This window comes from Ammospiza nelsoni, chromosome 3, assembly GCF_027579445.1.
Source record: "Ammospiza nelsoni isolate bAmmNel1 chromosome 3, bAmmNel1.pri, whole genome shotgun sequence".
Classification (NCBI taxonomy): domain Eukaryota; kingdom Metazoa; phylum Chordata; class Aves; order Passeriformes; family Passerellidae; genus Ammospiza; species Ammospiza nelsoni.
Window position 1 is genome coordinate 36,517,908 of NC_080635.1, and position 72,089 is coordinate 36,589,996.

General features: G+C 39.5%; 1 protein-coding gene across 3 annotated transcripts; it reads left to right on the forward strand.

The window, feature by feature from the left end:
• The first annotated feature begins 28,792 nt into the window (after positions 1 to 28,792).
• Positions 28,793 to 55,415, forward strand: CDC42EP3 (CDC42 effector protein 3). Of its 3 annotated transcripts, none has more exons than XM_059468159.1 (3): positions 28,793 to 29,024; positions 53,287 to 53,417; positions 53,557 to 55,415. In XM_059468159.1, exon 3 carries the CDS (start codon positions 53,571 to 53,573, stop codon positions 54,330 to 54,332), a length of 762 nt encoding a protein of 253 aa, XP_059324142.1. In that variant the 5' UTR covers positions 28,793 to 29,024; positions 53,287 to 53,417; positions 53,557 to 53,570; the 3' UTR covers positions 54,333 to 55,415. The 3 variants fall into 3 exon arrangements, with proteins under 3 accessions (XP_059324142.1, XP_059324140.1, XP_059324141.1); XM_059468158.1 differs by lacking the exon at positions 28,793 to 29,024 and adding an exon at positions 29,361 to 29,561; XM_059468157.1 differs by having other exon boundaries at positions 53,287 to 55,415.
• The last annotated feature ends 16,674 nt before the right edge of the window (positions 55,416 to 72,089 follow it).

A 72,089-nucleotide genomic window follows, 5' to 3' on the forward strand; every position in this document is an offset into this window, starting at 1 on the left:
CACTGGAACCATTCAGGTCTCTAAGGTGTAATAATAGCTCAGTCAAAAGCAAAAATTTGTTCAGATGACTGCCCTTTGAGTTCCTAGATCAGAAAGAAAAATAGTTAAAATCAGCACTTTTTAAATGTACACAAATATATATTTAGTTTAAAGAGAAATAAGTTCACGCTGCATGAAGTGTTTCAACACACAAGTTTGAAATGAACTTTTCCTCCTCTCTAGCACATCTGCAGCTCACCACATGCAGCCACACAACGTAGGTTTTTGTTGAACAGAAAAATGCTGTGAAGGAATATGACAGAAATCATAGCCGCAAATAGCTTCTGTGGAGTCAGCGGTGCTCTCTGAAAACAGCCCTTCACCATATTTTCTTCTGGGCAAGTTCTGTTGTCTCCCACAAAGACGGCCCCAAACACCCCATACTCAACAAGCCGCCCTCATCAGAAAGCCAAGCTCCTGTTTGATGTACCAGCCCTTCTCTGGGTAATCATAATCTGGTTTGACATGTTTGTTGATGAACATTTCACAGATAATTTTTTTTGTTTTGCTGTTCCCTGGTTTATACCTCTTCCAAGACCTTGTGTGACTCCAAGCCACCATCGGATGGAACCCAACTTTTACCTCATCTGGATATTTGTGCATCAGCCCAGGGTCAGCCAAGCACCGTGCTCTTTGCACCGCTGCTGTGCAAGGGAGAGGCAGGGGCTCACAAAATTTGCCAATCTAGCTACAGACCTGATCTATCAGCTAATCTAGCTACAGCAGGAGGAGCAGCATGCATTGTTGAGCAGGTGGTATTACACTCCAATCTTCTGCCTTACATATTTGTAACTATCAGTGGCTACATTGCACAGAACAACCATCTATGGTACCCTGGCTTTTCTTCTCACAGTTCTTTACTGCTCCTTCAAAGAGTCTAACCACTCCCAGCCTCTGAATAGGGGAGAGACTCTGCTGAAAGACCTCATCTCCAACAGCATCTCATTCTCCCAGCCTTTCCCTGTCCTTTAATAGAACCCCATTTTCTCTAGTTACTGCTGTGTGCACCACTGCATAATCCCTGCCTTTACACAGATGTTCCTAATTGCTGTCACCAGGTGCACCGTGCTGCTCAGGAAGCAAAAGAAAGCCCTATGAAGGACTGAATTGTGATTTTGCCTGTAAGAGTTTTTGTCCAAAAGCACTTTCCAAAAGCAAAGCTTTGAAAGAATAGAGTCAGGGCATCTGCTCAAGATGCAGTGGATGACTGCTGTAGCGATGCTGTACCCGATGAGGATGCCTTTAGGTAAAGAGCTGCTATCACAGATGGAAACTTGCTTGTGCCCTTCTGGTTTGGAGTATATGTCCAACCCTCACAGTTTATATAACTCTGCCTCACCAGTGACATTCCTAGCAAAACTGCAACTGCTTAGGTTTCTCTGTTTGCCCTGCCAGCCTTTTTATTGCCTTTCAGCTCTCCAGTCTGCATTTGAAATGCATGGACAATATCAGAAGTTATTTTTTCAGATGAAGTTACGATATACATAGAAGCTGTCAAAGGTTGACTGTCTTGTCTTCACAATTTAAAAGTAATGTCATTCTGACTGAATTTTTCAAGAATTACCATTTTTGCTGCAAGGAGACTCTTGTTATTGTTTTGCAGACTGACCATATACATGTTATCTTGGCTAATAGACTGTCAAGAGCATATTTTATCCACATATTCCATAAGTTTTAATTAAATTACCTCAGTATGCCCACTCTTTGAAGTTGAATCTATCCAACATCATTAAAACTTGCTCACATGCTCTTACTTTGTTATTAAATTCTACTGAATACCTATGAAAGTCTTTCATTCTTCACCCTTAGCAAGAATTGTAATTACCTTGCTATAACAAGCAGAATAATTAACAACTTAGTCTGCCAAAATTTGTTTACTTACCCATCCCAGCAGGGTAGCTTCCAGTATTATGCATATTTTCCCAGTTGTCTAGACGTTAAAAAAAAAAGAAAGAAACATGGTATTATTGAAAATTATCAATAGAACCATGTAATTAATAACAATTTAATTTTTTTTCCTTCTTACCATTTAGATAGCACTTTTTTGAATAAGTGATTTTGGACTTTCCAGTAAAGTTGTCAAACGCTGCATACTAGTTTTATTGGGTTTTTTTCCTAGGATAGTAATTTTAATTGATTTTAATGCTGCATTGCTGTCCCTTTGAGATTTAAAGTTCTGATTCATAGCTAGTGAAGCATAGTCAAAAGCAAGGCAAAAAGCCAGTTTTTACAGGGAGCTAGAAAATAAAAGCAAATCAAAGCCTTCTCTACATTTGGGATTCTTTGAATTTCTTTCAGAAATTACTTTGACCTCTTGTTATGATACACTAGTACCAGTGAGCCCTAGCTGTACAGTGGATGGTGTGCTCAAATGCTTAAGCAAAACTTCAGATGAGTTGGTGGTTTTAAGCACCATGAGTGGGGTTCAGATGCTTCATCTAGGCCCACAGGCTGACTTTACATAAGTCTCCAATAACTCCCACATATCATCAGACAGAAAGAGGCTCAAATATCCATTCTAGGAGTTAAAAGTAGCATTTAAGTATAATAATCTGTACTCTTCATTTCCACAAATGGATGATGCCTTTTGAATGACTCCTCTGTTCCCACAAATATTGTCCTAAAAAGGTGAAATTATTTCAGGTAAGACAAAACTTCCCTTAAGTAAATAATTTTATATTTCTGTAGTACTTGCCATACGCAGGGGAGATATGATTGTGTATTCTGACTAAATTATCTATTACAGCACAGTTGCAGTGACTGTAAGAAACTCAATTTTCTTTGTGACTGTGAACAGTCCTCTGGAGTAAAATGATCAGTTCACTAAATAGTTATTTGTTAATTTGCAATAATGTTAATAGGCAATGCTATTGAATAGTCTTCAACTTCCTAAAATCCCCCTTGATATCAGTGTTGACTGAAGTGGGCATTATGTACACTTTTTGTTGTATCCCTGCTCCCTGCAGAATCACAGGCAGTATTCCTGTGTGCTCCTTTGCCTTGGAGTGGGAGTGCATGGGAGCCTGTTGAAAGCTGACACAGATCTTCAGCCTAACAGAAGGATATGTTGCCATGTTGAACAACAAAATTTCCAGTTAAAAGTCAGTGAATGCTAGTTTATTAATTTCCATAAATAAAGATTATAGAATACTTCACAAGTGGTTCAGCCCTGACCCTTTACCCATCACTCAAAAGATAAATTTCAAACTTTGCTTTCCTCCCAAAGGCAGTGTTTTTCATGCTCTCCCAATAGAATCTTCTCAATCACTCTCTGATTAATGCTGTTTACTAGAAAACTGTTTCAGGTACTCTTATATCCTGCCTATCTACAACAACATGGAGCTGTCACTAGGACCTTGCTGTAATTACCCTGCCTCATTAAACAGTGTTCAGGTTCCCAGCAGCAAGACAGTGTAGCTGAATTACCCAAAAAATTTGGACTTGGCTGGAAGTCTGCAAACAAGAGACTGGATGCTTGGTTCTTTGTGTTTTCTCTGTAGTCATCCACTATTTAAACCAGAGGAGAAGCAATACAGAATACAGCTACTAGAATAGTTACTGGCCTGCTACAATAATGTGGTTTGCTCACTGAGCTGTAGGACCCTACCTCTCAGTAGAATCTTCCTTCATGGCTCTCTATTTGTCTATCCAGTGACCACTTTAGCACTGGAAGTGACTTTCACTAGAGCTGGCAGTACATTAATTCCTCTGAAGGAGTACATGAAGCAGAGTGTGGACCAGGGTCTGGGACTGCAACCTGCTTGTGATCCAATTCCTTGTAGGTGTGGGCTGGGGCAGGAGGGCCAACACCTCCTTGCAGGTGTTACTGCAGGGCATCTGAGGAGACTCTGGGCTGGCTGAGCCTGTGGCATGGAGTGAGGACTCACTAGGAGTCCTTCCGCTTCTGCCTGTACATCCTCCAGGCGCACAGATGTCCCCATGCTAACCAAAGGTAGGAGTGTCAGCTCTGGATTATTTATAAATACTCCTTGCCACGGCTTTTTGGCTTTATTAACAGGAAGCCACATTCCTTTCATTGTAATTCTTGGATGAGTTTGTTGATAGGCATGGAAAATCCCATCCTTCACATGTGCATGTGGGAGGCATGTTTTATTCTTCCTTAATCTTACTCTGGGCTCTGCTACTTGCATATAGGACATATTATGCTAGTACCAGCAGAAGATAAGTTGGATATGTAAAACACTGAATGGGGAGGAAATAGGAGCTAAAATCTGTTACTATCACAGGCCATCTGCTCAGGTATTGACTCTCAGAATCTTTAGATCTCTTTGATTATGCTCATACCCAGGAATAGCACCTTCATTTAATGTCACGTTTTGACTTGTCCCTGGAGAATGGAAGACGTGGTAGTTTGAAATAGCACTTTGAAATGCACTTGAAGACCAGATTGTAACACTGACTGACACACTGAATTGCAGCCCTTAAAAGAAGACAATTATCATTACATCTGCAAGTCCTGGCCAAATTCCAGCTTTAGCACTCCAGCTGTGGGGTTTCTTTGTTTTATGTTTTCACACAAAGTTCTAGGATTTGTTCTACCTCAGCTATAGATGCTACTAGGAAATTCTTTGGTGCACATTTCACTCTCTGTCATCCAAGACAAACACTTATCAATGCTTTCATTTCTTATAAATGAGAACTAGTAGTTTGTCTTTTGCCAGAAATGTGATGCTATCAATGTATCACAAAATCTACAAGCAATTCACTCACCCATATGTTCACCAAACACTTTTCAGCTCTATCTGGGCATGCTTGATCTGTCTTAAAGCCATCTGGAATCATATATTGCCAACTTCTGATCTTCAGTTAAGTACAGTAGCACCTTTCTCAGCTTGTAGTTGCTAAAATGGCTAAATTTGGAAGCGTGGTAAAACTGCACTGCAACAGAAGAGCCTGATGAATGAATTGAGTGTTTTAGAACCCCAAAATCATACTCCAGTGTTTTCTGTTAATCTTTTTAAAGAAGTACATAAATAGTAAACAGCTTGATCTGTATCAATTCCAGAATAACTTCTCAGCAAAATTTTTCCACAGTTTTACCTTTTTCTAAATCTGCCTTTGCCCATTCTTTATGAATTGCCTTTTCAAAGAATGTTACTAGCTCTTTTAATTTCAATCCTTCATCTCCCTAACCTCACTTCTCATGCAGTTTCTCTTTACCCATGGTCTGTTCATCCACTGACGTCTGTATTAAACTGTTGGCCACACATATGGCCATTTCTATCAATCAGAGCTACAGTCATTAACTTTGGAAGATGTCTCGGGTACTTGTATTCCCTTTGAAAATAACATATTTCAAAAAAATTTAGGAAGTTCACAAGCCTGTGCATGTCATGAGGAAGTACAGCTTGCTGGATTCCCCAGTTACAGCAAATAACTGAGTAATCCTGTCTTTAGCAACTGGAGGCATTTGTGTTTGCCACAACAGAGTCAGCAAGCACTGATGCTAAATTATATTTTGCTTGAATTTTGTTCTCATAAGACCAAGCTGAAAACTTTGAAACACCTTTCAAAAGGTCTTGCCATCAAAAAGAGACACTGCAAGCTTATGCTGCAAAATATTCATTTTGTCACCATTTTGCTGATGCTGAATCAAGTATAATGTTATTTAGAAAGTTTTTAAGAAGAAATCTCTGTGAGTAGGAAGTTGTGTATAGAAGCATTTTACCAATGGATTTTTATTAGAATAGATTTCTTTGATATCAAGTTCTATGATGAAGAGACTATACCTTTCTCTCTGTACAGATTTTGTGAATAGATAGCGCTGTAGATATGCAAACAAACAAACAAAATTAACAACTATTTATCCAAATATGTCAGTAGCACATTATGTTATATAATTTTTCTCTACTCTTTTTTCGTATTCTGAAAAACTAGGAAAATCTCATTCCTGACTGGAATACCTTTGGCACACTACCTCTTGTCAATTAAACGAATGCTGAAAATTTGCAACAAAAATTATTCGGCTTTTTCAATATATTTCAGGGTTCATTCAGTGGTTATGCTTGAATTTGGGTTTACTCCACTGGCAGAAAAGGCATCAAACAGAGTGGAATGTTCCTCCACTGTAGCAAATCAGGAAGTGCTTTTAATGTCAGTGAGTTGCAGTAATTCACAGTGTCTGCAAGTTGTGCTCCAAATTTTCTTTTCCTTTTTGTTTTTATGTCAGAGTTTCTGAGGACAATAGAGATTCAATAAACCCAGGCCCAGATCTGTCTCACTGAAGGAGTATGTAAAGCTGCTCTAGTCAGAGGGATCCAAACTTATTTATCTAAAGTCTTTTTCAAAAACAGTCACACCTTCTCTTAATTAAAATCTTAATATTTTAAAAAGTGTATTGCAAAATTAGATAACAAAACTCCAAGCTTGTCCAGGAATGTAATTTTTAAGGCACAGATCTCAGGAAATACATCCTGTCTCAGCTTCCAAAAGCTCTTTTCTAGTTAATATCTTCTTACATTTCCTGTAGCTTTTTTCCCTGCCTAGATAATCTCATCTTGTGTTTCCATTACCTCATGAGTTCTGTTTTACTCTGACCTGTTTTACTCTGTCCCTGGCCTCCATTATGTTTTTGTTAGGGGACACATATGACCATAAGCTCAATTACACAGCTTCTAAATGGATGATTTGTACTGTTTCTTATTAGAATCAAAATCTATTTAAGCACCAATTCACCTAGTCCTTAGGTTTGCCATGTACGGGCAGCCTCTTGGAGGATTTTAGCTCTTTTCTCTCTTCCTGACTCTCCCAAGGGCTGTCGGCAATGCAGTGCCCAAGTGGTGGATGGGGCACGTACCAGTAGATGGTGCTGAAGAACTCGCAGCGTGTGCCCGAGCCTTGGGTGTCGCTTGCAGCAAGCGGCCGCTGGTGGTATACACAGCTGAAGAAAAAAAGCAATCTGAATTTTCATCTTGTTAGAGCAGATTAAAAATCACGCTATTTTCTTGCAATGTTGACTGAAGAACTTTCAGGAAACAAACAAACAAACAAACAAACAAACAAAACCACCAAAAACTTTGTCATCAAAGACAGGCTGTTTCTTCCGCCGCAGACCTTACATTAGAACCTTCACTACACTCTTCTTTCTTTAAAAAAAATACAGTTTTTCATATCCTGGTATTTTTTTTTTTTTACTCAACCACTGCTGCTTCCTTTTTTAATTTCTTTACATCTCATTCCAGGATATGAGACTTCTAAGCATGGGGCAGCCACTGTGCACAAAATCATTTTGAGAGATTCACATATGCCAAGCAGTCAGGAAATGCAAGTCCACCTTGGTCAGATCCTCATCCCTCTCTCTTGAAGTAAATTAACACTGAAACCCTTATCTTTGTTTGACTTTCACTGTGTGGCCTGGTCAAGGCTAGGGACATACTCATAAGTTTTCACCCTATACTGAGTTGGAGATCTTCACTTTGATAGACAGCAGATAACATTGCTTTTCTTTATTCAAAATCTAGGAGTCTTGAGGCAGGAGGGTAGGTTTTGGATGAGGTTGAATGGAAAAATGGGGAAGAAGCATACTTGAAATAATTTAGATTATTTAGATTGCTGATGGTCAAATACATAAATTTGGTGAATGTGATTGAGGCAGTTTAAATGAATGACTCTTGCTTTGTCTTTTATTGTATCCATGAATAAGAGATTCAGGGGGCCACTTCACCTGCATCTGTTTTTATCCTGATTCAAATAATTCTAGAATGAAGGAAGCCAGAAATGCCACCAATAAAATATTCAGCTCCATGAAAGCTTTCTATTGTCTCCTAGAGGACATGGTGTCATTCAGCAAATTTACATCAGGTAATTTCAGAAAACTCCTCCATTCCTGTCTGACAGAGCTGCCCCCCTCATGCACCGAGCTCTGCACCCTGCTAGGTGCACAAGGGAAAATGTGTCATTAAGTCCCCAACAGCTCACATGCTGGCTCAACAGCACAACTCCCTTTTCCCAGCTTTAACACATTTCCCAGGTTTTATGACATATTGCAGCTGAGACCTAGGGACATGTTTATTTCTGCTTCAAGGGTGACAATGTCTGGAAGATTTCCTAAAAGTGTCTCTAGTATAAAGATCTCAAGGACTAACAGTTTCTAGACAGTTTTCTGCATTGCCTTCATTTCAGAAGACATGTTCAGCTGTAGGAGTGAGGATTAAGGGGACAGATGCACAGCCAAGGAAACCTCTTGTTTAACTCCTTCATATGAGGAGAACCATCTCCACCAGCTCCTGCCCACTGGGCACAGGGCCAGGCACAGCTGCTCTCCTGCTCCACCACTTGTGCTGAGCATGCCATGAAGTACAGAGAGGTCTTAGTTGAGCTTCAGACACTCATCTGCACTGCTCTGCTGCAGCATTCCTGGGTGCCAGGGCAGCAAGGGTACCTAATATTGAAATGCTGTATCACAGTATTTAGCTCTTGGGATAACTCAGGAGTGCTTGAGGAATGTAGCAGTGTTGCACATGGCTTCCAGTGCTGTTGGGAATGGCACATTTCCCATCCCAGAGCCTGCAGCACTCCTGGAAAAGTTTCTCTAACACTTGACAGTGATTTGTCAGCACCACCCACATCTGGCAAGCCTTCTGCATGTGCAGTGTTCACACCATTATCCTTCATCTTAGAGCCAAAAGGAGGGGAGGACACATTCAGGCCTAAGACCAGACCTGAAGATTAACAGCCTTCCACATTCCTCACAGTTTTGCAACTGCTAAAATGCCTTTTTTTTTTTTTTTTTAATACTTAATTTATGCTCTGAAGGGAAGAAATAGGTATTTCACCTTTTGTCTAATGAATGTGAATTTACTTACTCTGTCAAAAATAGTCCTCTGGATATATGAAAGCTTCTGCTCCCGTCTGGTATACAGCACATTGTTTGTAAGGAAATTCTGCAGTGGCAAAAAGCATGGTCTTGTCCAAAAGCTCAGCCCATTAATAACACACAAAGATGCACTGTATTCTGCCACGCAAAAACACCAGACAAGCTGGAAGCCAGTATGGAAATATTTAATGATTTTTTTTTCAGTAGAAGAGCCAGCTACTGTATTTCATTAAAAGGGAGTAGGATTTTAAGTGAAATAACACATAGATTTTGTAAAATGTAGGTATTATAGCTTACACTGAAAATAATTTGGCTTTGGGCCACTGAAGCTAAGCTATTATTGAAAAAATGAATGCATTTTCATATATGATGGCTCAGAGAAATATGTCTGGATTAAGCTCAATATAGCATTTCGCTTAAATTTGTATACATGTGATCTGTTTTGTATACATGTGATGCTGTTCTCATTCTATAATCTATATAAAAACTCAGGTAAAAACATGGGGAAGTTTGGAAGAAAGTGTCATTTTTGTCCAGTTTTTGTTCCTTGAATGGATCTTAGAAGATGCAGTGTTTTAGTTAGGAAGATCCACTGACAGCTTTTCCAACCTTTGGCAGTAAGAACATGCAGAGAAACTGAGCTAATCCTACAACTGAGAGCTACAACAGTGATCTGAGTCAAGTTGTAAACTCTGCTGGGGGTGTTGTACTGCCATCAAAGAGTTACTGCTCAGAATAGCAGAACTAAATCTGTGGGAATTCCCTGGGCTGATTGGAATCCTGGCTAATCAGTAAGAAGTGATGACAAAATAGAACCAAGCCAAAAGAGTCTTACCTCATCTCTGCCTTCCATCACTGGAAGTGACCAGACAATGGAGCACAGCTGATACCAGATTTACAGAGCTGGATAGGTTTGGCTTTTAGAACATTTCAGACATATTTAGAGCTTGTTTTACAAATTCCATCTGTACTTGTGCATGTAAATACACAGATACACCTTGAAACGTGTTTGTCCTAGCAGTCATGTACTGTCATATCAAAGATTTCTCAGCTATACATGGACTGATCTTGGCTACATGATTTGGCTTAAGTTATATAGTCAAATGATGTAACATTACACTAAAAATAACCAAATAATCTATATACCTTTCTTACTAGAGGCAAGTATCTCTAAAATGGAGGATAACTTTCTTTGAATTAATGTAATAATATCGTTCCTCCTACAGTGCAAGCTGAGTGTATCTTTTAGTTTAAATGTGTATTCTTCTCTTATGTCTCAGGTATGATTTGGGGTTTAAAATACGAGGGTGATCCCCCTGAAGATGATTTAAGGCCCTCTGTATTCCTCTCAATATTTTGCTCCTTGGGAAAATCACTCTTGAAAACTGTCTAAAAGACAATTTATAGCTTCAGGTTAACATATGCCAAACTGATTTGTCTACAAAAATGAAATAAGCATACAGTGTAATGGAAGAGGCTTTCCAGGCAACCAAGTGTCATGATAACTGAGTGCCTTATAGCCTTACACAATATTAGAGGCACTAAAGCACTGCAAGATAAAGTCCCACCCTTCACAACTCTCAGGAAATGCATATTATATGTGCTTCACAATCTCTGTCTGATTTACTGCTGATATTATAAAGTGCTCTGTAATCTACATCCAGGCTCCAACTGTACTTTAGGAGTACCATCAAGGAAATTAGCATTAATTAGATAGAGGAAAGATGAAAGACTCTAGGAAGCATTTAGGACACAGTAATCATGTTTCCTAAAGAGAGAGACAGAGTGTGGTCAAATAAAGCTGCTGAATGATTAGGTCAGAGGCTTCTGCTTTGCAAGGGCCAAATGCAATGAAAAACACTGCAGCCAGAGCTGAGAGAAGTGCAGCTCTACTTACAATTTCATTCCAAACCTGCTCCCTCTTCCCCCCTGCCTGTCCTTACCATAGCCATAGCCACAGGCTGCGAATTGGGGGCACCCTCTGGCTAAATTTGGTGTTCCTCAAAAGAAATGCTTTGGGGACACATAATCTCTGAGGTGTCAAAAATCAGGGAAGTAAACAGCAGAAATAATTACTTTCCCTGGGGTTGTCTTGTAAGGATTTAAAGTGCAGTATTTCCCTGTACTCAGTCCTGTATGGAATGGTGAACAAACTGAGCAGAAGTTTGCCAGAGCTGTTCCTGCAGCAAGAGGGGAATTAAACATGTACATAAAACAAGACTTTTGTTGACACTTTATTCTGTAGATTGTGCCTGCAGTGTGATACAAGCTCTCCTATCACCACAGAAAGTATGAGCAAGCTGGAAGTATCCTGCAGAAATGACTCCAACATTGATGGTTAAATAGATGCAAGCCATATTGAAAGCAGAAGAAAGGAGAAATGTAATATTTACGGATGTTGGGATGGCTCATGTGAAGTGTCTCCTACTCAATGTAACTGACCTGAGCTGGGGATTTGTCTGAGCAAAGAGAAGAGTTAAATGTTCAGCTTTCACTGCTCTGCCTTGGCTTTGGTTCCCAAAGTGTCCCCCCACCATCTCCAGAGCTGTTGCATTTCTGGTGTGTGGTGTCATCATTGCTGAAGTAGGCAAGCTGGTGCTGGAGAGATGATGTGTGTCTATTGTATTCTTTGCTTTCCAGAGTTTACATTTAAAGCAGCGCAATGTATTCTGTCCACCTTACAATGTGAGGTGCATGATGGCACTACAGCCTGAGATTAGAATATGAAGGTTCAAGTTCAGAGACCCACATTACTTGTGGAATCACTTCCACTTGTCTGGAAGTGCACAATGAATGTAAATGCTGCACTTCAGGCTTGAAAGCAATTTATCTTCACTTTTCTTAACAGAAACAACTATGTAAATTCTTGAAAACCCAGGCGGCAGACTTCCAGGTGAGACAGATCAAATTCAATCAATACTTGATTAATAAGTAATTATCCTTTATAATACTGGTTAACTACTAAAATTCTTTGTACACATTTACTCAGTTACATAAATGTATCAAATTATTAACTGCCAGTGGAAGACAATGTGCTCAGAAATTTGAAGTCTGATCTTCACTTATCATTGAATCAGAATGAAGTGTCAGGTAAATCAGATCCATCCAAATTACTCCATGCATAAAATGGAAGTCACTTTCATGTCAGAGAGGATAAATTAGTAAATAATTGATAACTAGTTTGATAATTAGTTGATAATCAAGTGTGCTTTGAATCAAAAAATGCAAAGTATTATTATCAGCATTAAACTCTCCAGTAGGATATGACTCAGCCTAATGTCTAACAGTTCATGTCACTATATTTGATTTCAATATTTTAATATAATTTTCATTCTGATTTTATTAGACAAATTTTAAAAGCCCTTTAGCAGCCATAGTTTGGTCCAACAATAAAAATGTGTAAGTGACTTTGGCACCAAACTTTAGAAATTTTAAAAAAATCCTATTACAGTTTTAACTAAAAGCACCATAAATGCTTGAACACAGTATTAGAAATCCTAGTTAACTTTGCCTATTTCCATGCTAAGCATGCCATTCTAGGAATTAAGATATATTCTGGAAGTTTAACATATGTTGGTTTGCTTTTTAATCTTTTTTTTTTCAGTCCACTATTCCTTAATTTATTTTTCCCCAGTATGTTTTTAAGTGCATACCAAAATACAGAATCTCCACTTAAAATTACAAACTTTTTTTTTTTTTTGCAAACTAGACACTGATTTTGTGACAGTTTCTCAAGCACTGTTTAGCCAGACTGCTCTATCTTTTCCCCCTGCATCACTTTGGATGTCTTTATATATGGGTGACAGGATAGGAAAGCATGAACATTTTAAATGGTGTTACAAATGATGCTACAGTATAGCTGCCAACATGGCCTTTCACTCTATATCTATGAAATTTACTGCATTTCATACAAGATGATTCCTGTAATTCTGTACCACAAAAAGAATGAACACATGGTACTATTAAATAAGTTATAAAGATAAGTTATTAGAAAAAGACACACATAAAAAAGTACATTTATTTATTTTTTAATATCATAATTTGTAGCCTCACCTCAAGGTTTGATTCAGATTTTGCAAAATGTTGAGGTTGGTAGGGCTAAATTAAGAAACATGATACTAACTTCTGCTTGAACAGCATTTAGCATAAAAGCCTCACAGAAGCTAGTGCTGATACATGTTTGTGCAGACACCACACTGATGAGAAAACTCTCACTGATTAACTGAATGCACATATGGAAGGATTCTTACAGTTATTTTTGATGTGAATAAAACTGCACAGGAACTGATGACACGTCAGAGAGACCTGCTGAATGTCCAGGGACATAGGGAACCTTTAAGAAGAATGAAATACAATATCATGTGCTGTTTTTAGAGCAAGGTATGACACAGACTAGGTACAAGGTCACGCAGAGTGTATCTAACATCAAGGAATAAAAACAGCCTCAACATTTTTATTACTTAGATTCTTATGATTTGGGGAGAAACTATGTTATTGTTTTTGGATGCCTGAGTTCTGCAATTACATGAAATAAATTGCACAGTAAACCAGCTCCTGATAAAATTTTAATTGGTATCATCTGTTTTTCTGACTGCTTTTACAGATCTCAGAGTAGCTCAGTTGGGAAGGGAGCTGGTGTGCTATAAAAGCAGTTATTACTTTAAATAAAACATTTTAGTCAAACAAACTGACTAAATTCCTTAGAATGCATGATCTTGGCAAAAGATAATTCTCCTTTTTTGATGTTTATCTTTGTTACTCTATAATAATGTTTCTGGAAAAGAATGGTTAGGGAGCCCCTTTCTGACTGAAATTCAGAATGAAAGAGTTAATGAAGCAAAACCATGTAATGAGCACAAATGCAACCATGATTAAAAAGGTAATTATATCTATTTACCTTGCTTACATATATGGAAATGATACCAACAGCCCTATCTATGTACAAATCTATCCCATACGCAAAGGACATTGCACAATCCAAAATGCAGAAGGTTTTTTGGGGTTTTTTTTCAGCCCTAGCTCATGAAGCACTAGACAAACACATCCTCAGTCATGAGAAAGCCATGGGGCAGCATGTGCATTTTGCACAGAAGGCTGCATTCCATTCATGCACTGAAATTAAAGCTAAATAGAAACCGGAGTTCCTCCAGGCAAGAACCATAACTTCTAATTACCAAAGGTAAAAGATAAACTGAAAAAAACAAACATTCTTTCAGATACTGCTAAAATTATGATGTGAGTCTTAGAAATATTTATCTTTCCATCCATGAGTGAACATTCTTCTGGTAACTTGGAGTTTTTCTTGGATTCTTGTTACTGTTTCACAAACATCTAAGGCTTTATTTGTAGTCTTAGTGGTGCTTATATAATTACATAAATCTAAAAAAAAATTAGAATGGCTGATTATTCTAAATTCCAGTTAAAATAAGTCAATTGAAAAAGGAACTATACCTCAGTGTTTCAGCTACATTTCAGAGGGTCATATATTCATGTGCTCAGCAGGCCACAGAATGAACGATCTCGTCACAGGAGATCACCAGGATTTCTGGGAGATCTCAAATATAATTGAACGTGTAATGTGGATTCACAATAAGCCACAAAAAGCAACAGTGTCTAAATCTCTGGTAGTCCTGAAAAAATCTTAGAGCTGCATCAAGTGAGAAATGAGACTATCTCCAGTGAGAGCTTGTCTTTGAGAAAGCACTCAAGAAACCAAGTCTAATTAACTGGAAGTACAGTATCAAAGTTGATTAACTGTGCAATTGAGGATAGGACCAGGTGAACTCTGCCACAGATGCTTTATCGCTATGTGGCTCCAACATACATAGCTTTGGGGTTTCCCAGACCTACTGCCTCCCCACAAAGCCCAGTAATTAAAGTTAATTCTTCCTGTAAGTGTCAAACTGATTGCACAGGTCCAAGGTGGCTGTCTAATGCATGTGGGGTATACCCTGTGCTTGCCAAACCAGCAAGCATTGGGTGAGTGAGGTATAGATCCACACTCTACGTCCACACACAGGACAGAAGTCTTTGATCTCTGTACAGAAGCCAGGTAAACGTGTCAGCTCACATGTCAGTTCAGGGAATATGCCAAAAACCATCTGACCTTTCACCATGAATCTCCAGGAAGGCTGAAAATCAAATATAGAAAGTAATATACAGACAAATATGGAAAGTGATAAAATTTTCCTGGTAGAAAGAAAGAGGGCACATGTTTGGAAACAAAAGGCAAACAACAAAAAAGGGAATGTGCTAAGAGTGGCAGTTTTGCTGGATCATTCACAACTGTTAATGCATGCTACTGCTGTTGGAAATTAATAAAATTTTCAAAAGTCCTCCTGCAGAAGCATGTCCTGCTAATGGCTACTTGTCACAAATGAGTGTTTTAAGGTCATGTAAGGAATCATGTTAACAAATCATGTAATCAAAAGTCTGTGTTGTATACAATGGACAGAGCAAGATCAAACTCAATTCAGATTCATTGCATATTTTCACATGATGACAGTCACCTTCTTCTGTTGATCAGGTCAGAAAGGTCTTAAAGGCATTAAACTGTATTAAAGGCATACAACTGTAATTTCTTTTGTTTGGGATTAAAGAAAACCTTAGGAGGAATGGCATAAAATATGCTGAGAAATTCTCTAAGTAGTTGTTCATAATGAAAGCCAAACTCTTACAATATATGTAATAAAAAGTACAAATCATAGTAAAAATGTATGGTGTTTAAAAGCAGAAATCATATTCAATCTTTCTGGAGTAGTGGTGGTACCAGTAGGGCAAACTGAATTTTGTAGGCAGAATCCTTTACAGAGCACAACAGATCTGACTCCACTTTTTCAGATTACAAACTGAGTAACAATAGCTCACATCTTTTGCACATGCTTTCTGCTGTGCTTCACAACAAACTCTTGTAGGTGAGAAGTCCCTGATCTTTTGGCTGGTTTCCAGTCCCAGGATGTTCACTTTCCTTTTCAGTATAGGCTTGAGGAAAAATGGCAAAAAAAAAAAAGTATAGGAAAACATTCAAGGAATCTCTTGGTACTGGATCCTGCTCACTAATGTGTTATTGTGTTTGGACTGCTAAAACAAGAAACCAAGGCACAAAGCCAAAGCCAGTCAGAAATCACTGTATTTCCATGCCATAATATGCACTATATGCTGCCATGGCTAGTTTAGCTACCATGGCCTTCTCCTTTGGAGAAAACATTCTCCATCTAGTAAGAATTTGCTGCATGTTGAGTGCCTCTCTACCACTTTTGAATACCTGAGCCAAGAAATGTGCACCTGCAGATCCCAATACACAGCTGGAGCAACATTCCAGCAGGCCCCTGCAATGACTCATCAGCTCTGATCCTGTTCACTGCTCCAATTAATGAAAAAAATAATAAGTTTTAAGCCTTTTATCCAGAACCACTTGACCACTGCTAAACAATTAGTTATTTCCTTTGATATACATGGAGATTCAGATGTTTTAAAGAGAACACTTTAAAAGTAGATTAATCTTCACTTAAAAGTTGATTTTCATGTCAATGCCTTAGCTTAGTGTGCTACATTAAGGACTTGCTTTTAAAGTACAACGTTATCTACGTAGTGCAGACTCTTTCGTTTCCTTTTTTATTCATTACTTTGTGCAATTGTCCAAATATAAGGTAGATTAATATAAGAAAGAATATATATATATATATATATATATATATGTAAAAGAAAACAGGAATTAAGTGATCACTATTAGTCTGAGATTTTGGTCTGCACCTTCTTCTTCAAACTAAGCTGAGATAGGGCAGACACAAACACTGTCTCTTATAAATATCTACAATCCTGATATTATCACTGATGTTTTTATATTTCAGCTCCCCTGAAGCCTGTGGGGTTTGCTTCTAATTTGCACTATGCTTAATGAAAGCAGAATCAGCCCTTTAAAAGATCATAATTAAATCAGAATTTGGCCTGTCCCTATACTTACTCCTTTTCTCCTTAACCTAATAGTAACAAAGAAGAGCTCTGGGTAGAGGCTTAAAGCATGAGATTTTTAATTTAAAGGATGAGAAATGGTAAATTATCTCAGCTTTTCCCTTCTATCAATTAAACAATACAAAATGGTGCATTATTTGATCATGCCATTTTCTTTATGAGACCTGTGTTGTGGAAAATAATATTGATAGTCACATTTGATTGCTGACAAAAACCATATTAGTGAAAGATACAGTTACTGTTGAAGTCTTGTCCCAGGAAATCATAGGAAATTCTCTTTTCACTCTTCAAAACTTGGAAAAACAAACAGAGAAAACATAAGACACAGATGACCTGATAAAAGTTACACAATTATTGTGTAACTGCAAAGATATTTAAGAGGAAACACATAAATCTCTGCAGTCAGCCACAGATTTAATCCAGTCCCCGCTTCCCCTCTGAGGTGCCCACAGCAGAGCCCTGGTGGGGCCAATGCCAAACCTACCCCTGATCACTGCAGCAGATCCCTCACTTCACTCCTGGCAGACCCTTAGCACATGGCCAGAGGGATGCCAGCATGTGAGGGGGACTCCTGTTCTGCTCCAAACGCCCCAGGGTCACACACCATCACTGCAAGGAGTCCTTGTGCAGCAGTCAGGCAGTGCCCTGCTCCTACCCACCCATTGTCCCCAGTCTACCCACAGTCACAGAGACCAGCTGCAGAGAGAGAAAGGCTGGTACTAGAGGGTCATTTCTGCTGGAAGCTCAAGATTTCTCCTGGAAGATCAAGAAGCACCATAAGGATACTGGAAAGAGCTTGGATGTCTTGAGAGAGATACAAACAAGGGTGAGGTGTGGCTTGTGTTTTGAACCTACACAGGGGTGACTCTCACTGTCAAACCAAACAGGTGTCATAGAAGCAGCCTCAGGCCTGTCTGAACTGGTGGATCCAGAAACAATTCCAGTCCCCTGGGTCAGGGCAGCCCAGGCAACTCCCAGCTGTGTACTGGAGATAAACTCGGACACATGCTGTCTCCTCCCCACCCTGGTTTCCTCTGGAAGCAACATGGAAACTGAGCAGAGAGCTGCCATGTGCTCAGGGCAAGATGACAGCACTGTGGGGAGAATCAGGGTCCTCACTGGATACCAAAGCAGGCATCTGCTCTCAGCCTGGACACAGCCTAGATGTGTCAGACCATTTACCATGGATACTGTGTTCCACAGGGAATGGGAAAGATCCTTGAAAATCAGTGGGGTGAGGTTGGTTTGTAGCAGCTTAGAGGCCAGGGTGACCTAATGGTGCTGCAATTTCACGTACTCACATTCCTCGATTCAAACACACCATGAGCTAATCGATGATCCATTTGTCTCCCCATTGGAGAGCAAATAATAGGGGTTTAGATGCCAAATAGGAATGTGGCCCAACAGGGGAAATTTAAAGCTTCTATTTATTTGGGACTTCCCATATTGATATCAGCAGTGATAGGAGGACCAACTGAGCAGGAAGGATATTATGGGCTGTTGCCTGCTTTTTGCAACCAATTCCTTTCAAATCCATGCAGGATGTAGCCTTGTCATCCTGTTTGAAAACATTCTTCGCATGTTGGACTTTTCAATGCTAAGAGAAAAGGTGGCCAAAGGGTTTCTTATGGCCACAGGGATCAGGATCACATATATTTGTGAGGATGAGCGTCACAGAGTAACACTTTATGTCATCCTGCTGGCTCACTGCACCTGTGCAGGCATTGTGTTTTTTAGGAAGTGTTTCAGTTTACAACATCCTGTCCTATGCTGCTGAAGCCACAGCTATTTACAGCACATGGAAATACTACAAGGGCTGGAATGCAGAAGTTCAGTTTCTTGATTCTTCCCTAGTGTAGATTGTCCTGTCCGCACCCACAGAAATTACTCTTTAGCAGGAAGGTGATTCAGTTCCAATCAGTATTTATCTCTCTGGTCAATAATTTCCTTTCAGGTAAATCCTGTTGAGGAGCATAAAACTCTTATACCTTGCAGAAAAGGAATTCCCACAACAGCAAGGCATGTATAATAATGTCATTGCTACTATTTTTTGGTAAGAGAATTTGATGCCCAGTCAGGACTTTCTGTTTAGAGCCCATTTTGCCAAATCTCAGCAGCAAAGTATCAGCACATTACACAGGAGTTAATAATGAACTATAAAGCCGCTGCTTGCATGCTGCATCATTTTAGCAGCTTGGTTTTAATGGCATTTTCCTTTCTACATTTTTATTTCTAGTTCACTTTGAAGAGACTGCATATTTCAAAATTTATTTCCCTAATTGTTAATACTGTTAATTTGTTGATATCATGAGGGTTTATTTATTGTCAATAACAGTGTAATTTAAAATTAGTTATAAAAAGCTTGCCAGTCAATGTACTCCAAACTTGTAAATCTTATTAGATATATTTCCAGGCAGAGGGCTACATGAAATCATCAATTTTCCTTTGAGCACAAGTGGGGCGTTAGATTGCCTCTCCCAGGCAAAATCTCTGGGACCGTTCCACAGAAGGGAGTGCTAGACATGGTGACTGATTTTACACACAAAAACTTTAATTTCAAAGTTTAAATATCCAACAGCTTTTCAGGTAAAAATGACCCCTTATTTCTTGTTGGTCAGTGTGTGTGGAGGGATGGGCTCTGTGAGGCCTGACAGCACTCCCAAACACTCTGGAAGCCTTGTAGGGGGGCAGACCCACACTCTGACAGGCTGCATACCACAACACAGGTCTTTGACAGAATTACATTAGAAGGATTTGTCAGCACTTGTTCTGTTTCACGGCTTGGAAGTGCAGTTCCACAGAGAGGGCATTACTACTCAGCACGCAATTTCTGCAGGATGTCATGAATCACAGGTTGCAGGACATCCTCCTGAAAGGCTCCATAAATTCTGACTCATTTTTAAAATAAACACAAGACAATAGCAAGCAAGACCAAACAAAGGTAAATATGAAAGCACTGAAATGCAGAAATAGGATCCCACCATGTCTCCTCCCAGCTGATACCTTCCTCCCTTCTTCCAGCCACTGCGTGGCTGAGAGCTCCACACCCCTTCAGGAAGGATTGTCTCTGCACCTCCATGCGCACATCCAACCAGATTGGAGCCTGAGTAAATCTCTGCTCAGGACTTCAGGAACTGGTTGGGTCTGAGCAAACGCTGAGTAAGACCACTTCCTTTCTTGATGGAATTCACTAAGGAATTTATTGTAATCAGCTCTGGCATTTTTCTTCAATGATGCATTTTTTAATCTGGACGTGTCATGAGAGAGTCATCACATGACATTTTTCCATGGTTCCAAGATCTTGTTTTCCAAAACTGCATAAAATATACAACTGAGATTTGCACATCAGTTAGTAGTCCAGATCAAAATGGAATAGACTGAGTAGAAAAGTCATCTCTTCAAGGCCAGAAATACAAGACAACCACGCATGGCTGGAAATCCAATGCTGAGCACTAATACCCTAGCTTTAAGTTGCTGTATCTCAACCATTAAACTGAAGATTAATGACTCTACTTGAAATATATGTAAGGAACTCAAAAATCATGGGAAATAAAGACACTCACACTTCTTAAAAATCAGATCAAACTTGAAGAGAATTAGATACCGGAAGCAATTTTTTTTTTTCTGATTTGTAGCCTTAAACAGACACACAGAAGTCAAATACAATGATTCATGCAATAAATTTTATAAGTATTCAGAGAGACTGAATAAACAAATGGCTGCAGAGCAGTGTGGTTTGCTGTTCTTTATGAAGTGCTAGCTCAGATCTAGGAAGGTTCATTATATTTCATATTGGCTGCATTTACAGGAGGGCTTGTAACAAACTTCTGCCCTTTTAAAAAATTCATCAGAAGTTATCAATTCAAACCTGTAACCTATTTTGGGTTAATGCATACCTCTGTGTAGCAATCTGAGAGCTGTTTTTGGAGGTTTCAGAGCACGGGCCACTGCAAGTAATGAAAATTTTGTAACAAAACCACTCTGTGTTTCTAGTAAATTGGCAGATGTTACTAACTGACTATTTGTTCCATTCCCTAAGTTCTGACAGACAGAATTAAGTTTAATACACCTACAGTAAATTACATATAGAAAAAAAAGTCAACATTTAACATACCAGGTCCCAAATAAAAACCTCTAAGTGTTGTGGTTACTTAAGAAAAACAAACTACACCATTCAGCAGAAAGACTTGATTAAGGTTTGGTACACACCTTCTGCAATAAAATATGTATTCCAGTCATATCAGTTTTCTTAAGAGGTTACTCTTAAGAACCCAATAATTTAGCTAAAACAGAATGGGATTTAAAATATTAGCTAAGTGACAAAATTCCATTGAAACATAAACACCTGATTCTGGACTAAGCTAGTGCAGACAAAATTCCTACCTGAATTAAGTGGGTGTTTTCTTATTACACTAACAATGTACCATTGGCATGTAGTTAATGGCCAGTTTGTAGGCTGTTTACACATTTAAAAAGATTAGTCCCTTTGCTTCACAAATGCTATTCCAGGATAGCAATATATTTATGTACATGTGGGATGGCAAGGAAAGGAGAAAAAGAGTTAAAGATAGTTAAATTCTTCAGATGAAAGGATTTTTGTCTGAGGATCAAAACTTAACACTATTTATCACCAGCAAATGAATTTTTCCAGCACTGTTATAATTCTATCTGATTCCATTTGATCAGTGTTTTAATCACATATGGTAGGTACACTGTTTGTTTAGCCAGATGTCAGGCCATCTAATTATATAACAGAAGCATTGCAAAAAACATTACCATAATTGATGTGAAGACTATGAAAATTAAAACACACATACCAGTTATATTTGTTATTAGGTTTCCAGACATTTTTCTGCAAATGCACTAGGTATCTTATGAAGTGGAGATACCTTTAGAAAAGATATTTCAGATTTTGCCATGCTAACAATTTTAAAGCTTTTTTTGTATTTTGATTCTACTAACACTTTTCAATCTAAAATAAATTATAAATCTTTACAGTGTGTAAGAAAAAGATGTGTCCTGGGTTAGCTACTTCCATCTTTCTCAAATTGCAAACTCCTAAAAATTTTCCTGTGCAGATCCATACCTACTGACAATAAGCATTCTTTTCTTAATTATCATCATAAGACCCTCAGAATTAGACACCAGGGGCCTACAGATAACAGGTTCAAAACAAGTGCTTCAAAAGCAAGGTAGCAACTCACTTCTCTTCACCACTTTGGGGACACTGGAGAACAGGAAAAAAGTCAGATCTTTACAACCTTGGGGGTCTTGGTGGTTTCAGGCTTGGTTTGTGGATTGTGTAAATTGTGAATTAGAGAACATTTGTGGGACTGTGGAATAGGTAATTTTATTTTGCATTTTAAATGCAGATTTTGATGTAGCTAATCCCATTTGTGAGGAGAAATAAGTAGAGGCAGACTTGGTTCCAATCTACAAGGCAGGGGACAGGAGCTGCACACCTATGGTAACATCAGGACATGCAGAAGTGCACATTGTAGTAAATACATAGAAAAGTCAACCTTATGAAGTGCATTTCTTTAAGTGATAACTGTGTATAATTTTACACTAGCATCATGTCACTGATATTAATAGTTATTTTTTAATTTACTGTAAAATCAACTAAGAATCAATTTCATAATCCTTAATGTGCAAAAGGCAATACAAGAAAACATGAATCATTCCCTTGTTTCTGGTAGGAACAGGATGTCAAAAATATATTAATGGCAAAGAAAATGGGTAATTGTTGATTTTCAGTCAGTTCTAAGCACATGAAGAGCAGACCTCTGCCCAAGTGTATCTATTCTGGTACTGTATTCAGTTATGGGCAGATTGCAATGTCTGAGGTTGTATTTACTGGTTTTAACTGCGTGCTCAATTGCACCATTCTGTGGTGTGCTGCGGGAAAACTGCTCTAGCCTTTGTGAGTACCTGTACAGATGAGACTTTGTCCCATAAACACAGTAAACTACTTTCAGCTTGGCATGCTGCAGTTTTCTCTCTGCAACCTCTGTTCCAATCAGTGGTAAGGCAGGAATCCAACTTGGAGCACTGATCTGTTCCAGCTGTTGGCATTAATGCAACCTTCATTTTGGAACCAAGAGGTAAATGCAAGACATGAGACATGTTTGAAGGCATTTTCTCAGTGACTTGTTCTTAGCCAGCAGCACGCCTGGCTAACAACATGCAGACGTGGAGGCAGCTGATGCAGATTTTCATAGCCGTGAAATCCCATCCTGCTGATCAGTGATGCTGTGCTAAGGCAGCGAGCAGAAAGCAATGAAACAACTCTGGGCTGCAGGCTAGAAAGGGTGTCGGAAGAATCAGTTTTACAAGAAGAGAAAGGTTCCATGAAGCTGTTGGAAGAGTTTTCTTCCTTACTTATCTAAATAAGAGGAAACTCCCTACCTCTCTATGCAACCTCTTCCTTCCAGCACTATAAACCAGAGTAGAGCTCTTCTTCTAATCCACATGAAAATAAGGAATATAACCCAATTTGGGCTGTCCTGCTGGATTTGCAAAGTGTTTATAAAAGAATTTCATGGAAGTAAAACTTGGGGAGCAATTGTTTAGCTTAGTAGGAAGGGTATGAGGAATATGGGACATGCACATGATATCTGAATTTGAGACTGAAATCTACACTGTTACCTATGCTTTATCCTCTGTGAACTCTCATTTTCAGTAAGCGAAGGTCATGTAAAATGACTCTTTCCCAGCCCACTTCCACACCCAGCCGACTTCAGCATTTCCTAATTAGGTTATATTCATTCTTTATAATGTGCTTGTAATAGATGTGGTACTGTAGTGTAATCTCAACTGATATTATTCACTTCCCAGGAATGTACAGCTGAAGCTGCTCTGCAGGCTCTGACTGAAAACAATGGGTGTGCAGCTGACAAATAGAAGTAGCTATTTTACATGCCCTGGTCTATTTGGATGCCATTGTTTAAGTGATGTCTGCTGAACAGGTATTCACATTAGAAAAACAAGCACCATTACAATTTTCTGATGTGGCAACTATTTTTGAAACTCATTAAAGCCTGCTAGAGCTTTTCCCATGCAATGAAAAACTGGAATTGCCTGTTGTAATATTGGCTGGCAGTTATGAATGGCTTCAGCTCACATTTTATAATGAAGAAGTGAGCTCATGCTATATAATTGTGGGCTATCCCCAAGAATATTTTTATTCAGCGTTATTGTCAGACTAAATTAAAACCGCCAAAGAGCCCAATTTCTCAAGATGCCAGGTGCTCTCAACTCCCACAGCAGTTAATGGAAGACTACTCAGCAGTTTCAGAATTAGTCCCTAAATGCTGATAGTGATGCTCAGATTTTCATATTAAGCAAGATGATTTGCGGAGCTGTTGTTCTTCTACTCTTCTTTTTCTTTGTGAGTATTCATTGCTGAAAGTATTATTTATTCTATTTATGCTATCCACTTATTACATTTATCTGAGCTACTGCCATATCCTTTCAAATGACTTGTGGTTTTCTTTTCCCCTTGTAAGTTTAAAAGAAGCATTAATGTCTTTCATTGAAAATTACTTGCTGAGGTATTTGAAGCTGCTGCTGATCACAGGCAGAGGCACACGTCTGGCACTAGACACTTGTTTGCATGCCCTCCTGCCAAACACAGTGGAATTTTTGTCCTCATCTCCCTGAGGTGTTCTGCAAGGAAAAGTGCTCTGAGCTTAGAGGACCAAGAGAGCAGATGAAAAGAGAAAGGAAAAGCTCTTTGAGGCAATCAGTGAACTACCACCTTCTTTCACTGACTGAATCACTCCATGCACTCCTCCAGGCATTACTGGGCAGCCTGGGAAGACTGGGGAGGGGGAGAAGATTGGTACCTGCACACACCCATCCTTCCACTTGGCATTTTACAATGTAGTAGGAAAATGCAGACTAGGAAAGCCAAATCTTGTGCAGGGTTTGAATATCAAAAAGAGCTGAAGGTCAAACATCCATCGCTAATGTGTACAAGGTTAGGCAAAGCCCTTGCTCAAACTGTGGGTCAATTAGTCTTTCTTTTCTCCCCTGGGTCCAAAGTGTTATCACCACAGAGGACAATGAGTTAAAGCCAAGTATGGTCCTCTGGAAATCAGAGGTCATGGAATAAGAGTTGAAAAAAAAGGTTCCAAATATTATAACTCTTTCAACACTGTTTTCTAGGTATTCTGCTAAATATCCCACTGGGAGGCTTCTTTTCGTCAAACTAAACCACATTTCTTTGGACTTTCTTCTCTGAGTAATTTCAAATACATAAAGAATTTAGATGAAAAACAGATCTGTATTTTTTCATTGTTTAAAACATGGTAGTAAATGCTCACTTCTCAGAAGAGTGATAGTGATTTTATTTATAGAAATTCCCAAAGTGACAGTTGCAGAAATAATCTGTGGCAAACAAGTTGCAGAAGACTTTTTCCCTCAGTCAGATCATATCCTTGCTTTCCAATGCTGTGTAATAATCTCCATTATGTAGCACTGATCATTGTTTTCACTTGGTAAGAGCAAACAGCAAGCAGAAAGTTGGGGAAAATAAAAACCTCCTAATAGGATTGTCATAAAGATCATCTCACTGTTCTCTGGGGTCATTGAGAGAAGAAATTAGACTGATTTGCAGCCAAGAAAGATGTAAGTTGTGTATCTGTTGGGAAAACAGAAAAAATACAGATAGTGCAAAAATGAGCCTATGGGTTTACCTCAGGAGGTTGTGGATTTTCTGCCAGTGGATGAATTCAGGAACAGAGGATAAATGAAGATGTGTAGGAATATCCTGGGTATGTGGTTGACCAATTTGCCCACAGTGCCACAGGGATCTGGGAGAGACTGTGAAAAGTGGGATTTGTATACACTATGCAGCAGCCCATTTTAGGGAACTCTAAAGGGGCTGCACCAGACCTGGAAAAGAGCATGGCAATAAGTGCTGGATCCTCCATCAGGGCACAATGTGGAGTACATGACACCAAAGTCCCTTCAGTTCTGACCCTACAGTTCTATAGTAGTCTATAGTATAGTCACTCTCTGAAGTAACTTATCAGAAATGTAGCATGCTTGGATGTATGTGCATTGGTAATCCACATGAGTTACTAAAACAGAGCCAAATATTTAGACTATTCCTAGATAGTATTGCTAAATGCTATTTAGCAAGAGTGTTTCAGAATGCATTCTTCGGGAACCCTGGAAAATGGCGTTTTTGGAAAAGGTTTTAGTCACATTTTCTCATTTGTGTTGGTAGTATGAAGTTTTTTACATTAAATAATTTAACTTCTTAGCTTCCAGAGTTTATGTTAATCATGTGCACTTTAGAGATCATAAAACCTTTTAAACAGACAATTTCAAAGCAGAACAGACTGCTTAACAGTCCTCACTGAACTCATGGTCTAACTCTAGCTGAAAGAAGAGCAAAAGCACCACAGACTTGGCATATATAAATAAGCCCAATATTATGACGAATAGAAGTTCTCCTGATTCAGCAAAGCACTTAAACAGATACTTACTTTAAACTCCAGTTTTAATTCCTAATAAAAGAGGTTTGAAATTAAAAGGAGAGAAGGAATAAATCTGTGGTCAAAAGAGACTTAACAACAAAGAATCCCATCACTCCTTTCCGGTGCTCAATTAAAAATCTGCATGTTTTAAATAATTCTGATACTTTAACTGTTAAGAAGCTGAAGAAATTAATAATTGAAGTTCTCCTAGGAACCTTGGTTCTGCCTCTGGCCTCTACATGTGTGTGCTTCAGTGCTTCCCATAACATGCTTAGCTGGGAAAGGGATTGGTGTTTTTTCTGCAGAGAAACTACAACTTCACGCTAAACCATTAGTGCCTTAAAACACAAATGCTACTGATGTGCACACATAACACTTTCCTATTAATATGTCCTTTGCTCCTACCCAAGAGAACAAGCCAGTATCATTATGGCCTACGATGGCACACTTGGGTGCAGTGCAGAGGGCTGCAGCCTGGCTTTGATGTCCTTGGGATGGCTAACATGGAACTTAAAAAGGTAAGAGCAATGATACAAGACACCAGAAATGGCATGGCTGTGTCTTCAAATTGGCTTTTAGGGCTGGAGTAAAGCAGTGAAAATGTGCATGAATCTCAGATGGGATAAAGACGAGCAGAAAAGAAGGAAGGAAGAATGAAAAGCTGGAACAGGTGCCACAAATGAAAGGTGCAAGAGGTCACAACACGAAAGGGCACAAGACAGAAACTTGAGTAAAATCAACTGTGGCACAGTACAGTGGCCCACAGGTTTGAAACCCAGCTCTGGAAAGAAGAACCAAGGAAATATTCAGAAGAGGCAGGGATGTGTAACATGACTGGAACAAGCTTTTCACTGAGCTACTGTCAAGTGTTGCCAGCCTGTTATTATAGCAAATGAATCCATGTGTCTGTTTCTTTTGTCCTCAGAAACAGTTGTGTGGATTTTCTTCAGCTTCAGCACATGGTCCCACACACATGCATGCCCACACAGATGTCCTTTCTGAACTAAAAGGAAGTAAGAGCAATGTCCCCCCTTCAGTGTCCCTTTTAAAAAGTTTTAAACCACTGAAGTTCCTAAACGAGAACTTAGTCTCAAGCATAGAGTTGGTAGATGAAAGGTAGCATGGAGTGCATTCACATAAGATAAATAATTGAATAATTGCTAAGTTGGAAATGTATCCAAAGAGGCCAGGAATCATTACAGAATTCTTTTTTCTTTTGCTTACACAAACTTCATAATAGCTGTTTTCTCTGACTGTCCTTTTGTATAAACTGGGAGCAGCCTCTGGGCTGCTTTCAAATTTACTTTGGCTTCTGCAATAGCACTTAAGAATTACTGGAACTGTGCAGTCTCTGGCCATGGCTCCAGAACTGTCGGAGGCCAGGGCACAGAGCCATCCCAATCCCCTGGGCAGCAGCCTCCAACCACCTGCTGTGTCACTGCCTGCTCCCACCTGGGAGGCCGTGCACCAGGCAGGACTGTTTGCACAAAGCCCTTTCTCCCATGGAGCAAGCAACTTCATCCTTGGCTGTTCAATGACATGTGGAGGGCTTGAGAGGATTTTATCATTGTGATATGTAAATCAAATGGTTAAAAAGATTTTCACAGAATTGAAAATATATCAGCAATGAGAAACTGTGAAAAATGTGAAAGCACACTACTTTCTCCATAAGTTTCATTTCAGATAGCAGGATGGGGCCATGCATGGCATGATGCTTCCTGCCCAGAGACATCACCCTGTATGCATAAGGGCACGGCGGTCTGTGGGCATGCTGAATATTACAGTCTCAACACCTTGAAAGGAACGTGTTCTCTGAATTTGGGTACTGTATTTACAAAAAAAGAAAATACAATTAACCCGTGGTAAAGTGCTTTAGAGTGCTCCAATGCAAAGAGAGCAAAGGGGAAAATCCTCTCACCCAGATGTGGGTATGTAAACATAATTTAAGCTAAGTATAGACGTTTACATACAATGCATCCACTGTTTACACTGATTTTAAAACACCATACGTAATGAAAATTATGCAAATATTTAGAAAAATATCTTAGCCTGGGTAAGGTATATACCACACTTAATATTTCAATAAGGGCACATGCAGTGCTTGTATGGCAGTGCCAAAAGTAACATTTTGAAAAATGACCCTTCGGTAAAACTGTCAGGCACAGAGTGTTGAGTCCAGGTACCCGCCAACAGAAACCCTGGGGAGGATGTCACTGAGATAGGCGGACCAATGCCGGGGTCTCTATCTGGATTAACCAGAGAACTTGTAAAATATTTAACATCAGCGCAGTATTTATTTGGCTTCCCAGTCAGTAATCTGCTGGACTGCCAACAGCTATTTCGAGCCCTTTCCCGTCTGGGCAAGGCAGTTTCACTTGTATAAAACAGACGGGCAGGTGCCCTTAAATCTGTCATTAAAGGGCTCTTGGCCGACGCTGAGAGGTCCGCGCCCCGCGCACACCTCCGCCCGCTGCCCCGCTCCGGCCCCGCCGCTGGGCGGGAGGAGCCGCCCCTGCGCCTCGCCGCTCTCGCAGTATGCGCGGGTTACCTGTAAATCACAGACCGCCGGGTCCTGAAAGCCCGAGCGCTCCTTAACAACGCGTAAATAATGGAGGACGGGCAGGATGAATGAGTGCGGCGGGCGGAGAGCGGGCTGAGCTTCACCCCTGACGGATCGCGGCGCCAAGGAGGTGAGGGGCAAGAGGGTTTGGGTGAGAAATCACTAGCTTTAAAGCGCACCTCGGAGCTGACCGTGCTCGGGGGACAGGGGGAAGAGAAGTTGCCCACCCGAGGGCTTCACCGGGACACTACCAGGGTGTAGGGGGGGGGCTTCCGGACTGCCCGCAATGCCCCCACCCCCGCAAAACAGCTCCAAAAAAAAAAAAGATGGGTGGTGGGGGGAACCTTTTATTGTTACTGCGGTTGTTCTCGGCGTCCCCGCCCGCCTCCCCGCCGGCGCTCCGCGGTGCCAGGATTTCCCTGCAGCCCGCCCTCCCCGCCCGCAGCGCCGCCGGCAGCGCCGCCTCCCGCGGCAGCCGCTCGCCGCCCGCGGCCCCGCGCCGCGCCCCCGGCACACGGGGCGCCGCCGCCCGCGCATTGACGGACGCTCGCAGGTGCCGCGCTCGGCCCGAGTCGCGGAGGGGCGGCCCCGCTGCCCTCCCGGTTCCGCAGCGGCGGGACGGAGATAGCTCGGGAGGGAGGAGCGGCGCGGGAGCAGCGGCAGCGCCGTAAGTCGGGGAGCGGGGCGGGAGGGCCGCTGCCGCCGCCGGGCTGCGCGACCGGGACGCGGCGCTGCCCCTCCTGACCTGCGGGGCGGCCGCGGGGGGCTGGGAGGGAGGCTACGCATTTCGGGGTAGCCAGAGAAAGTACCCATTAATGATCGTGTTTGGCTGCTCGGGAGGTTCATGCCCGAGCTATCGCTTAGAAGGACTCGGGGTGTTTCTACATCACTGAAATTCCGAGCTGAAATTCGCCCCTGTATCGGTTTAAATTTCCATCCCTGTGTATTTTGGCATACTTGATTTTGTGCCCTTGCCTTGGAGGCAGAAGGCATACCCAGCCTACACCCCCTGAAACTACAGGCTGCGCCCCTTTTTGTGCGGTGTGTCCCCTTGCGCCGCCGCGCCTTGCTGCGCGGGGCTGAGATAACCGTGCGCTGGAGTGCGCTGCTCCCTGCCCGGCCGGGGCTGGGGCTGCACCGAGGGCCAGCTCTGCGCTGGGGCAAGTCAGTACCCCGTGTGATGCTGGTTGTCGAGCTAAGAGTTCAAGTCGGGAAGTCAAATTTGAGAATTTGGGTTGGGCTGCAGATTAATAGAAAGGACTTGATTTATTTTCAGTTGAAATTTAAAAGAGACCAAAATAGAGGAAGCAATTAATTTAGGACTTGCGTCACTGTAGATTGTTGCTATGTTTTAAAAATAGGAAGAAGGCTTATTATGAAATGTTTAATGTAACAAATATGATCTTGATCTCTTACTTTCCTTTGAAAAATATCTGGGAGGGAGGCAAGGACTCATGCATAGACCATTAATTGCAGTTATATATAGGTTGTAAGGATGTAACATTGTTCAGGAAAACGCAGATGAAAAAAATCAGAAGGCTTAAGGCATTAAAATCTAAAGCTGAACAATTCTTTAGATACACACTACCAGAAATCTTATAATCCATGTTCTATGCCTCAGATGTTTAGAGGAATGACAGAGATACCAAAAAAGGCATCATGATACTCAGCGCAATTCTAGAAGCAGAATTTTCTCGTTCCCTACAGAAAAGGAAAGCACATTTCTGGAAGCAAGAAATGACAGATGTGGCATCTTGGCAGCTGGCTAAACATAAAAGCATGTATCAGCAGGTGATTACTGTTGCAAGGATTTATTTTTAAAGTGTCTTGTACTGAAAGGTTTCAGCCTGTTTTAGCATTAGCAGTAAGATTTAGTTGCACTCTGTGGTGTGTTACAAGTAGCCTTTCAGCAGAAACATTCAGAAAAGCAAGAGAAAGCTCCTATGTTCCAGGCACTCCTAGCTTTGAACATTTGTTTTGCATTACAGCATGCGAAGGAGAGGAACTGAGCAGGTTCTTTGGTCAGTATGATAGTACGGAAGGGAATGATTTTTCCTGGCCTCAGCATAAGCCAGCGGTATCTGGGAAGGAAACAATAGGGCCTATCTTCTCCTTAGATTAAAAGTAATCACAGTTACTGTTGTCTGAGCAGCACCTTGTACATCCACAGAGGTAAAAACCAGGCTGCAGAAACTGCCTCTGCCCCTCTTCTCTGATTGGTAAAGCCAGTCTGAATCACCAGGAGGTGGCCTGGGTGAATTGCAGAAAAGAAAGAGATGGATATCACCTAAGAGGCAGCCCTGAGCCACTCTTTCCCTGAGGCAGTGGCAGCGTGGGTCTGCACCATCCCCGTTTGCCCGCTGTGGCTAGATGTCACATTGACTTGAAAGAGGCATCTAAAACTGTTCCAAACCACTTGTATCAGCTTTGCTCTAACCAACAAAAGCCACGGTTCATGGCAGAACATGCTTTGCTCTCAGCTTTTCGTAATTAGGGAGCCTGCTTTGGTTTATAGTCTTCTGACCTAGATGGTTTCTTCTAGAAGAGATTCTGGTCCTCTGCCTAAGTTTTGACAAACAGTTAAGGGAAGAAAAGGGAACTTGCATTTTAAAAAATTTCTTTCTGCCATGCAGAATTTGTTGTCGGTTTCTCCTTTACTTCTTGCCAGTGAGACCACTCAGGGGCTTAGCAATGCTCTCTGACCAGTTCTTCTCTTCTTCCTCACCCTAGTTAACAGAATTGCTTTGGATCAGGTCATCTGATGCCTATTTGGCCTTTCATAATGATGTAAACCACCACAGGCTTTTACCCTCCTCCATGCAAATTTTACTTTTTGGAAACAAACAAAACCATCTTTTTTTGAGTTTTTTTTTCTTTTCCCCCTCTTATGATCACATCAGAGTAAATATATTTTCTCAAGATCTGAACCATCTCATGGAGAACTCTCCTTCCCCCAGTGATAAAAGTGAACTAATTGGGTGGTCTGTACCTAAAAGCCACGGTACCTCCATGGGTGCAGTGCTTATAGGCAAGGCAGTTGGCTGAAGGTGTTGTTTGTTTGTGTGATAGCAAGGTGAATTTCCCTAATAACCTGAAGTCTGAACTTAAGCAAGAATGTGGGAAGAATTGTGTTCAGCTGTTGGGTAAAGGACTGTTTTTCAATGGTTTCCTCTCGCTCAGCAGATGGGTTAATAGGCAGTGAAAGCGGCTCAAGGGTGCTAAGAGATGTGTCTGGGTGGAGCAGTGAGAACAGAGTTCTGGCTCTTCTGCCGAGTTCAGTACATCCTGTGTGAAGCAGGATGACAGAAAAAGGTGCAACAACTCATGAGCTCAAGTAAAGCTTATGCTGAAGAAGAGGCACACTTCTAGTGTTATTAAAATTTCTGGTTGACATTCATGCAGATAAGCATTGCTTACAATATTTTACAATGTTCTGTATTTACACTCATAATTGACATTCCTAATGTTATTGAGCAAGGATGTTGATCCAGCATGGTGACTGCTGGGAAGGTGAGTCTGATGGGAGCAGCTGGAACTGGCTGACAAGACCAACTTCCTCATAGTTCAGGGGTTAAATCATGACCCAGTAAAGCCTCAGGAAGCACACTGCCAAGATAAAATGGGATGATTAAAAGAGGACAGAGTTGGCCAGGGTGACAAGATGTATTTATACCTTTACTTAATTTCGTTGATATTTGTGGAATAAATAGTCAAATATAGAAACAAATATTTGTCTTATGGTTTTACCACTAGTCAAGTCTGCAAGAGCACAGCTAGTCAATAATCTTTGTAAGCAACTGAGATTTTTTCTTTTGAGAGGCTAGTGAACTGCTGAATGTATTTTACTCCTTTTTGTGTTGTGCTTTTGTTTTTTAAAGAGGAGAGGTAAGCCATTTGCAGGCCATTTACAGGCTGAGGCTACAGCCAGGTAGCACTTTTAGTGCCTAAAACTCTGAAAATGTGAGAGTCGTTTTTGAATGCTCATACTAAATTGTATCGTCATGATCTTAGTAGGTTTCAATGCAAGACCATTTTACTGAAATGTATATATAGCACAAGTAATTTGAATTACAGTTATTCTTATCTTTGAAATTGTCGAGTCTTGCAATAGTCTTAAAACTGATGACCTAGTATCTCATGAATGCCAGGGAGCCACATTAAGGTTTCAACCCCCACTATGTGTGGTAAAGCAACAACATACAACTTATCTATGTAAATGTTGTGTTCATGCTGTTTTTACTTGCACAGAATAATAGAGAAAAGCCCACCAAATCTGATACACTGCTTTGATTTCTATCATAAAGGTCAATGGGGAGCATGTTAGATAAGAAATTAAATGGGCTGATACTGTCCGTTTTTGTGCTGGGTCTCATTCTGAACGAGCTAAGTGAACTTTTCTATGATGACATGTAAACAGCAGCTGACCTGTAGAGATACAAGAGCTGATGACAAGCTGAGACTAGGTATGACTTGCTTAATCAGGTCTGCAAGCTTGTTTAGGTACATTTACATGGCAATTAATTTTTTCTAAGTCATCTGTAAGAACTTTCTAAAAATAAATACTACTTCATATCTTTGCTTGGAAGATCTAAAATGTAGGGCTTGGTGTATTTTTTTTTTCATCCCTTTGAAATACCAGGTGTTTCAAGTTCCTTTCTTACTATTTTGCTGTAGAAACTTTGTATGTATCTGAGGATTTGTGTTGTGCCTAAAACAAAGGAAACAGGTGTTGAGTCTTCATTCCAAATGTGGGGTTTTTTGCTTTATGAATATTAGCCACTAGCATAAAAATAGTAAATAAAAGCAAACTGTTAGTCTGAAATTTCCTTTTTTCCCCCCCTGCTATGAAATCTATGCATTATATCATTCAAGTCAAGCAAACCCAAAACTCTAAAGCCTGTTTTTCTGGTAAAAGCAAATATCCATAAGTTGGCAAAAGCCTGTAGAAAATGGTGATACATATATAAGTGCATTAAGGTCATGTTATTCTTCATAGTTCTTTTGTCTTACATAGTATGTGGGGTGAATTATGTGACACATAGGAAAAAAGGAAGATCTGTTTGAAATTCTGGGCTAAAGCTGAAGCCCCTGCTCTGTCATAGTTGTTTTGAGTGGTGCAGATGATGAAGGAATCCAATGATTCCACAAATAATACATTCTTGGGATTTTCTAACTTTGTGTTCTTTGAGTTTGTAACCTTAGTGCTCTACATATGATATTTCTAATTATGGGGTTCATAATTCTCAGTGATACTCTGCAAGGAAGATCAAAGGTGCTTTGCTACTACCACAGTCAGCATCTCTGAAGCCTTTCTGCAGAGAGCTGGTGAAACCAGCTCCCTACCCAGCAGAGCTCTCAGTCACCCTCTTCACCAGGAGAAATCCTAATCCCTGTAAGAGTATGAATAATAAATCTTAATGAAGAGGAGGCTAATGTTGTCTTATTTTTTTTGTAGTTGTTTTTGGATTATTTGGTAAACTATACTTTGGGAACTAAAGCATTGTTTCAGTTTGGTTAAAATATGTTTCCAGAGGATGGTTAGATTAGTGTTCTCATGTTCAGATTTCAAATGATAGCCTAATCAGCTGGAGTTTTATGAGGTCCATGTGATTTGAAGCATTAATGTGACTCATTGATTCTTTGAGAGTACATGTTTCTGTAACCACAAAGAATAAAAACAAAAGCATCCCTGAAACTGGAAGTTGCACATGCCACAGTGAGGATGCAGAGAAAAGAAGGTGTAGATTCTGCCTTTTGTAATGCCCTGTAAAGGCCAGTCATGCCATTTCTGCCCAGCACTGTGGTTCTTGCAAAGGCACTTTTCTTTGGCTTTTCCATTATTTGTCTCTATTCATCTGGAGGATGGTTTGTGGCTGTGTAGTTTCCCTTTGAAGGATACATTGCTCCTAGAAATAATGTTAGGGGTTAGCCCAATTTAAGGAAGGTTTGAACAGTAGAAGAACTACATTGTGAGTGAAAGAGGGACAAGGAAGGAGTAGTGCCATGAATTGTCCAGCAGGTCAGATGCAGCTCAGTGTTTCTGCTCTGGATACCATAGATTACTGCTCTTGATCAAGTCTAGGCTGTTCTTTGCTTGCTCATGACTCCTGTAGCAGACGACCTTGAAATAGTAACCATGGTTCATAGGAGGGTAAGATGTAATGCATCTGGGGATCTCTTCTGTTTGATTGTTTGCAAACCAGATGGGAATATAGAAGTGAAGAATGGAGTAGCATGTCCATGCATAGGCTGTATATATGGCATACAGGATTGTACTTTGCTTCAGTCCAAACAGTTGGAGTGGAAAGGTGAAATAGGAGGAAGGTGATGTTCACAGCAGCTACAATTCTGTTGGTATTCCTTGCCCCAAAAGACACAACAGGTCTTCTGTGAGATGTTATTGCTGTCGTTTTGTGTGTGTGTAATTCTTAATATACTACATACCCGGCTTGTGGTTAGGGGTGTGATGCTGCAGTAGTACAAATTTGTAATAATTCACTTTGGTCATGCTGCCTAGAAGGCAGGAGTGGCATCTAGTCAGTTTGATGAAAGACTTAAATGCAAAGGTTTGCTCATTACTGTTAGCCTTTCTGCTTAACTTGTTTATTAGTAACAGCAAAATAATCAGTGGCACACAGAAATCCTCAAGACTGAAGGGAAAAATCTGTTGTTGGGAACAAAGATATTGGACTGAGCCGACCAGTAATTTGCATGGCTGCTGCTCTATTTTGCATGTCCCTCCCCACTTGCTTGCTGTGATTTTAGTGGAAAGAGAGGCTGTGTTTCTTCTGGTTTTCTCTTTGTGTACCTTCAGGCAGTATGAATACCCATCTCAGCCTCTGGAGTCTTTCAGATGAGATCCCCTGAGGTCAACAGCAAGGACAACAAAGTAATCCATTTGATAGCAGTGGACTGTACAGCTCTTAAAAATGCATGCTTCTGGTCCCAAAGAAAAAAAGTTACAATAACAAGAGTCCAAGAGGGTTATTAATCTGTAGGAGTTCCTAAAGGAATTTGTGAGGACAAAAATAAAACCAGCCTCTCCAAATGGAGAACAATCATACAATTTATGCTATGGATGGTTTTCACATTTTTGTCTGAGAATTAATTTCCCTGTTAGTTTCAGTAGTTATTTTGCCTTGAGAGTACAACCATGCCTCTACCTTGGCAGAGAAATAAAAATTGTAAATAAGGTATTTTGTGGCATGGTATAACATTTTGATTACTGGGAGATGCTCTGACAGCTGTATAGGTGGAAGTGATAGAATTGTTATCTAATGAAGCAACAACAGAGAAATTGGAGGCTTTTTGACATTGCCTTTGGTATAAACAGTATATCCATTCAAGTGTACATCTTTAAGTGTATCCAAATAATCTCTGAAAATACAAATATGCAATCTGCATATAACTGAAAAATCTGCAAGGAAAGAAGCAGCCTTCAATCACAAAAGAACAGTCTAAACATGCAATTACTTCTGTTGCTAAATTCCAACCAATTTTCCTGCATCAAGCCTGTGTAAATGTCTTTGTTCCTTGCATCTGTGAATAAACCTTAATTCCTTCCCCACAACCACTGTCCTCCATCTCCTGGTTCCACATCCCTGGTTTTTATGCAGAGGTTCCATCACTGATCTGAATTTGGGTTGATGGCTATTCCTGCCAGCTGAATTGTTTGTGGGGATGGAGCAATGTAAGCAATGAGGGCTAATATTTTCAATAGACTGGATTTCAGAAGGTTCTAGGTGTCAGACACCAAAGCTACTGAATCTTGTGAAAAATTACACACTTTAACACCTTGACATTGCCTGTCCTGCTAATTCAGAATGACAGGAAAATACACATTTAAAGTACAGAAGTGCCAGATCCTGTTAGCAATGTTGTGGATTTTCATGGTTTGTATCTGTAGGAGTAAAGGACCTTATGATACAGCTGGGGCGTAGAATTAGATCATTTTGTTTTATCTCATTAGAGAAACAGTTTAAAAACTTTGGTGAAAATTCTCCCACCTCCTAGTCCTCCCAATAAACACAGATGGCTGCAGAAGAGGATAGAAAATGTTGAATGGCAGTGTCAGATATTGATAAACAACTCTGAAAATAAGCCTTGAAATGGAAGCTTTCAAGACAGCTGAAGTGTAGGTGGACGTGTTAAAAAGGCATCAGCTGAGAAATTGTGTGTATTCCTTCTGTAATAAAAGTGGTATCTGCAGAAGTAGGAGCAGCTGTCTGTGTGTGTGTATACATTTAAGATCCATTGCTGAAATGGTACCAGATGATTTTTCAGGTGTTCTGATTCAGTGTGTTCTTTAAATCCATCTGCTGAGATAGCTGGTGGTAGTTATTGGGCTTTCCAAATGTCAAAGTTTGTCATTTTGGGATAAGTATCCTGAAAGTACAAATATGATCCCAAAGTCAAGTTTTGCAGTGGTAACTGTACAGAGGAGATGTGATTTGAGAAGAAGTTAAGAGTTGTATTTTCAAGTTCAAGAACTGTGTGATTTTTTTTTTTTTGTGTAAAAGTGAATGAAGCCACATAGACTATTTTTAATTGTGTGTTTTTCTTCAAAACTGGGTATCTGTAGTTGGACATGGATTCCACTTGATCATGGATCTTAGATACCCCTCTTGGACAGTTGTACTTCAAAATGACCAGGAAAAACTTAACATTTTAAAGAAGCCTAAGTTGCTGTGAAATGGGTGCCCTTCTGCTTGCACAGTGTCAAAGGAGGAACAGCTTTTAAAGCTTGCAACATCTCAAACTGTTGATGGCAATTTGTCAGGACAGAATTTATTTGGTTCTCCATGCAGGATTTGAAGTAATGTCCAAAACAGATCTACTACTTTTTATTTCTATTTTGTGCTGAAAGATGAGAACTTTACAAACAACTGTTTTGATGAGAGGCTATTCTGATAACTACCAGGAGATTTGTCCTTTCAACCTTCATAATCATCTTGATGGCCAAGGAAACAAAATCTGTGGACAGAAATGCTCTAAAAATTTAGTGTGGCATTACTGAGATAAAAATGCTTTTCCAAATACTTAATTCTTAAGAGAAATGCCATGAATTTAGGGAAGAATACTGTTCATATCTTGAATGATAAAAGACCAGACCACTGGGAACTTGCTTATGACAAGCTGTAGGCCTTTCCTGAATCATTATCCAGTTCTGTGTCAGTATGACTCCTGGCTCTGCCTGAATTGTTTGAATTAAAGAACAGTAATTTCTTAAAAAAACAAATAAAAAACTAACAATTATTCAAATAACAGAGAATCTACCATAAGCCTGAGTAAATTGTTCTTGCTGTTCCAAAAATGTATATTTCCCTTATAATTGCTTTGACTAGCTTCAGTCTAGCAAACTGAAGCTAAATAGTTGGACTTTATGATCTTAAAGGTCTTTTCCAACCTTAATGTTTCTGTGCATCTATGAAATGTAAGTGATAATGTCAGTCTTGTGGCTCTCCTGGAACTTTCTTTTGTTTCATGAACCCTCTTAGAATTGTGGCTACAGGAACTGGACATGGTGATAGCCAAATACAGAAATACTGGATCTTTTCTTGCAGTGCCCTCGCATGGAGCAGGGAATTGCACTAGCCCCTTATGACTACAGTTCAAGAGGATGAGGTTCAGCCTGGTTAACTCTTCTGGCCTCTTATTTCTGTTTCTGAGCACAGTCCTCCTTCCTGAAACTGTGGCCTTTGTGATTTAGTCTTCCATTTTAAACTTGAGTGCATGACTAGGGCTGCTGTTAAAACTCAAGTGGCTTGCTGGGGTTCAGATACCGGCTTGAGGTGTTTTAACCTGACAGGTAACTGCACAGCACACAACTGCTTGCCCACTCCTTCTCCACCCAGTGGGAACTGGAGAGAATTAGGGGGAAAAAGGTGAAATTCATAGGTTGAGATAAAGACAATTTAATAGGACAGAAAAGGAATGGATAATCATAAAACAATTCAAATGTATAAAACAAGGGACGCACAGTGCAATTGCTCACCACCTGCTGACCAATGCCCAGCCAGTTCCTGAGCAGTGGCCCGTGGCCACCTTTCCCCTGGTTTGTATCCTGACCATGATACCATATGCTGTGGGACATCCCTTTGGACAGTGGGGGTCAGCGTCCTCTCAGCTTCTCCCCAGCCTACTCACTGCTGGGGTGGAGTGAGAAGCTGGAAAGGCAGTGACTTTGTGTAAACACTGCTTAGCAACATCTGAACCATCACTGTGTTATCAACATTATTCTCACCCTAAATCTAAACACAGCACAACACTGTACCAGCTACCAGGATAAAAATTAACTCTATCCCAGTTGAAATCAGGACACAGTTGATCAAGGCCACTTTATCCCTCAATTTCATTTTCTACCTGTTGATTTTTCCCTTTGATTACAGATCATCTTAGGGTAGTTTTCAAACCGAAATGGATCAATTCAAGGCACAGAGTTTAAAGAGCACTGGTAATGCAGGCTTCAAGTCCTGCTGAACAGAAAGCCCACACAACTCCAAATACCCTTAGAAAAAAGCTACAATTTTTATTTGTATCATTAGTCTGACTTGGGAGTGGCAGTACCTTTTAGGGCTTGCAATTGGAGAGAAACTCCTATGAAATCAGGCATCTTAAGCTGCTGTGTAAGAACTCATAATTGATCTAAGATCCTGTGACAGCATAAAAAAGAATATTTGTGGTTTTTCAGTGAATGTACTGGGCTAAAAGAAGAGCTGTATATATTGCAAGTTGTCCTTCCACTGAGATGTACCAGTTTTGTATCTTGTAATCTATTTAGTAAAGCAAGAGTTTTGATTCTGATCTAGTGTGCAGCATAGCCTCCAATAATTACACTGATTCAATTACTGTTGAAGGAGAAAAGATGTAAACTAGCGACTCAAAAAGTTATCTTAGTTAACTGTTTTCAAAGCTATCAGCAAAGTGTTTGACTCAGGAGCACATGGCTGTTTCCGGGTACATAGGAAATTACAGAATTTCAGTGGAAAGCTCAAGAAGAATATTTTGGTGTCTGATAAAACAAGTGAAAAAATTTCTGTATCTTCTGCATAAGAAAGGTAACTAGCAAGAGGTATTAAGGGAGTTTTATTATTTATTAGCCTTAATCAAGTTCTAAAACAGCACTGAATTTGTGTGTTGGATAATAAGTCACTGGGAACGTAATAGTCCAAATTCAGGTCAGGTTAAGAGTCTCTGGATTTTTCAGGTATTCATGATTTTTTTGCTTTTGAAGTTGAGATTTTGCTTTAAGATTTAATGCTTTTTCAGCCTCTTGGCGCCCTGACTGAACTTGCCTGCCTTGTTTCAGACAATTTGAAACACTCTGGGAGGTGTGAACTCAATCACAGCCATTAATCTGGGAACCTGGTGACTATAAAAAGTTAACTGCTTTTCTGCAAGCTGCTAATGTCTTGTACTTGGAGAGTTTTAGCTTACTGAGTAGGTGCAGATTTTTTTCTTTTCATTGTTGTTTGTGCCTTTTTCCTTTCCCATGCTAAATTGTCTCTTCCCATTTTTGTCCGTCAAGTGAATGGGTTATGGTCTTTCCAGGAATAGAAGTTAAACAGCAGTATATCCGTGGCTGGATTTTTATTTAAGAAGATATATATTTAATTTTAATTATTGTAGGATGAACCCTATTTAGTGCTGTGTTCTGAGGGAACAAACAAAAGAACAACAAAATTCCATTTTATTCAAGGATGTGGTTTAACTTAGGAAGCCTATGACTACAGCAGTAGGGGTGTTGCTGAGCTACTTTTTACATTGGTCTAAGTAGCTGTTGGTGAACTATTTAATACTTTCCTCCAGTAAGGATTTCCTTGGGCTCCAAGAAAGAAGCCCAGGTATGCTGCCCACTGCTTCTGCAGCCAGAAGGAGCATACCTCTGGTGAATCCTGGTTAGCAGGCATGTGCACAGGGAAAGAATGCCCCTTGGGTGATATCTTCCTTTTAGAAGTTACTGGACATGCCTTTTGATGGAACTATGTTTGAGTCTTTTGTTTATGGTTTTTCTCCTCCTTTCCAAGGGAGCTATATCCAGAGGCCCTACATTATCCAATAATTTCTTCTGGTCCAGTACTGAAGCAGCAACACTTGAAATGTTGATCCCCTACTTGAATGCAAGTTCCCTCTTAAACTTCTTGAGTATAGTGTCTCTGCTGTTGTGTAATTCAGGGAGTTATAGTTTGTTCCTTGCCTTTGTTTCCACAGATGCTATCTCTGTTAAAAGAACCATATGGACAAGAGAAGAGAGGCCTACACTGTTCCTTAAATTAATGCAATCCTAATGCATTGTTACACTATTACATGTTGTGGGGGTTTTTTGCTGGATATGGTTTGGATTTGAGCCCAGGACAAGGAAATTGACTTCAGTTTTTCTTCCTTTGCCTGCAGTAAGAAAATCAGGAATACCTGTCCACTTATTTAGGTGGCTTGGTTTCTGACCATCTTTACATTGCTTTTGTTTTTTGAGTTGGTATTGCAGTGTTTCTTTTATTGTTGTTGTGTTTTATTTTGCTTGATTTCCCTTCTCCCCCAGCAGAAGTTTTTGTCAGCCCTGGACTCTAAAGCATGTCATCTTTTCTTAAATTTTTAAGGATGGTAAACCACACTAAGCAATGTAGTGCTTCTCCCATGTCTTGAATTTTGACTCCCTGGAGCTTGAAAGAACCATTAGAAATTTGCTTTAAATAGCCTGCAGTAAAGGTGGCATTTCATCTTACCTACTTATTAGAGGATTAAGTAAATAAATATGCCCTTTACATGGGAAAGTAGGTCCCAGAATTATGTTCTTTTATTTTTCTGCCTACACACCACTGCTTTCCATACCAATTGTATGTATTGGTACATTAAGGACTTGCAGCATGTGGTAACAGCTCGTTCTTGGTCAATACCGAGGTGCATCCATGCCCAAGGGGATTGCTACACCTCATTTCTGTGCTGCTAGAGTTGTGTGAACAAGATGAACAGAGCTTTAACAGTCCAGCAGCAAGTGTCACAATGCAATATAAAGCCCTGGTATATGTGTGAGTGCTCCATTTCAGAACCAGCTTCTCTCAACTCTGAAGTAATTACTGCAACCTGGATAAAGTATAGACTCAGTACACTTAGCTGGTATTGGTTTAGTCAGACCTAAACATAACTTTTGCCTTGTGCAACACTTTGCTTCTCCCACCTGTCATCTCTGTTTAATGTGAGGGGCAAAAGGGTAAGATTGCTAAATGGTGAGCTGAGGCATTGCTAAAAAGACAGTTGTTAAATTTGGGTTGAATTTGGCTGTCAGATACCTGGTAGAGATCTCTTCAGTATCCTGAGAGTGGAATGCCACTGCTGATCAGTCTTAAACCTATGGACAGTGATTTTGGCAATGGATTATGTATGTAATGGTCACCTTCAGAATCTCTCTCCCCTTTGATCTCCCTTGTTGGAAGTACCATAAGGAACACAGTAACTGGTGCTGAGGAGCATGTTTAGCACTTACTTGGCATTTGTAAAGGAGTGAGAGGGACCTGCAAATATAGGCTCCTAGATCTGCTTCTGAGGTAGGAGGAAGGAGTTGTCTGTTGACTTGATCTTAAAGGTCTTTTCCAGCCTGAATGATTCTATGATTCTATCTGGCCTGTGAGGGCTGCAGAGAGGTACAGCTGGGTGTTGGCATCTGTTACCTAATGTCTAGCCTAGTTTCTGTTGAAATATCTGATTAATTTTGGGGTTTTCATTAATGTGGGGTTTGGAACAAATTAAATGTGACCAGGGTCCCAACAAGGATCTGAAATCTGTTTTCTGCTGAAGAAGTCTATATACAAATGAAGAGCAATTTGCATCATTAAGTACATGCTTCACTCAGGATGCTCAACAGGGGAACACAGGGACAGAAATTGCCTCGTGCAGTGCTCTTCTTATAAGGTTGGAGACACTTAAGCCCAGTTCATGCTCTGTCCCATCTGTATGTTCTTTTGCAGCCTTTTTGGAGAGGTGGTAGTTGTTTTACGGCAGTCTGAGTTCGGTGTGATCCTCTCTCGAAAAGGTCCTTGCATCTTGTTTTTCTCTAGATACTACCTAGCATCTAGACATTCTCCTCCTTCTCCCCAGGCGTCCTCCCAAGGATTTACAGTATTTTAAAGGTGTGTGAGAGGGTTGGTTCGAGTAGGAGAACTCATAAAAGTTGTAACTTGTTTCTCGCAACAAAGACAAGTTGTTTTGATTGGTGTTACGCCACTGTGTTTGTCAGTGTCGATTTATGTCAGGCTTTAAATAGGATGCTCTGCAATGAGTTTGTTTTCTGGTAGTTTGTAATCCTTTCAGGCCAGCTAACATTAACGAGCGGCAGCATTACTGTGGCTGGCTTTCTTTTGATCATGCACAGCCCTAGTCAGGAAATGGGTGAGGAGCATGAGTCATGATTACATTACCCTAATGTGACTGCCCACTAGAAGTTTTCTTTTTGCCGCCAATATGCCTTCCCTTGACACTACTTCTGAAAACAAAATGTCCATTTTGGAGCACTTTGAAATATTGACCTTTGAACAGAGAGATTTATGTTCTCCTGCAGTCTCACGGCAGAGCTCTAAGCAGGAGCCCCTGCAGAGAGCTGAGAGAAAACGAATGTCTGCAAAACACTTTTCCAGAAATTTGCAAAGACAGGACTTAACTTGCAGTACACTGGGTCTGCTTGGATCCAGCCTGCTTCCCTGACCCATGTACTTATCCTCTCATGTTGCCTGCACAGGCAAGCTCCAAGTCCAGTCTGTACAAGGGCTGTCATCTCATTCACTGTTTGGCTTAAGCTTTGTCTTAGATCTGTACTTCTCTTTTGAAATATGGCTACAATAATGGGAAGATAGGTGCTGAGTGCTGGCTGATGTAAACCCTGAGTGTTGAGAAGGTGGCTTTAGTGGGATTTGATACAACAATATTTTGGACAGTTTAATTAAATGCGTGGGATTTAGAGTGTGAAAGAAATATCGGCTGCTAATCAGTAAACTAGCTTTAGCACCGAATTGCCACTGTGCACTCTGGATATTCAGACAGTACACCTCTGTACAAGTGCTGGGTATGTTAATTTCTTTCAAATTAGACTCATTTGCTCTGACTGGTTTTAAAAGCAGTATGTGAAATATGACTATTGGCACAAAGTGTGAATTCACCCTGATACTACTTGATATATTCCAGAAAACAGGAAGTCTGATCAGTTGAGTGCAAAGCAACTCAAGGCAGAGAACCAAATGTCTTGAGAGAAAGTTGGGACGCCTTCACTGCTGTCCAGTGTGGTGCATCCCTGTGAGTTGGGGCATGTTGCAGGTGTCACTGACATGTTGCAGAGCAGCACCAGAATATGACATGTCTTCCAGTTGTCACTTATTCTTCCAGATTCTTACCTCTGCTCAAATGGTGCCTCCAAATAGTGGAGTTGTTTTGTCAGAAGCAGAGTATAAACTCACTGTGAAGATGTAATTTCTGGGTTTTCCCTTTTGTTTCATATAAGGGTGATAAACCTTAGCTGTACTAACAGTATACTTGAAACTTCACGTAGATAATAAAATTTTAGAAGCCCTATTTGCTGTGTGATTTCAGCCCCATTTTTAAAGGGGGCATGAGTTGGACCGAAAAAGTAATTCAGTGAGGATTTTTTTAAATCTATTGAAGCATTTCCTTTGTCCCATCTACCCCAAGGCCATCAACTTTGCTCTCATCCTGATGACCATTCAACTCTCTGAAGGAGGTAGAACTGCAACAGAGCACAAGATTCATCCTTCTTTTGTGTAATTAAAAAAGAAAGTCCTGTGCAACTTTAGATTTTTCCATATCTATATATCTCTACCTCATTGTTAGTCTTTGCTTATAGAAGGGTCTCTGGCTTTCAAGTTTGTTTTAAAACTAGTTTATCAGCCACTTAAAGATGGTCAATACTTATTTAAACACTCTGAAAAATTAATAATAGAACTGGTGATTGTGATATGCCTATGTCACTTCTGTGTTTTAAGGAGATGATAAGGAGTATTTGACTTAGAGATGAAGCATATTTGAGAATTGGAGGTCAGGAGTTCAGGGTAGGGTTTTGTGGGTTTGGTGGTTGGGTTTTTTTTTTTCTTGAAACCTTGGAGGATACTTACATTTTAGATTGCCTTTTGTCAGTAGCTAGCAATTATGGAAATTTTAAACTAAGGGTCTTTTCCAAAAATAGCATGAATATATTAAATAAAGTTAGAAAAACTTAATTTCAGTATGACTGCAGTCTTGGGAACCCTAAGGCCGAAACAAGTGGAGCTACAAAGCCATTTTTGCATCAGGAGTGCATAAAGTCTGGATGCAATTCCTTGGACGTTTTTCCTTGCAGGAGAGCTGGTTAAGGCTTGGTCAGCCCTTCTGCCACAACTCCTTGCTTTCCAAGAGTGGTGTCTCAAGAGATAGCTTACCTAATGAAAGGCCTTTTACAGCAGAGAGAAGCAGTCTCACACCAAGCCTAGTGATTTTAGACTTCCTTCCTAGTTAGTTTTCAGCTTGTTGTGTGCTGAACTGGCCTGTAAGGGGTCAAGTGTGTGTTCACGGTAGGGGGGAAGGAGAGAATGCCTTTCTGACAGCAAGTTATATTGGGCTTGATCTCTCTTGAAGCACTGCCATCGGGCAGCTGCTGCTGTTGCTGAGCCTGTCCTGTAAAGTGAGTCAGTGGAGAGGACTGCGGCTGTGACCAGTTTGAAGTGTGACTGTGATCTATCTGCCTGTGAAGGGTACAAGGAACTGCGGTGCAGAACCAGGAACCAGCAATGTGCAGTGAGGAATCCAAGGTGGGAACTTCTCAAACCGGCTTTGGGAGCAGAGTTGGGCTGAGGAACTACACCCTCTGTGTCAAAAGAGAAAGCCATCTATGCTAACCTGCTCAGAATCACCAAGGGTGTGGAGTGTGGATTCCTAATCCACTTAAACTGATCTGAGTGCTGGCTAACATCGCCGGGGACAGTTGAGATTTCAACCAGAGCAGTTTGCCAGCTTTTAGGTGGCACATCGGCTCGGCTTGTAGGGGGCATTTTTTGTCCCATTTCATGTTTTTCCCTATGGCTGAAGAGAAGCGATGGACAAGTTTTTAAGCCTGTCCATCTGGTGCCTTATGGGTTTATGGTAGCCAGCTATTTGCTCATGTGGTGTGTGACTCTGTAGGAGGAGATGTGTGACTGTGCCTCAGCGTGCAGTCTGATGTAGCATAACCTCACCGTGGCTGGCTGTGTTATTAATGTGCTCTGCTGCACCTTGTGCTGACATGCACCTCTGCCTAAATCTGCATGGGCTTGTGCTCATCCAGGTTTTGGAAGCCAATGAACTATATGGTATTAAATCTGTATGTATGAATGTACCAGCCAACAAAGCTGAGGAGAAGGTAGTGAAAAGGGACCTGTTTCCATCCATGAAGCTGAACAACAGAACACAGTGAGCTCATTAAATCCTTGTCTCTGGAGAAGAGGAGAAAAGAAAGGAAGATTTTTATTGTTCTAGTAAAGATGCTAACTTTTCAAAGCTGAAAGTAAGCTGTGATTCAAACCTGTTGAAAAGTTAAAAAAAATACTTGATAAAAAAGAGTTATTAATTACTATTCTAACAAGTGGTTGTAAGCACAGTTGCAAAAATAGACTCTGTAAGGCATTTATTTTCTTATTTCATCACAACCAGATTTTACAAATGTTAGTCCTCTACAGTGTTAACAAAGCATGTATTAAAAATATTTAGAATCTCAGAGTAAATGTCAAAATAAGTCAACATCAAAGAGGGGTGTATTTCTACTGATACAACGCAGAGATTTATTTATGTGGTATGCGTTGCATAGTATTTTTATGAGCATCTTGCAAATAAGTACAAAATTGTAGTACAAATCTGCAGGTGATGGATATTGGTGAAGTATATTGGTGAGGGAGACAGAGAAAGCTCAACTGATTTGTTGATTTGCAGCTTGAGCACATTGAAATAAAATGTTTCTCTTTCTGAAGTATGGCATTGCTTTTTATCCCATAGAATGTAAATCCAGTTTATTTGCTGGAGAATGATAATTTGGAAAGCTTTTTAGCTTTTCTCCCCCCCAAGGAAAGGAGTAGAGTCTTACTGGACAAACAGTGTAACATGAGCACTGCCACTGGCTGTGCTGCCAAAATTTGTTGATTAAATTAATATATTTGTATATTGATGCTAAAAAAAAAATGGAGATGCCCACTCTGAACCAATAAAAAGCAAGGATAACAAAATCTACTTTTTCCAGTATAATTTATTCTGCCTGGAGAACTTGTTTTTATTATACCAGCACAAGAATTCTTAAATGGTTTGTAATATAATTCTACCCTGTAAATACAGGAAAATTCCTGTTGTAAGAGGGTGAGAATAAGAGGAGAAATATGATCTTGTTTATAAACAAGGCAGTGATGATGGGAAGAAAGAAGTGATTTTTATCTTCATATATGCTGTTAGGGAGAATTATATTGAAATATTGTCATTAATTCTGATCTGCTTGGAAAACAATGTTGAAAAATTGGAGTTGGTTCAAAAGAGAGAGGGAGGGACACCAGAAGGCTTAAAGTTATCCCCCCACTATCACCACATGAGGAATTCCCCCTGTTCACTTTGTTCAAAAAGGATGACTGAGAAACAACCTGGTTAGTGTTCAAGTACCTTAACAAGGATGAAGGTTTCTGGTTGATAAAGGACATTTGTAATCTCAGACTGATAAAGAACAAAATAATAACTAGAGACTGAGGCCAGTTGCTCAAATTAGACCTTTTTTTTTTTCCTTCCCTCCAAACGAGCTTTGCTCTCCTTTGTTTCTTTTTACTACAAGCTAAATACTTAAATAGATGTAATACTTCATTCATTTCCATATAATATATGAGTACTTTAAAGGTTTAAAATTAGTTGAAAGTGTTCCCTGGTTTAGTTAACATGATTTTCACAAGGTTGATCTGTTTGAAAGAGTGCTGAGCAGGGTGGCAAGAGTTAAATAAGTCAATAATTAAAAATCAAGTACTTGTTTTTCCTTTGTTTGTAAATCTAGGTTTTAGGGAGGGGGGGGAAAGAGGAAGCTGCTGGAGAAATGGAAGATATCTGGAGAGAAAGGCACTGTATGCAGCCTGTCCCTGTCTGTGCTTACACTTAGTGGCAGTTAACCCTTCTTCAAGTGGACAACGCACAGCTAGTGTACTATTTGTCTTTGATTTATGTGGAAAAGATTGTTTTATGACAAGGGAAGTCAAATTATATGCTTATGTGATTTTTTTTGCTTTAAAAAAAATTTTTTTTTATTTATCCACAGCTAGAATAGATAAAATAACTTATTCTATTAATCAGGACCCAGATTGGAACAGGGAACAATTTAGGGGCATATTCTCTGTTAACTGATCTCTGTGAAGTAAATTAATGGATGTAGTCTGCATGTATGGGGAATTTTAAGAGAAGGGTGGACAAATACCTTCACAGCTAGCGCATGGCATCTCTGTCTTTTTAGGGCAATGTAGAAATGAATTAACTGCAACATAGAGTCAGGTCTTCTCTTGACCTGTGCTTCTGTAGCTGTGGAAATTATTTGGGATTTTTTTTCCTTCATTTTCTAAGTAGTGTATTTGATGGCACAATGAAATAGGTAAGACTTGATCCAGGAGAGTCAGTTGAGTGCAGTTGAGAAAATTATTTGAACTGAAGTGTGTTTAGCCTGATTGTTTTTATAAGTAATTAAATCTGTAGCTTTAATCAGGAAGGTGCCAATTCTTTGATGAAAGGAGAAGAAAAGGAGCCAAGGACTTTCTAACCTGATCAAGGGAAGTTGACTTTAATACAGATGAATTCAAAGGCTCTGCCTCTTATAAACAATGTAAATTTAGATAAACAATCTGGAGGGAGAAGTGTTAGCACCTGATGTGGTTTAAGCTACTTAGAAGGTAGTGCTTTATAAGTGGAGAGCTGGTGGTCTGGTCTGGAAGTGGACAGACTTGTGGCCTCTTGTCTTCAGAGCCTGATGGGTGATAAGGATACCTGAGTCCCCAGAAGCATAAGAGGTAAGCTCTGTGGTGCATCATCTGATGCTTTTCTTGTACCTGAGGACTTGGTTATCTGGGAGTGTATTTCACTAGCATTCAGGAACTGTGACTGCATGGCCCTCTTATAAAACCAGTAAAAATGTGTTTTACACTTGATGCTGTTTTAGACGTAGTGAAAGTAATTGACCAGGATGTTCTTAAGTTTGTTTGTACTGCTGAAAGCTGTGATAGCTAAAACCTAAAACGAAGCCCTAAAGTCTAATTCTTCTATGCTTGCAGATACTTCATCATGTAGAAAAGTTGCAGCTGCTTGTTGCATAGTTTTGTCTGTCTTTTGCTATTTTGTTGTGCTTTCATTTGCCTATTTAGATGATATATAGACTCAGTTTTCTCTTATTGACTTGCTCCACAAGGTAATTAATTTATATTTTAAATTATGCTTTGGAAAGGCCTTTCTCTGAGTTTCACATGCTTCTAGTCAGTGATGTGTAAGGCAGAGCCTTTGCAAGGGGTTGCCCTGGAGAAAGCCCAGAGACTTCCCAGCACACACAGTCACTTCTGGCTCTGCTCTGTGGAAATGTGATTTTCTTTCTCTAATTTCTTTGCTAAAGGATCTGGGTTTCCTGGGATGTGTGTACAAATAAAAGTTTGCACTTTGACCCTTATTTGTCTCTGGCTTTGCAGGCTTAGCTGTTGAGATATTTGCTGATAGTCTGTCTTTTTAAAATGGACCGTGGAATAAGCTAAGACATCCATGGAAAACTTTGAGCTGTGTGGAAGGTGATGATTGCTGAGTGGACAGAAGGCAGATTGAGAAGCACCTCTAAAAATATTGGTCTTTGTTACCAAGCAAAATACTTATATGAGAGTGTGAAGTGATAGGAATGAAAATGAGCAAGTGCTACAGCCATACTAAAACTTTAATTTTCACTGGGCTGAAATTCCTCTGGTTTGGCTCATGCTTGGATCTTGTTAGGGGAGGGGATATCTTTTCAACTGGAATGAAAACCCTTTCATGTTGTTTTTCTCTTAAATTAAGGTCTTCCACTGTAGGCTGGCAGTCCAGGATTGCAGACTTCTGGTTTTCTGGTAATTTCTCACTCAGCTTTCCAATTTAGCTATACAATCACTTGGTTACTGAGCTGAAATTAGTCAAAACAAGAGACTTTTTTAGCAGTAAGATCTGAAAAAGGTCTCATTTTAAGACAAGGAGAAATTTATTGTGTAGCCTGATATCAAGACTGGGTTGTGTTGTGTCCCTTCTCTTAGCCCATGTGCCCTTGAGATTCCATTAAATATTGTTGAGTGCAGGTGTTAAGGTGTTAAGATTCTTGTGAAAATCTTGTGGACTAATTTTTGTCTTCTAGGATTTGAGCTGGAAGCTTAATCTTGTTTGGTTTTTCTTCATTTGCCAAAGTTTGATTTATAGATTTTTTTTCTTACTAAAAGAACTGCTATATATATATGTGTGTGTGTGTGTGTAGATATCCTATATGTTAATTATTTATATGGATTCTTCCTTATTTAATTGCAAATTAAATATGAATAAAAATAGTATTGTAGATTTAGTGAATATATCCAGATTTATTTGTTTGAAGTATCTAAAAATCTGCACTCCTTTAGGCAGTAGTTGACAAAGAGGATAGGTATGCAGAAACAAAATACAGTTGTTCTGAAGCTGTGTTATGTTGTACATGGAAGGCCTGTCCATTGAGAAGGGAGCCCTTTTATTTAAAACGTGTAGTTTGCAGATTTCCAGTACTGTGGGTACTGAAATCTGCAGTAAGAATGGCCTTTGGTTTCAGCAGAGAAAATGGTGCTTGCACTAGGCATGTAATTGTGAAATTTCTTCTCTTCAAATGTAAAGTCTCTTGCACTGGCCAAATGGAAGGCAAGGTCTTCACAATTAAAGGGAGTGCTGTATAGAAGGTTTAGAATTCTTGATAGTGGAGTCTCTTGCAGTATCATGTCAGGTAGTGTGGTTTTACACTGCCCCTTACTGGGGCTGTCTCGTAGTGCAAGAACTAAAGGAGATTTGGATCTCCAAAGTTTGTGCTGCTTTCAGAGTTTTTGTATTTTTTCCCCCTGAGCTATGAGCTAAATAAAATGTAGTGCTTTTCTTGTATGTTAAAATGGCCTATTTATACATAGGAGTTATTTTACATTTTCTTTTAAATATTTCCTGATGTTCAGATGTTTCATTGTGTCCTTCAAGTTTTTTTTAAACCTCCCTGTGGAATTTGGTTGGATAATGGTTTTTGATACAGATCCTAAGTGGTGGGAGCCTTGAAAGCTTTGAATGAACTACCATTTATCTTTCATTTTTAAACTAGTGACCAACAGGCATGACTTTGAACCACATTGTCATTACATTCTCATTAATTCAAATTAAAAGACCTTAAAGAATGAGAAATTAAAATCAGAGGGAATTTGGCATGTTATTTCTAGGAAGTGAGATAGAGCTGAGTCTCCTAGATAACTGTAAAACAACCTCAGCATTCTCTTTGTTTGATAATAGTCCTCTCTGTAGAGTTGAGGACATTTTGTTTCATTAAATGGGTTGCTTGGGCAGAGTGATAAATGGGGGGAAACAATGCAGTGAGTTTTAGAACTTAAAACTGCAGGGTTGATTTGACTGATCAGTTCTGTTCCCATTGCAGGTGGCACATGCAGAGATCTTATTCAGGAATTACTTTTGTATCTTGCAGTACTGCCATGGAGTAATGTGAATCTCCTAGTATATTGTAGATCCTGATGAATTACCATTTTGTTGTGTAGGACGAAGCTTTGAAGTGCTTTTAATTGATTGATGCAATCAATTGTATTTTCAAAATTGATCTTAAAAGTATAAAATGCTTTCATAAATTGAAGGCCAGGCAATCATATTTATAAGAGTTTCCTGTTTCATCTTCCCCAACATCAAATTATTGAACTTCTTTTGTATTTCAGCTTTAACATGTTTACATCTGATATATTTTGTGGGGGAGGGCTCTTCAGCATTATCAAAGTGCAGTAGATACCTGGTGGGAATCAAAAAATCCAAAGCACTGACCTGGCTAGACTCCCAGCTTCCCTTGTGATGCACAGTTAAGTGCCCAACTGTAGGAACTAATTACTGTGGTTAAAGGATTTGTTAAAATGCATAAATGCTTCTTGACAAGCTGGGTGTGTAGCCATACAGTGCTAAATTTTAAACCTGGTGATTTGTACTGGGCTTAATTTGGTGAAGGAAAAACCCTGCCAGGGCATAAGTAAAAGGCAGCAAAAGCAGCCCTTGTTACAGCCAGCTCCCTCCTCCTATGATATGGAACAGTCTTGCTGTGTGAAAGCTGTAATCTCCTTTGCACAGTGGGGGTGGTGATGGACATAGGGTGACGGATTTGCAGCTGAGTATTCTAATGAGAGAGGGGGATCTGTGGTGCATACATTTAATAGAAAAATGTATAAAAATGTCCAGGAGAAAAAATGTGCTAATTCTGAGAGTGTCCAAGAGTTAGAAACTGACACTATAAGGAAGAAATATGCTATTAAAGTACTAAAAAAGAGTGGTTTTCAATAGCTTTTTGACTTAATAGCCTGTTAGCCCTTGTTAGCTCTATCAGACCTTTCAAAGACCACATTCTAGTAGGACAACATGGTTTGCAGAGACTGTTAAAATTGGTTGCACAGAGCAACTCTAAATCACTGTGGCCTCGTGATCTGCATAATTCATGAGCTAGTCTATAACTAGTTGCTATGAAGAATTCATGTAGCCTAAAGAATATAGTCACAAGAATCAGTCTCCTCTAAAGCACGTGAGTTTGGAGGTTCCTAACAAATTGTAAAGACCTGGATGTGCTCTTCTTTCTAGTTCCTAAAGCTATCTGTTTAAATGGGCACAATTACTGGAGACGTTACAGTTTGTGAGTGTTCCAGCACTAATTGGAAGTATCTGAATGCTATCTGATTACCCAGTTATCTCAATCAAGGGAGTCTACTCCATATCTAAAACAGTTTTCTGAATGGCTGTCAGCTTTCCTTGATCTACCAAAAACTTCATGTCGTTGAATGTTATAAATGTGTTTCTTCATGTGTTCTTAAAGGTCCGCATTTTGAATGCCACAATAAGGAGAGGAAAGATTGAGATAGTGATATTTATCAAATGAATTGTGCTCAGCAACTGTGTCTAAAAAGTCTGACTTCAAAAAAAGCGATGGAGTCAGAGAAAGGTTAGGTGGCCCTTGTTATTCTGAAATCTTTTATCCTGCCTAATGAAGGGAAGCAACATCATAAAGCAAATCTGTAAGCTGGAACTGTCAGTACCATTACTAATTTTGGAGTTTGGTAAAAACAAGACTGAATGAACCATGAAAAATTAATGATAACCTTATTTTGTATCCCATGCAGGTTTTCTCAAGTTGAGGAAGTAGCAGGGCATTTGGTTGGTACCTGACCTGAAAACCTGTGCTCTACCTTGCGAAGAGCTGATGTGGGAGACATTTACCTTCACATACTCCACAGTTCTCTGCATCAGAAGAGTAAGAGTTTGTGTGCAAGGGTGGTTCAAGATGATGATGTAACATTGCTAACACTGAAGGTCTCCTGAGAAGAGCTGGCTTTGTAAGAGGCTTCTCCTTCCCTTTTCTTTTTTTTTTTTTTTTTAACTACTTCTCTCAGAAACTACAAGCAAGATGCCAGCCAAGACACCCATCTACTTGAAAGCTGCTAACAATAAGAAAGGGAAGAAATTCAAACTAAGGGATATCTTATCTCCTGATATGATCAGTCCTCCGCTTGGAGATTTTCGTCATACCATACACATTGGAAAAGAGGGACAGCATGATGTTTTCGGAGACATCTCATTTTTGCAGGGCAACTATGAGCTGTTGCCTGGAAATGAAGGTGAAACCAGACTTAGCCAGTCTGGTATCCACAATGAATTCTTAAGGGCAAACAGCACTTCTGAATCCATGTTTACAGAAACTCCATCACCAGTGCTCAAAAATGCTATTTCCCTTCCTGCCATTGGGGGTTCTCAAGCCCTTACATTGCCGTTATTGTCACCAGTGACATTTAATTCAAAGCAAGAATCCATCAGGTCATCCAGAAATCCTAGGCTTAGCTGTGAGCCAGTAATAGAAGAAAAGCTGCAGGAGAAAGGTAAAGAGATGGAGGATGAAGAAACGTACAAAGATGACATATGGGGGCAAAATGGTTCTTCTTCACATTTTACCAACGGTAGCGACAGTCACTCATCCAGCTTTTCTGAACGATGCACGGATTGGCAAACAGCGGATTTACTGCATGACAGTCGGCTTTCATGTGAACTAACCAAGACAAAGTCTGAAGAATCCCTTTCAGATCTTGCAGGCTCCCTTCTCTCATTACAACTTGACTTGGGGCCCTCACTTTTGGATGAGGTCCTCAATGTAATGGACAAAAATAAATCTTAGAACTGGTACTCCCTTGCTTCTTTATAAGTGATTCACTTAAAAAAAAAAAAAAAAACAAAAAAAACAAAAGACCACCGTTCAAAAGCAGATGCTTAAAAATCAGCTGTATTTGCAGTTGTATGATGAGTTTTCTAAAAATATTCTTAAAATACTATTTTTTTACCTATTGTTTTTCATGATTTTTATTACACTAAATTCTCATATCAGGAAGGTAAATTTTAGTAATCAGTTTCAGCAAATACAAAATGTTTTTAAGTACCAGTATTAATGATCAGAAACTTAAAAAACAGTGTTTGAGGATGATACTGATTGTGACATTTGCTTAGTTCACTTCTACAGGTTTCTGAATATGTGAGAATCTCTTAATGTCAGAAAGGAGACTGATACTAATTATTCACTTTTATAAGTTATTACAATATCACTTTACGTGTAGGCCTCTTTCTAGAACCTTGTGTTTGAGGGTTTTATAGTGTTTATCTTCATTTTCCATAGTACCATTTCTGTTATAAATTCACCATAACTACTTTCTTGGTCTTATACTGCAGCTCTGAATTCAGTTGTGAACAGTTTGAAGGCTTTTTTGGCTTGAATAACCTGGTCCAGAGTCTCAGTTGCTTTAAATGAGTATGCACAAATTTACACAAGTTGAGGATTGGGCCTGACATTGTATATGAAATGTTATGTTGTAAACAGGTGACACATGCAAGATATTATGGTTAAATTATTTTAAAAGTTGAAATATATTTTCTGTGTGCATATTGGCTTTTTACTGCAGAGCCTACACATACAGTATCTCATCAAAATACTTGCTTGGCATTATTGGTGCTCTTCTGAAAATTGTATATTTGTGTGTTTGAAGAGAAATATGTATTAATAGTCCTTGCTTTTTTCTTCATTTATTTCCACAACATGCTTAAACTTGCAACTGGTTATTTTACTTTTTGAAGAAGGCACTGGTTATTCACAATGCTAGTAATGTGTGCAGCAGCAGCCAATGTTTGCAAAATGTGGATCCTTCAATACAGTACCTACATGGATTGCATAAATACCTTGTGCAATACAATAAAAACCCCTTTAAATTGCTATGTCTTTGTGATTCACTACACAGCCTCACCAAAACATAAAGTTTTGTTTTCTGCTGTAAAGAAACAGACTAGTTGCAGAAATATGAGACCAATGTGCAAATCAAATCTAACTTAATTCAGTTGATTTCTCCAGTTTAGTTCCTGAGGTTTTAAGGGCAAACTCCAAGCAGATAGGACCCTCTGGAATATACATACTGATTTAAAGTAATGGTAGATAAGAGAGTAGTACTTTGGAACCAGTGAATATAGTGGCAGAGTTCCAGTAGCTTTCACTGAAGTCTTTAGGTAAAATCCCAACACAGTTTGTAGACTGTTCTTCATTAGATAACTTTATTTATCTGTATCTTCCTATAAGATCATGTGCCTCATGGATTATTTAGTACTTATATATTTTATAAGGATATACTTTATATTATTTATCCTTAAAATTTCTAGGGGATCAATGCCGAATAATGTTCCTTCAGCATGTGTTAGGAACAGAATCTTAACCCCTGTTAAATACATCTGTTATTGTAGCTGCATGTCTCATTAATGCACAGTCTCCCCCATATTATTCCTGAGGAAATGAGATGTAGAATGCCCAAGAACCGTTTATTTTTAAGATAATGTTTAATTGCCTTTAACTTCATATTCTCTGTGTGTAAGCCTGTATTGAATTTTCAATGTATTTATAATCCAAGAAGAATGGTGATGACTGTGGTGCTTTTTCTGTTTTAGAAAGCAGGTTCAAAGCTCTGCTTGGCCACATTTCTTATGGGACCTGGGGATTTAGAACCTAAGGAGACTTTAGGCTAAAACTTTCATTGGAAAAATCTGTCACTCATTAGCATAGGGGAAGTTTAGGTGAAATAGGGAATGAGACATTTTCTGTGTAAACCAGCTTCAAATACCATGATTAGAACATTAAAGTATTTGCTGAATGGAAAGTCATTATCTTTTAGGGCTTTCCAAGAAAGTATTCTCTAGAAAGCAAAACCAGATTATATTAGCAGCTGTTGCAGTTTGTAATTTTTGCTCAGTCCTGTTTTATACTTTTTTCTTGGCTTAGGCTGCTGAAAAGCGTCCCATTTTGCATATTGCAGGATTTTTTGGTCTGTATTATCCTTTCTGTCATTGCTCTTCTAAATTTGTAAATCCTTAAGTCTTGTGATGAGGGTGGGTGGTCTGAACTAAAATAATAGCCATTGCTCCCGGCAAAAAAACTGCTGTGTTGTGGAGGAGAACCTTTCCTCATGTCAAGAACAGGACCTTTGCCCTGGCAAAGAAGAGTGCATATTTCTTTAAAACTTTCTTGTTACACCCCTAAGAAGCTGGATCCCTCAATTGTTCAGATCTCCTCAGTCTGACATGTAAAGACCTAGAAGATGCAAAGTCAAAACGTGCCCAGCTTCTGTTCTCATATGGTCTTCTGTAAAATACTGCTTTGTGTAATCTGATTTGGCATCTCATCTGTCAAAATCTAAATTAAAAAAAAAATTAAGGGTTCTGCCCTCCTGAAGCCTTGATATAGTTCTTAACTGAAATTAGACTTTCAAGGAGGAGCTATATGTTAGTTTTCTGAATATCCTGCTGCAAACTGGCCTTGTGGTTATTGCATCAATTGGATATAAATATATATATGTATCTATATCTATATATATATATATATACAGGGAGAGAGAGAGATATCTCCAAGTTGCCTTGCTATTGCATCAATTTTCTGTGTCCATGGGAAAAGTGTGGTAACTGTACCACTGCACAGAAAGTTCCACAGGTGCTTCACAAAGCCTTCTGTTATGTCAGAAAGCTCTTTCCCATCACTTCTAACTACAGATCCACAGTGGAGGTCTAGAGATGTAACCTAAAGGTGCCAAAGAAGAAAGCAGAGGCATATGCCTGCTTCCTACATAGCTATATGCCAAGTTTCACATCTGTGTAGTCCTGCAAGCTGAGCTATACACAATACAATAGAAAAATGTACCTGAAAGCCCAATAATCATTCCATTCAAAAACCTTGGAACTCCTGTCCCTGTTCCCTAGCCAGTCTGAGGTGATCAGTATTGGGCTGAAGGTGTCAGTGGGAGGTAGAGAGCTGGTAAAATGCTGGCAAGTACACAGCCCCACATGGATATCTATCAGTTTCTAAGAAGGACCAAATCCAGACACTGAGAAGCAAAACAAGTCTCAACTGAAGGATGGAAAAGGGTTTGAAACTTGAATTCATTCTCTTGAAACTTCAATGTACTGAAAGTATCTCTCTCATTTCACCTGTTTACCCACAACAGTATGAAGTGTGTATAGGACAGCACCATCTGGATTTGCTGTCAAATAGTTGTAAATAACTGTATGTTATGTTAACATGACACAAAAGAGAAGAAAAAAAAAATCCAAAGGCTGTCATAAACAAGTCAAAACCTTGTTTAAGGATGATTTTACTTTTTCGTCCTTTTTCCTTTTTGCATTTCTTGGTGTTAAGGAAGCCAGTTAAGAAGGTTAGAGCCTGAAGGATGTTACCTGATTTGTGTAGGCAATTCTCAACAACAGGAACAGATTATGGCCAAGTTTCAGGAAAGCATGGGACATACTGGCTCAATTTTTTTTTCCTTCTTGCTAAAATTAGTGAGAGAAGGGACAGTTATGGTGTCTGCCTTTTTGAGGATGTCATTCATGACCAGAATCAGAAGCAGCTGAGATGTCTAATGTAAATAAGGTGTTGTGAGACCAAATAAAGTTTGAATGATGCAAGAGGAAGCTAAGAGACACGGTGGACTTCATTCCAAGGAGAGAAAGAAACCGTTGCTCTATATTTAATAAATTAGTGACCCAGCTGGTCTGCTTGCATCTATTTGCTTTTCCCTATGAATACGAAGTATGGCAATACATCTGTTTCTTGTAACACTTTCATTTTCTGTGTTTTTAACGATGTTTCCTGACTCCAAATATGAGACTGGATCCATCACTAACTGCTTCTCTCTAATTAGCGTTTTACAAGGGCTAGAAAATCAAGGAAGTACCTAATGCTTTCTGTTTGCTTTTGAATATTGTAAGTTATTTTCTCCCCTATAACAATTATAAATGGACTGATTGCCTCCTAGTATAAATTAACATTGCTCCAATAAAATCAGAGATTCAGATTTATACCAGGATATTCCCAGAGACAAATCAATTTCCCAGAATATTCACAGCAAAGATAATGTTCTTTTTCATTGTAGTACTTTGTAGTATGACCCTACATATTGTCCAAGCTATTTATCTTCTTCATTGTCTAAGATACTTCTAACTTGTGCTCAGAGAAACTAGGACTTTGGATTTCTAGGTGGGTGACTTCTAGCCCATGCTGTTTCCTTTGCTTCTTGAGATAATCATATATTTAGGAACCTTTCTTCTGTTAGAACCTCCTACAGGGTGAAGCACGAGCCATGGCAGGGGTGGAGACCAGACACCAGTGGGGCAGGGACTGAAGGCCCTGGGCTGAGATGAAATGGGCCTCCTGAGCCAGTGGATGGGTGGGATCTGACTTAAGAACCCTGACAACTTCCGGCAGAATTTCGTGGGTAATCCTTTTGATCTGGAGATGAAGTTTAATTTTATCTTCAGTGAGTCATAGTCACAAAAGCCATCTGACACACAATTAGATTTTGGTCCAGTACAAATGGAAGAGCCTTGAGCCACTTGCTGTTTGCTATGTAGGATGGCCATCAGTCAAAAAGTCTTTTGAGCCTTTTGCTCACTGCCATTGCTATTCCAGAGCACTTAACTGACCTACTAAAAATGCTGCAGTTTTAACAGACAAACTGCTAGATGATAATGCTACTCAAGAAGAAAGTTGCATCCCCATATTGGAAAGGTAAAATTCACACCAACTTAGATATACCATATGTCAGCACTTAGCCAAGTAGATTTTTTACCAGTCCCTTGTGGCATCATTTCAGCTCTAAGTGCTTTGAGGTCACAGTCCCCAGATATTCCCTAGATACTGTCACATTACACTGTAAGATGGTCTCATGCACTTGTGAAAGGCCAGTGGGCCTGGGCCTTTCTTTGCTTTTTTGCCAGACTTCTCCATATATACTGTCAGCTTTGTTGCACCTAGTGAAAGTAAGGCCCAGACCCAACCCAGAGCCACAACCAGCCGTAGTGGGAACTGCTCACCATCATTTGGTCCTCAGGAGCTATCTGTTGGAACATCAGCTGGAGTCAGCTAGATCAGTGGGGACTTGTGGGAAGAGGCACCAGGAATGGGCCCATCATTAGGAATGGGAAGAGCAATGCCATCTAGTGTGCCAAGCACATATCCTGAGGATCTAGAGCCAGTAAGAGCCTTGACAAGTCCCTCATGATTCACTCTCAGAAAAGTCACCTTTCTTGAGCTTGGAGGAGATGATCCTTGAAAATAAAACCTCTCCCCTGGATCCCTCTTCTCTCCTAAATTGTATCCCTGGGGCTTCTTCTGAGCACATCCCTGACAGGTTAGAGTCTGCTCTTCTGAAGTTTAGGGTTGTGATCTTGCTTTTGCCTCTCCTCTCGAGATCCAGAATTTAACCATCTCTCTTTATGCACTACAACCAAGGCTGTCCCCTAATCTTCAAATCCCCAGCAGGCTGTGATCCACATGGACTAAAAATGCATTCTATATTATAGCATAGGATGAGCTCTAGGTTACTCATTAGCTCCCTACAGATACAGTGCACAGCTAAAAAGAAAAATGTATGTTAAGAATGACGTTATGAAACATGCTCACTGTCACTATGTTTAGACAACTGGAAGGAAAAAACATTTCCATGACTTAAAACATTTATGCCAGGCTTCTTAGAAACCTGTCTAAAAGCGGTATCAGAATAAAAGAAATAATTTTAAATGCTTGGAGTCCCAACCAGATATCTCTAATATCTACTTTATCTTGTAATAACTGGATGGTTTGTTTCCTAATATTTATTCTCTTTGTAGGAAACAGAGTGCCCACCCAGTACTTTCAACTTCTGAGGGATACTGTAGCATGTCATCATCGTCTCTCAGGGCTTCCAGATATTTGTTTTTGCTGAAGCACTGTGCTGCAGTACAGAAGAATTTCTGGGGATATATTCACTGTTTCTCCACTGTTTCTCCCTAATTTCTGCTACATACCAAGTGGTGGGAAAATTGTGGGAATATATTTAATCATAATATTTCTATTTCCTCTCCTGGCAGATGCACATATCTGCAGTTCATAGTTCATGTACTTATGGTTAATCATCAAATATTTTCTATATTTGGAAAAGATTTACGTCACCTGCTACATTGTCCAAACTGCTCTCACTAGAAAAATGCAGATGGAGAGAGCAAATTAACAAACTGACTGTAAACGTTGATCTTCTGCATCCACAGGGTTGTAAGAACTGGTGTTGCATTTGACATATGAAATTATTTGAATGTAAGCCTCGAATATGCTACATTTCAGCTGGGGTTCTATAGTAAGTGCTATACCCTGTGGCAGAGCTGTGGAGGTCCCAGCCACACTGAAGAAGTGCATACTGAGGAATACTATTTCTCATACTGACAGTAATGTGCTTTCCAGCACTTTTCCAGCACACTGATAGTTGTGAGTGCACTGGCACATGAAGGGAATTTCCCCTGGCACTGCAGGGCAGTGGAAAGAACAAAGGAAAAGAGGAAGATTTCTCTGACTACAGCATTAACCTGAACTTCTAGACTCTTTAGACTCTCTTGGCTCTAGCACAGACTTGGTCTGTGCCATGAATTTGGGCAAATGATGTCTCTCTTAGCTGAGACTGACATCACTAGAATAAGAAAGATAACACTGTTCTTCTAACTGGGTGAAATTCTGTCACATTAGGTGAAAATATTTGCAGGTAAAATGTTTGGAGGGCAATGCTTAGCCTAAGAGCATTAGCTGGGGTAACTAAGGAGTACTGCTATATGGAACTGCAGTGCTTTACTAGACTATATACAACATGGTATTATAAATACTTATGTTTAAAAGACTGTATAAGATTTCAATGATAAACACCTTAAATTCATATTTTCTCTAAACTCCCATGAAAAACTATAGCATTTAAAGAAAAAAAAAATCTAGGCTTTGCTCTAAGTTGTAACAACAATCAACCACAAGGCAATATGATCACATAACTTGGGAAAGAGGGCAAAATAAGATAGTGATGGCATCAGTAAATCTAATAGTCAAGAATTACAAGCAAGGCATTTAACTTAATTGTTTGACTATTATTGTTTGTTTTTTGGAACTGTGGTGGGGAACTAGGACTATCCCATCCTATGTCTGGATAGCAGTTAGAATAACCTGGCTGTCATCACAGTTCAAGAAATAGTCCAAAACGTGGCCAGCAACAGAGAGGATATTCACTGCACCATGACACCTTAGCAGAGGTCAAATTTGTGCAGAATCAGTTAAGTGTGAACAGGTGTAATCAGACCACCATGAAATGGCTCTCTGGTTAAATTGTTCTAAGCGAGGCACGGGACACTCTACTCTAATGGTATTTGTAATCCTAAAGTATCCTGGAGCTACAGAGTATCTGACACTATTCCTAAAACAAGCCAGCAAGAGAGAGACATCCTTCTTTACTGCTGCATCATGAAAAATATTTATCTTGTCAGTATTGTTGATTGCTCCCTGATGTGGGAGTAATCAGAAGGTATTTTGCTTTCCTACAGTTATTGAATGAAAAGAGGAAAACTGTAAGTAGTTTGCATATGGGGTGGCATCCTCTCACCAAATCATTTCATCAGGATGAGAGGCAGTCATACAGAAAGGGGATTACTTTGCACTTCATGCAACAAAGAATTTGATCTGACATAGCTGTCCTATAACCTGTAGGAGGCTTTGGCATTGCTCATGAAGTCTTAATCTCTTTAACCAGCTTAAAACCCTGTAGGTTTTTCCACTAACTTTAGAAGTTTGTTCAGACTCTCTAGGCATTGAGCAACAGAGACAGTGCACATGGAAGTTAAGAGCCCTCAGTGGAACAGCATCACAACAAAGCTAAAGCATGCCAAGCTCTCCTCTGCCACATATGTTTGGTTTCTTCTACTGAAAACTGAGTATAGGAATGGAAGATGAATGTCACCTCCAATTTCAAGCAGGATGCTGCCCGGGCATACCCCATAGACAGAAGCCCAAGAGCACAGCAGTTTGCACACAGTCCTAAAGCTTTCCCCTGCTGGAATTGTGGGCTTTGCCTCTTTTGCTACGGACTTTGTGAAGTATTTCAGATGAAAGTGTGCCCACTGTGCCTTGCTTTCTGTGAAACTACACACTTTCCCATTCGTAGGGCTCCTCTTGAGTTCTACAAATGGAATATTAAATGGATTTTAAAGTGTCCCCTCTTCACTGTGAACTTGTATTTACAAGGTGCCTTCAGAAAGCTTTCTGACTACAATACTTTGCAGCCATTTAGCCCTTGGTGTGTTGGAAGATGCATCATGCCAGTGGGCAGATCTGAGAAAATATCATGAATTAGTGTCTGACCTCCTGCAGCTTTTTCTGGTATAGAATAAAATCCAACCTGTAACATTATATTCATTTTAAGACATAAGTATGCACTCTCATACAAATAAACTGACATTGCTAATGCTTTAGGGTTTCTAAGGCTTTTCTATTTTTGTTCCCAAAGAACAGAATCCTGTGTAGATTCTCTCATGTCTAAAAAGGGCTCCTCCTTTTATAATACACCCTTTTCTGCATTGGGAGAGTATAGGCACACTGGAAGGGTCTCTCTCTGTTGGCTAGCTGCTTATTTTCACTCTGACTGAAACAAGCCAATGTTTCCAAAAGTACTCCAGGACCCCATACATATATGAATCCATACTGAGATTTCAAAATTGCATTTCTTTAGAAAGTCAGGCTAATTGTATGCTGTGTTGCAACCCACACAAAAGTCTAGGAATTCAGGCAAAGCGAAAATTGATGCTGAACTTCACTTAGTGTTTTGATATTCAGATGTGTGCTAAGTGCCAATAAATTAAAATACTAGAGTCCAATTTTGGACTGTTTGTTCATTGTTTCTTAACACATCTTTTAATCTGCTGTGGACAATTCTATCTCTTCCTTTTTAGGAAATGTCTCAAAGAGGTAATTTAAGCTATCTCATAAAAAGCTCATCACTGTCAGGCAGAGATATGTGCAACTGGGCTTGTGCATGGCTATTTTTTGGATTCTGTGAACTATTTCCTTTTAGGGGTAAATCTATTGGCATGGCAAACTTCCATTAGTCTTCATTCATGGGAGGTGAACATATACACTTATTGGCATTCTATACCTGCTTGTTCCATTTTACTTTATACCAGCATTACACTTAAATTACAATTTTATTGGTCCCAGCTTTTCAGGTCAGCCAGCTTTGTTTGCTCATTTTTGTATGCAGAACATCTGCACATGAAGGAGTCAAAGTAGGGAAGACATCCAATCTGAAATATTGAACTTAGGCATTTTCTTTCTGAAACTCACCCAATAATCAATTCAATCACATCTCCTGATTAAATCTACATTTATTTTGAGTGTGCTTTCCTGTTCACTTAGGGTCTCCTAGTTACAAATGGGCGTATGGTGTAGGAGAGTTAAAAAAGGTAAGAAGGTTTTTTCACATTTAGAAAGCTGTGTTACTGGGAAACATCCTTAGACATTCTAACTGAATAAAGCAAGAGTTCATAACTTAAGCTGCCAAAGAACACTTTGAAAAGCAAAATATGACATAGTTTTCCTGGATTTCCTTCTCTCCACAATGTAAGATGTTGTTTTAAATAGCATTTCACATGCATTCTGTAATACTCAGTGATGTCCAGACTTGATAAAGATAAGGAAAAAAAGAAAAAATTAAATATATCAAATCTATCCATAAAGCTGCAAAAATTTACACTTGTGATGTATTCTCAGAGTACCGGTTAGGCTTGAGGAAATTAGGATTTCTCTACTGTATGTGAAAATGTTTGACAAACTGAAAACTGTAGACATAGCCTCAGGATAAGCTGCATCCATGGTGCTCTGTGACTTTTCTTTTGACTATCTGTGAACTCATTTTTACAGTGAAATTGCATTTACCTCCTGTGAAATGAAGGAAGAATTAACATTTCAATCTATATTATCTATATGTCTGAGGAGCTGTCAGAATGCAATCAGAAATAGAGCCCTCTGTGGGAAGCCATATGAGCTTATAATGCTCCAGTGATTCTGGGTTTGCCCCCTTTCTTTCTCCTCCAGTTCCCTGTATCAAGGCCACAGTAAAGGACTAAGCATGTATTTCTTCTGGCCAGCACCCTTTGAGCAGTCTAGAGCACAAGGAATGGTTGTAGAAATGAACACTGAGTTGAGAAATCTTCACAGAATTCAGAGTTGTATTTCCAGTAATACATAGGTGGCCTTTGAAGTTTCCCATTTGGCCCAGTTTAGACTATGGATCTGAAATTTAACCTTGACATGATCCTATTCTGGAGTAACATCATTCAGCATACCTCAGAAAGAATCAGGTATCTCTTGAATACATAGATAATCACCACTTGTTTTCTCTGGTAACTTGTTCCTCATGTTTGTCTTGGGGAAATTTCAAGATGATCTCATAAATCTTCTTAATCTCATCCATTTATAGGATTGTTTTCCCCTTCTCTTCTATGCACTGCTGGATCCAACTGGCCCAAATCCTTCCTACAATAAGTGGTTTACACCAGAGATCATTTTTTAATTGTGTTGTATAAATAAATAGTTTAGATCTTTGAGTAAGATTACCCATTAGCTGAATACTCTGAAAGAGAATAACTGATATTTTTACTGTCTGCCTACAATCACTTACTGTACCAGATGAACAGTTTCTTCTTTCTGATCAGACAAAATATAACAAGGAATTTAAAACCAGCAAATCTCAACCTGAACATAAAGAGATGTGGCTCTAATGCTTTGCTTCTCTGTGTTTAAGATCTGTGAAGAGCCAGTCATTTTAAGAAAAGCAACATATCCAAGCAAGGCCTCACTCTGTTGCATGGAAATGTGGCAGACACCTCTGGATCAGCAACAGGACAGGACAAAGACACTATCCTTAAAGACCATTTTTATCTGTTCTAACTCGAGGGTTGGAAGGAATTTCATCAATAGCATGAGAATACTAGGCCATGAGAGAAGCCTAAGATAGAGTCTCTGGGTGTAGAATAACAGAATGAGTATTCTAGGAACAGCCATGAGCCTGCTCACATATAAAGGCAAAGCCTTTTTGCCAATTTATTTATTAATACAGCACTGCAAAACAATGTAGCTTTGCAATTATTTTTCTATGTTTCAATGATGTCTAAGAACACATATCCTAGGAGAAACTGCTTTCAGGAAATGATGACAAACCCTTCATAACAGGTAGGTACCTGCTTATGTTTCTCAAAAATTTTTTTTAAATTAACATTTTACAGCAGTTATGAAAACCCCAACTACACTTTCCCCCCCACTCTCTCTCTCCTCAGTTGTAGAAATAACAAAATCGTCATTAAAATCACAATCTGTCTTGTGTCTATAACTGTTAATGTAGGAAATCAAGCAATTGAGTTTTGTATTTAGTTATTAATGCAGTGAGATCCGAAGCTTTTCCTTAGTCCTACAAGTAACGAATTCCAAATGCAGTAAAGCCAAGTTCATTTTTCTCTTGCTCACAAGGGAGCCTTGACTCACTTCATTGTTCTTGTGGAATTCATCTGCTGTGTGAAGGTTCTGCTCACTGCTGGAGAGGCAGTGGTTGGAGTTACTTCAGTACCTTTGTGTGTAGACTGGTCTTAAAAAGATAAAACAGCAATAAAGTCCCATGTTATAGTCCCTTTCATAGCCAGGTCAAACCCCATCTTAAACCCTTTGTTTCCACTGCTGCTGTCATAGCTCCAGCATTTCATTCTTGTAGAAGCTTTCTGGTTTTTCTATTCTAAAATCATTAAGGGTCAGTTTGTACCCTTGTGCCAGTGCTGTCTTTTACCCTAAATAGCTTTTTCTCCTAGTGTTTACCCCTCTTCATGAGTGTATTTGTCGTCAGTTTTCATCTTCTCCCTTGATCTTAGTCTTGCTAGACTAAACAAGCTGCTCTATTTCAATCTCTTAAAAGGCCTTTCATTCCCCAACGATCCTTCCAGCTCTTTTCTGCAAACATTCCGGTTTAAGTTCATCCTTCCTGTACACAGATGACTATGCAATTTCCTAAAAGAGATTTCACCAGTGTTTGAGCTTCCCAATTTGCACTGGTAGAGCCTGCTGGAGCCTTGGGCCTTGCTATCCTGTATTTGCAGGAAGTGAGAAGGCTCTACAGACTGCAAAGCAGTGAAGTGTGATGCTACTGCTGACTTTTGTTGCAAAATAGGAAGTCTGTCATGTAGTGAACCAGTTAGGGGCTACAATAACTGGTGTGGGTTTTTTTTCCATCTAACTGCTCCTGAACTCCTGAACTTGCAGATTTCTGTGATCAGACCTACTTCTGAAAGGGAAGTCAAGCCTCAGGCCTACAGAGACATTATGTGGAAACCTACTAGCACAGAAATGCTTGAAAGAACCGAAAAGTTGCTGATCATTTGTGTGAACTAGATTTGTTTCCACAGCACTTGCCTATCCTTGCTACAAAGCCATGTTTGTGTACTCCTCATTTCTAGCTGGCTGTTCCCAAAGCAGTGGTTGATTGTACTTTGATAGAAAGCTGGAGGGCTGTGCGTTTGAAAGGAAGATGCTGCAGACCTGGCTGCTATCCACCAGCTATTAGTACAGATGCTGCCCTGCTGTGCACCCTCCTGTACCATGACCCAGACTGCAGCAGCAAAACAGAAGCAGCAGTTGCTTCTCTGCTTCTCCTGTTATGGAAGCTGTTGTCTCCTAAAAATCCTTGTGAACTAAAGGGATGAACCTGAGCTACATCCCGCCTGCACATCCATGGAAGCATGAAATCTCAGAGAGTTTTTATGCAGTTTCCTTCTCATCCTTCATTGATAAGGTGTTGTGAGGTCCCACAGATCTGGGAAGGCTGGAACCTGACACAGCTGAGCCACCAGTCCTCCTCAGGACTGGAGGAAATCGAAATACATCAGAGATGAAGCCTCTCTCCAGTGGCTATGAACATACTGTGTGGGTATGATTCTCATTTTCTGAGAGATCTTAATTTCATGACAAAATTTCTCGTTTTTCATGCCATTGTGAAAGGGGGGGAAAAGCCTGTCTTAAGGGTATCTAGGTCGATGAAGTTGCAAAATCTGGTGAAAACTCACTGATATTTATAGTAATGGCCAAGCTCCTTTTGATTTTCCTGGGGCTCAGATGATCTCAATGCTAACCATAAAATATAATATCACAGCCTCTATTTGTAATCGCCTTTGGTAAAGCCAAAAATTCTGCACGTAGCTTATTATAATGGATTTTAATAGCTATAATGCAAATATTATCACAGAGAAGGTGAATTATAGCAATTTGCGACAACTGAGCAGGAGGTCTTCAGCTGCTGAGAACTGCTATGGCTTAGCTGCAATACTGTTTTGTTAGCAAAGAATGTTCCCCACACATTTAGGATATATGAATAGTGAAGGTGTTAGGAACCTTAATGTGTGTGAAGCAACTTCACGATTCACTTTGGTTGAGAACTGAGAAGCCCCAGCTTCATATATTGCAGAAGTTCTCCAGAGAAACTGTCAGAGAAGCTCAACAATGTACTCAGGGTGTAAAACACATCAGCTTTGAAAGAATTGAAGCCCCTGTTGTATATTACTGACTACAAGCTCAGTCCCACAAGCAAAGAAGCAATGCAAAAACATTACTGGAAACTCCTATTTAAAACATGACACCTTCCAAAATAATTTATACAAGCAGTAAGAATTAATGCACTGTGAACAAAGCAGTGTTTTCTCTATAAAACTTTAAAAAGGAAAAAAAAAAGGTTCAGCACAAAAAGTCTGCAGTTAAATCTCTGATGATTTAGGCATTTTCTTTTTTAAGTGTTAATAATTTATCAAGAGCTAAAAGTGTTTTCAGAAGAATAACTCCATGCCCACTCATTTTGAAGCAACTTTGGGTTTTTCCTTTTGTTTTCAATTTGTTCTAGTTGCATTCCTTCTGAGTGGGAAAAATAAACCAAGTATTTCTAAGATATAAATAGTTGAGGATGAGATGAGTAATTACGTGAGAAGAAACCAGAGCTGCTTAGAGATAGATCTAAGTGACATTACAATGAAATCCATTTTTTCCTATGAGCTCAGCATTGAGGAGGTGATGATTTTATGAAACAATGCTCCATAAAAATACAATGCATTGCAGAACATTATTATATCTCCCCCCCCCCCAAAAAAAGTAACAACAACAACAACAAAATTACCTTTTATTTTACAAAAGACATGTAAATTTTGGCACATTAGGCCATTTGAAGAGTTTTTCCAGGTGTTCTTTCTTCAGTTTTTAACCACAGGAAAACAGCCCGCACCACACTAAATAAGCCTTAATTTTCTCTATCTGTCACAAGCCCTCACTCACCTGCCTTCTTTGGAACCTACTCCTTCTCAGCTGTAGGAATAGGAGCTGGTACTGGCACATTTTTCACAGTTTGACACCTTTTTAAGCACATCTTTAATATTTAGGTTTTCCTCCCTCCAAGCATAAAAGTGCAAAGCAAAAGACCATCAAGGAACCAAACAGTTTACGTCTCCTGTGTAATTCAAAGGTAATAATGCTTATATTCTTCTAATATAATCAGTAAATACACATAAAATGTAAATATATATACATGTAAAATGTATCAATACATGTAAAATATATATATATATATTTGTATAATTGAATTAATTGGTTATTTAGATAAGTTTTGTTAATCTCTATTAAAAGAATTACAAATAGACAATTATTGAAATGAAACACATTGGGTCTACGTGGTCTTGCCATATTCAATTTCTATTTTTACTTCCCTGTAGTCTGAGAATCAATGTATGTATTACAGTGGAATACAAGAGCTTAAATGAACTGAAAAGAAATTATTAAGGCTCCTTAATCCTCTTTTGCCATCTGCCTGCTTCACATGCTTACGTTTTCCTTCAATGAGAAAGATCTGTTCTATTCAAGTGTATATTGTAAGTCACTGATGGAGATAATATTTTAAAGGTTAAAACCAAAAAGTGTGTCCAAATTTAAAGGGCCAAAGCCAAATGAAGGAAATAACACACCATTATTACTGGGGAAGAGAGTCTCACATCACCTGGTAGGAGAATGAAACTCATTGATAAGACCTGCATGCCCTTCCTCAATATTTTACAACTCTTTTGCAAAGTTAGGCTCAGGGAACAGGGGAAGGGCTGATGGTTTATTATTCCTAGATGAGCCATAGATTGCTAGGGGAGCCTCATCTGCTCTAGTTTTGCTGCTACAAGCTTTGACAGAATTTCCTTAGTGCAGATGAACATGTTCATTCAACTAGAACTTATTTGAGAAGCTGTGTTAGGTATCTCAGCATTTACATACAGACTGGGTGTCCACCCAACAGCCTTTCCTGCATCTGACTATTCTGGTGAAACAGTCCTCTTCTAATCAGAACAGTAAGAATAGTAAAACTTTAAAAAGTATATCAGATTTGAATGACCTTTTAATTCTCAATAGTGCTGCAGTGGAAACTCCTCTGTTTTCCTTTTTAGGAAATGTTAATCTAGATTAATTTATCTCATAGAAAGATCATCACAGGGAAAAAATAGATTGGACAATAGAGGTCCTGCAACCTCAGTCATACAACTGATGTGAATGTCAAATCTATTGATACAAATGTCAACATGAAACAATAAAATCAAGACTGAGAATGCTAGAAGGTTAAACGTAAAAATAGAAATTTTAAGCTCTAAACCAATCCAAACACTTCTGTTACTTTAAAGCACTGTTGAAACCAGTCAGTAAGACAGGAGCACTATCTGGGTGAAACAAGCTCATGTTCATGTTTTCCCTCCTGTCATTGTAAAAGCATACTATTGATAGTGAGTATACAGATGGAGCTAAGTTTGGAATGATTGCCTGCTGAACTTGTAAAGGAAGGACTGTGCCTATCTAGAGAGCTGGACCCTGGGAAGGTTTGTGCTTACCTTGGATTTCTGCTGGTAGTAAGGTCTCATCTTGCCATTAGCAGCAACACTTTCCTTCTCATCTGAAATGAAGTTGACTGCAAAGAAAAGGAGACAAATAGTAAAGTTACCAACTTTTGTCAGTGGGAACAAGTACAACAATTAAAAAGACCCTTGTAAGTGGCTTTCTGTCCTCTATCCCAATAAAGACTTCACGGCTTGTGCTTCTTTTTCTCTTTGTAGCAGAAATATTGCATATATGTCAACCAGTCCATCCCACAGCCTCGTTGAAGCAAAACTGGTCTCCTTAGCAACAACCTTTGAGACACAAAAGGGAAATTTCTCCATCTGTCTGACCTGGAGGCTGGAACCCTCCCTCTGGGGACCAGCTGCCCTCTTTTGTCTCTAGCTTCATTTGTAAAACATTTTAGCCTTGATCTGTGTTTATATTGACAAAAAGAATATGTATAAAATGAATGAGGAAAGCTCAGCTGTATAAACCCGCCAGCTGCTTCTGCAAGAGCCAGATGAAGACAGAAATCTTCATCATTTTCCTTTGATGTATAGAGACAAGTAAACTGGCGTTATTGCTTGTCTTCAGGAGCTGTCATAAACGAGATGAAGTAGGTACTTCCACATGGACAGACAGAAAAGGCCACTTACATTCTCTCTTCTCTGAAGACTTATAGCTTTATTGGACCTGGCTTCAAGAACAGTCCTGAAAATATTAACTATTGATACTAGGTGACATTTATAAAACATTGCAAGATCAGGGTACCTGGCATATCTGCCTGTTACATCCACATCAGCACATCAGCCTACTGCAACATGAGGAACTAGGTCAATATGCCAGTTCTGGTACTGGCTTTTATGTGGAAAAATTTACTAGGTCATTGAATTTCCACCTTTTTTTTTTTCCTTTTTTTTTTTTTTTTTTTTTTTTTTTTTTTTTTTTTTTTTGCAGCTGCAGTGTAAAAAGAGCCTGAGAAAGCAAGTGTAAATCAAAATAGCCACACCATCGTGCTCTGGGAAAGCCTTTTAAGGAGCAGGGCTGAATCTCACCTGTATCTATTTGGTTAGCTTCCAGATGGTAAAAATAAGAAGTAGCACTAAAAGCAGTTGATGATGCTGCTCGTAGAAAAGCTCTAGTCCGAGGAATGCTGACAGGGTTACAATCCTGGCTGAGTGACCAAACAGGCTGAAGGTAGCTCCTAACAAGGTATCAGTAGAAGTTTAGAGGAGGGGTCCTTGCTGATGCCTTTTGCTAGGATTTCCCTCAATGTTGGAGTGCCTGCTGCTAATAAATGGTACTTCAGAAAAGGAATGGCACAATATGCTATCTCCAGTTTTGATGATGCATTGCACTGGCTGGTTTACAGGGCAATGAGGAAGTCTGATCCAATGCCAGGCTTGATGGAAAGCTCTTGTGCATTATAGATATTTATACTCTGGTTCGCTTTCTGCCCCACCAAGTGACTGAGGGAGCCATGCCTAGGATCAAGTTTGTTTCCCTTGGTGGGAGCACAGCAGTAACATTCAATGTGCTTCTTGTCTCAATATGCTGTTGCTTCACAGCCTGAGAAGACCAACAGAGCAGTCTGGTTTATGGACCTGCTTTCACCTCCATTTCTGCCTACACTGTTGTTATTCATGAGGT

Coding starts and splice junctions, on each gene's coding strand:
- CDC42EP3 (XM_059468157.1), top strand. CDS start 53,571: ATGCCAGCCAAGACACCCATCTACTTGAAAGCTGCTAACAATAAGAAA.